At 38.7% G+C, this 72,089-nt stretch overlaps 1 protein-coding gene and 1 long non-coding RNA gene across 2 annotated transcripts; one reads left to right on the forward strand and one right to left on the reverse strand.

Annotated features, from left to right (window-relative positions):
- Positions 1 to 4,916: 4,916 nt before the first annotated feature.
- LOC148214990 (uncharacterized) lies at positions 4,917 to 16,658 on the reverse strand. Its single transcript, XR_015796927.1, has 3 exons — positions 16,559 to 16,658; positions 14,774 to 14,894; positions 4,917 to 5,003 (listed from the first exon to the last, which is right to left on the reverse strand). It is a non-coding gene; the product is annotated as an uncharacterized LOC148214990 (long non-coding RNA).
- A 7,191-nt stretch (positions 16,659 to 23,849) lies between these two features.
- On the forward strand, positions 23,850 to 44,232 carry IGF2 (insulin like growth factor 2). The gene is made up of 4 exons (XM_007424231.3): positions 23,850 to 24,140; positions 33,257 to 33,419; positions 38,307 to 38,470; positions 40,287 to 44,232. The coding sequence occupies exons 1-4, from the start codon at positions 24,051 to 24,053 to the stop codon at positions 40,524 to 40,526; spliced, it is 657 nt and encodes a 218-aa protein (XP_007424293.1). The 5' UTR covers positions 23,850 to 24,050; the 3' UTR covers positions 40,527 to 44,232.
- The last annotated feature ends 27,857 nt before the right edge of the window (positions 44,233 to 72,089 follow it).

The following is a 72,089-nucleotide window of genomic DNA, read 5'->3' on the forward strand; positions in this document are numbered from 1 at the left end:
TATTATTAAAACTGAGGGAATCTGAATACTCAGATATGGTTAAGTCACTGAAATAAGGCTGTTTCTTTGAAAGGTCACATATAGAGAATCCAACATCTGTGAAAGATATAGGAATAGTGGGAATTCTAAGGAGAAAATAACTTCCTTCCAGTTACCTTCACCAAAATCTAAACATCATATACTGTATAAAGGCCTGGAAAAAAGTGAGAGAATAGGTAACTTCCTATCAGTTTATTCACTGTGGAGTCCTTGGTGCTCTCTGAGCTGGGTTGTTTGCTTGCAGATGTTTCATTACCCGACTAGGTATCATCAGTGTTAGTGAGTGTGGGGTTTGCTTCCTGTTTATACACAGTAGCTTGCCCTGCCAGTGTTGGTGGGGGTGTGGTCTTCTCCTTGGTAGTTCTCCTTGGAACTACCAATTTCTCCTTGAAACTACCAAGGAGAAAACCACACCCCCACCAACAAAATACTGCTCAAAGCTATCCCTAGACAGGATTGTGCTCCAATTTGTGCATTCACAGTGACCTGCTAGGAAGAGAGGCTGTTCCATGAATTCACAGGGTGGTTACCAACTCTGCTGGACCCCAGTCAATGCCTTGCAACCTAAACATTTCATCGGTGGCAAGCATTTCTATTTTATAACTTTTTAAGGGCAATCCAAGAAGTAGTTCCTGGGTATGAAGAGAAGTCCTTCCAATACAAATGGATTTTTATCCTTAAACAAGTGGCACACACTGTTGTGACTTTTTATTATGCTAGAAGAGAAGCAAGAGAAGCAAATAAAAATAATAACTGATGTCAGAATGGGATTAAGGCCTGAGTTCCCAGGTCTATCCAGCGTAATCAAAAAGCAAGAAAACCAGATTCAGCTGTTGATGAAAAGGAATTAGCTGAGAAAGTGAACTAAGGGTGGTTTAGTTTAAGGAAGGACAGTAGAAGATCCAGTAAGGCATCAAGCACCAACCTTCTAAATTTTCATTGGTTTCAGCTAGCAGTTGCAACTTGGAGAACTAAGTAATATATGCTGAATTTGGAAGATGCATAGATCAACACAGATATTATAACCAGAACTTTGACATGGGATTTCTTTGGAATCCTTGGTATTTCTAGACGGGGCTAAAAAGAGATTGTCTGAAATCTATATCACTTCAACTAATCTGGTGCCTTTCAGAAACTGATGGAAATTATATTCCAACATGCCTGGATGACACCAATTACAGTCCCATACTGAAGCTGATGGGCTGGTCAGTTAATATTCTGCCCAGAGTCACTTGTTGAGATGGGTGGCCATAAAACTGAATCAATCAAATCAATCATCTGGGGTAAGGCAGCTTCCTAAGACACAACAGGACACAACTCTTCAACAAAGTCTGTGTGAGTGTGTGTGTGTATAATCCTAGTCTTTATTCTCCCCCACACTCCAAAATTAAAGATATTTGGTATAGGTTAATTTTCCAAATGAGAGGATGATCTCTGGTCAATAATTGACCACATGAATGAAGCTTCTGTTTGTGGAAAGTCTCTAAGCAGAACCAGGATTCTCTTTCTTTCTCTCTTTTTCTCTCTCAGCCATTCAATATATATTTACTTTTTCTGGCTACTAGGAGGATAGAATACAATTCAAAGGTTTCCAGGACCCCAATGGCAGCACTTCAAGGTCTTTCATTCATTTCTGGAAAAAGGAAGAGCTATAATGCCCATTCTAAGGGAAAAGACACATCTAAAGTAGGTGAAAAGACACAGTGGAAGTCCATGGAAGATAACAGAATCAGATACAATTCATTCTACGGCTGCGTCATCCTTTATGAGAAACAAAGTTTTTTTTATTATCAATGTATGTGTGTGTATATGAACTATTATACAGAAATACAGATAGAGATATAAAGTTCAGTTATGTATGATTTAGCTTGTCAAAGGGACAGCTGTAGGAACAGATGAGTTGGGTGCTTTTCCAAGGATACCAAGCTGAAAGAGAGAGCCAGTTTTGTGTAGTGGTCAAGGCACTAGGCTAGAAACTGGGAGACCATGAGTTCTAATCCCACCTTAGGCACGAAGCCAGCTGGGTGACCTTGGGCCAGCCACTCCCTCTCAGCCCTAGGAAGGAAGCAATGGCAAGCCACTTCTGAAACTTTGGCAAGAAAACTGCAGGGACTTGTCCAGGCAGTTACCAGGAGTCAACACTGACTCAAAGGCACACACACAAGCTGAAAGGTTCACAAAGCTGAGCTTTTGGGGCACTATCTGCAATGAGTTGGGGGTGGAAAGGGGGGGGGAAATTTTTCAGTGGGTCTTACTCACAGAACAGCATGCATAGGATGGCATATCCAACATGTCTTAACTTTTAATGTTTACTGAGCAGAGACTGACGAGAGTTCTGTCTTTAGACTTGAGCTAGAATGAAAACATTCCTCTGCGCCAGCAGGTCGAACAGCGGTTTTGGTATTAACTTCAAAGAAGCCCTTCTATTGTAAAAGAGCCTCATTAATACAAATCTCATATTAATACAAATCTTTCTAGATTGTGTGGGAGGGGTTGTAAAATAATATCATTTTGGCAGCAAAGCCTCATATGTTACTTATTCTGCTTCAAAGTTTTTGAGGAAGTTGGAAAAATTACATACTTAAATAGATTAATTAATTCAGTAGCTTTAGATTTGGGCTGCAAACAATTGGATGATCATCAGACAGCGTTATCTCTGTTCCTTTGAAGCTGCCGAGTGGATGTCCAGTTTTTTGCAGCCCAAATCTGGTAGCCCTATTTATTTATTATTTAAATAATGATTAGTATTATTATTAATAATTAATTCATTAGATTATTAATATTAATTAATACATTAATAATTAAATATTATTAATTATAATATTTATTCATTTTACCCAGGATATAGAAATGGTGCAACGTGACAAATTAACTCTTAAAAAAAAAAAAGGTGCCAGACTTGCAAAAGCAAACACTGGAAAGTATAGCTTTCTTTGGGTGAAAGAATTATAATTTCACCCAAAGAATTATATTCTTATAATTTCTTATAATTAGAATGATAAGAAACACTGTTATCTAAAAAAATCAACACAATAGCTAAGAATCTTGAAGAATCCCTTAGTTACAAACTGTTTACTTATATTTGGTTTCTGTTTTTCTAGGTACGGTAACAAAATAATCCCTAAAATGTTACCTCCAACAGTGCACATGTTTTCCTGAACAGAAATATTAAATACTAAAATCAAACAATGTATTATACAGTACAGTATACTCCCTAAATTATAAACATTGGTGAAGCATGACATTAAATTTCAAATTTCAAAGCAAAAATCTAATCTTTGAACATCCAAACAAACAGATCAGCTTATTTCCAGGAAACTCAGCAATAGAATACTTAAGGGACACTCTCTGTTACTGGCAAATTAAGTGATACTATGGATGTCGTGCCTGGAGGCTGCAGGAGTCTGGATGGGGAACAACAAGCTTCAGCTGAACCCTGGCACGACTGAGTGGCTTTGGATTTTAGGGCCTTCCAGATATAGGACTTTAAGATCTTTAATACTGGATGGGGTGGCATTTCCCCAGATAGGCCCGGTCCACGGTTCTGAACTCATAACTCCTGCTTCTTTGTGCAATTTCATGTTGTACAGCAATTGGCACCTGTTCCTGGATTGTGAGGCTCTGCTCACAGTTATTCATGCCCTGGTCACCTCCCAGATGGACTACTGAAACATGGGGCTGCCCTTGAAGAGTACCTGGAAGCTTCAGCTGGTGCAACAGGTAGTGGCACGGGCAATTATGTGTGCCCCTAGAAGGACATACATTCCACCTCTGCTCTGTGAGCTGCATTGGTTATCAGTTTGCTTGCAGTCCAATTCCAGGTGCTGATTTTGACCTTTAAAGCCCTACATAGCATGGGACCAGGTTATCTGAAAGACCACTTCTTCCCAGTTACATCTATCTGCCCCATCAGATCCAGCAGGAGAGGCATGCTGCGGATCCCATCTGTGAAAGAGTTCCATCTGATGGGACCTAGGAGGCGAGCCTTTTCTACCATGGCATCTGCCCTCTGGAACATCATCCCTCCTGAGGTGAGGTTAGCCCCAACCTGTGTGGCCTTCTGGAAAGCCCTCAAAATGTGTTTTTTCAGCAAGCCTGGGGAACCCCTGGTAATAGAGGGCCTGCATGTTGGCTGCATTGTATTCTTATCCCTGTTTCTCCTTTCTGATTGGTTTTAATTGGTTTTGTAGAACGTTTTAATTGTAGGTTTTATTGTATGCCACCCAGAGTCACTTCAAGTGAGATGGGTGGCCATATAAATTTGACAAATAAATAAATGAAAGGATAGGACGAGCTCTGAAGGCCAAAGATGAAGGGATTCTGGGAAAGAGAGGAAAAAGATAAAAAGAGCTTGAGTTTGAGAAAATCACTTCAATCCAACTCTGAAAGAGAGGGGAGGATCCCCAGGTCCAGGACTCAAATTATCTGCTGCCATTGGCCTACTGGGTCTGTCCTAGGCTTTTCATTTTCCAATAGCTGCTGTTTCCTTAGCAGTTCCTGTAAAGGGAAGCACATGTTCTTATGGGAGGAAAAGGGATTTTGAATTTGGAAAAAGGGATTGAGGGAAAGTCCTGGAAAAAAGAGAGAAATTAACTAAAGAAAGCTGAAGCACTATAGCATCATGGTTAAGATGTTGGATTGCGATCAAGGGATCAAGTTCCTATCTCCAAAGATCACAAAGCTCACCTTGGATCAGTTGTTCTTTCTCAGCCCAATGCAGAGTGGTGTTTTCTTGTGGGGATAAAATGGAAATAAAATGTCTTGAGCTTTCAGAAGAAAGGCAATATATAAAGGAAGAGGGAAAGAAGGAACAACAACAACGTATTTTAAAAAATCATTTGGAGTACCTCTGGGACTTCTTGGCATTGCTTACTTACCTTTATGATTAAATGAGGAAGAGTTTGGTTCCAACAGAAGGCAGCTGCAAGTTCCTCCAATCTGGACTCAGTGGGAAAAAAGTCATCCTTGAGGAAAAAGAAAGTCACCATTCTTGCAATTTCTTAAACTAAACCAGATTGAGCCGAGCAGTTATAGAGGTCATTTCTACCTGTCCTTCCTTACTCCTATCATCCCTAAAGAGTGGTGGCAGCAGGAAAGTTTGCCCCTAAAGAACATACAGCTTCAGACACAACATTTGAAATGTTTAAACATATGCTCATGCACATTTTTTCATAGGTATCTGTTTGAGTTATTGTAACCTTTATTCAAATGAAAGACCTGAGAAACTATGGGGACGTTTATTAGTTTCCTAGGACTTCAAGTAAGCATGTGCTGGCTGGAGGTGGGAGACTGGCTCAGTTAGTTACCCTGTAGGTATAAAGTATCAAGATTTCCTGGAGCTGAAGGCTTTCCAAATGACTTTTCTAACTTACAATACTGGATCAATTAAATTCATTTAATTCTAATATATGTTTGTGTATGTATATATTCCTATAAGACTTTGAATGTCAACATTCCCTGCACAGGTATTTTTCATTACTTGCACATTGTCTTGGTAGTCATTTCCAGCAGTACAGCATTAAATTGCTGCAGAAGACTGAAATCTTCATTCAAACCTGATTCTAATCATCAACTCCTCTTCTGGCAAAGCTACCTGATTCATTATCCAGGCTCCATGTGAATGGCTCAAAATTAAATGTTATCGGATATAAAAAACTAGCTTCAGCAAAAGAGTTCTTGCCCAACTTTTTGTTTGACATTCTTCCATGTGTAAGATTTCCCAGTGGGAAAGTACACAAGCTGAAATGGCATCTTTCAGGAAAAAAATTACCACATGATGGGCTATTTACTATCAGACATCCATGCTAACAGAGTACTGAACTGTGCCAACCATTTCTACCTTTTTTCCTGTGTAAACTTGAGCAGGACACACAATTCAGTTTGCCTCAGCTGTAGCAATAGCAGAACTTCCATTCCAGATAGTTGCACTCTTCACCTCACTTCTTGAGATGCTGTACCTCAGGGTTCCTCACCCGTGGCAACTTTAAGAGGGGTGGACTTCAACTTGCTGGCTGGGGAATTCTGGGAATTGAAGTCCACCCCTCTTAAAGTTGCCAAGGTTGAGGAACCCTGCCATACCTCATCCTGAACTTCTAATCTGCCTCATTATGTCTACTTCTCTTACCACTCATTTTCATATTCATGTTGATATGGCTATTCCTTGCATCAGATACAAGGAAACTATGGTCCTCCAGATAATGCTGAATTACAGCTTATAGCTCCAGCTATCAAGGCCAATGATTATGGATAATGGAAATTGTAGTCCAACAACTCTACCTCTTACATTTCATCATGATGCCAATATTAGGCTTTGTTCTCTAGATTCAGTTTTGCCATATCTTGCAATGACTGTTTTCCATTTCCTCTCAATGAATTGTTCTAAATCTCTTGGTCCTTCCTGAAATTGAAAGCATTTGGATACTTTGCTGTGGAAGGGCAAGAAAAAGGTGCCCTGAATCTGAGCTTGAACTTAACTGGAGAAAAAAAGGGTGGCTCCAAACATTTGCCCAACTAATAAAGGGTCTACTGATAGTCAGAGAGAGGTCTTGCAATTTTGGACCACTGCCAATAGCTCTCATGACTTCTGAAAGTTCACTGACATCACCATTGCTGTGTCTGCCAGTTGCCCATTCTTCTGTCCAAGCTGTGGGGTGGTTGCCTTTGTTATTCAGTAGCACTAGCAACCTTCATTCAGACATGGCCACCTTCTTTTGGGCAGATGGGTAAGCTAAACAGCAGTATAATAGGCTGACGAAAGGGAGATGAAAAGAATAGCTCCTATCTATGTTGGGCACCCATCACTGAGGAGCTGATTATACAGGGAGTTGATTATGGAAGATTACAGGTAGAAGAAGAGACTGGCTGTAGCTGCAAGAGTGCCAGTGGGTCTGTGGGGATATTGGGGGGGGGGGGGCGAGAGGCAAGGCAAGGTGACAAAATCTATCAATGCAGAGACCCAGATGGCCCTGGGAGGGGAAATCTGTAGCAGCGGGCAATGAAATGCAAAAGATGCTTTGTAACAGACTTCTGCAAAGCTTAAGATAAGGAAAATGGCCATTCACAACAGAAGTAACCTCCCATAATACAATCAGATGATAAGTTAACACAATCATCTCACTTTGAATGATTGAATTGCCACCAATTACTGCCAGGGTGAATGATCACTTTGCTTATCTTATGTTTTATACAGAACTGAGAACACTTTTACATTTCCTGGGTCTTTCCTTCCTTTCCTTGTGCAGACTTACTTGCCAACTGATATGCAAATGATAACCAGTCCATGAAGATTCATTTTAAATGTATAATGCAGTTTTATACACATCTACTCAGAAATAAATGTCACTGTGTTCTTACCTTTACGGTAGGTATTTGCTTATAAGGTTTTCAGGCTAATCTTAGTGAGATGCAACAAAATTCTTGGTTATTCATGGCTAAACTAAAATTCATACGTGAAATGGCAGGATTATCAAAGTTCCTTGTAAAAATGGCAGTTATATGCATTTGGAAATAATATTTATTCAGAAGTCAGCGGATTTATTTCTAAGTAAGTATGCATAGAATTTCAGCTTGAAAGTATCTAATTCTTGAAATCAATAAACAGTCTCTTTTTAATGTATCATCATCATCTTTTTCGTTATGGTCCAAGACCAGCACAATGTAAGTTAAAACAATTCAAATACAATCCAAAAACATAATAGCATTCTAACAGTTTAATACATATTGTACTTCTATTAACAAATCTGGAAAACTTCCTGTCTAGATCAGATTGGGGGTCACCTGCCAAGGGGGTGATCTTACCTGATTATTTCATTGAATGTTTTAATATCTCAATACACTGCATTATTTTATCTCATTTTATTTGATATGGTCATTAGACTAATCAATAAACAATAAACTAAACTATTAACAAATCTGGATATGATACACCCATATCATTAAGGCACAAAACTTAGGAATTAAAATGTGATTTCTGGGCACCTGACAGTTAAAAAAACTTCTAGGCGGCTAGACAGTCTTTCCATTAGAAGGTGAATTAATTGAGAACACAGTTTCACATAGCATTTTTACCTTAGAAAAATATGTTCTAGGGTTTTGAGTTCTCCAATGGCACTCCCTAAGTTCTACAGGAATTCCTTTAAATCTGCCATCCATAATTGTTGAAGGGAGGGGTGTAATGTAACCAATTTCACTGATAATTATTTCAAATAGTCGTTGATATATGCAACATTTTCATTCATATTTATTGGAAATCACAGGTTTTGGTGCATGTATTCCTAGGGGAGCTGAATCACGACTGTAACGGCATTTTACGTTCAGAGCCTAGGAAGCATTTAGAAGTAAACTGTAGCATGTCAGCACTGAAAATAAAGAGGAAGTGACAGATGGATCTATTAGAGAGTAGTTAATTCCTTTATCACTAGTAGATACACATCTTCAATGACTTATAGAACCCAATCCAAATTTTGCAATTGGCTAAAACTTTGTATAAAAATGTTCATTGTGTAAATTGCCAATTGGATCGAGACTATCTATATAATTTAAAAAATACATCCTGTATTGTACATATGTTCTGTCAAGCTGATAGTTTTCTAAATCAACTCTGGTTCATTATATGAAATGGGAACTTCTTCTTTATAGCATTTTCTATATCTTTACAAAACAAGACGGCCTGAAATTGAGGACTTTTAATCTAATTTAAAAGATAACATTTTTCAAGTTGAACTCAGCTCCTGATTTCATGTAATAGGTGAAAGAATTATATGATCTGAGCAGAAACCAAAGTGTTTTAACTTCCTAGTACCAGCTCTGATATTGCTGACAGTCTTTTTACTTGTATCACTACACCAGTATAAAACTGTCTTTTTTCTAAGCTGTTTTTTTCTCTGAAGAGGCTCAAACACATCTTGGATTTTCATTAAATGTTACTGCAGCTTTTATTGATTCTTTTGTTGCAACCAAAAGGTGATTCCAGCCAGCTGCATATTCCTCCTCCCAGCAGCATGATAAAGGGCAGCCCCATGTGTAGAGACTACAAAAGTGTGTTGATTGGGCTTTGATTCACTTCAGTGTTGTACTGTATTCCTATGACATCCCTAGTCCTGCTTGTGAACAAAGTAATGGCAAGAGACAAATAGAAGTCTCTTGCATTACTATAAATGGGATTGTAAAAGTCACATGCACCCCAAAAGGTATTTTTGTATCACTCCCATGTCATTATGTGGTGAAGTCCACCCATGTCTTTCTTTGAGTGGACACAATTTCTGCTCAGGGAATGGAAGAGAATTATTTTCCCCTCTTATGGCAGCGGGTGCTTTCAAAGTCTGAGAGTGATAATGTCTGTAGTCTGCATACCTTGTCACTATGTGGCTGGTATGGTAAGTAGTAACTTGTTTTCAATAGAAGAGAATATGTGTAGCTCAGGGTTCAACCGTGCAGTCCTTGGGGTTCTCTGAGCTTGGTTGTTTTCTTGCAAACATTTTGTTACCCTGCTAACGAAATGTTTACAAGAAAACAACCAAGCTCAGAGAACCCTAAGGACCCCATAACTCGTTTTCATTATCACAACAGAAAATGTAATAGACAGCCGTAATTGTTCATATCTGATAGACAGTGTACCTCCAAGCTTCTTTTTTGCATCCAAAGTTATTGAAAACATTTCTTTTAAGTGTTTTAGAAATGTTATTCATGCTTCTAATATTTTTCTTAGTATGGAGTTTGCTTCTCTTTTTATTGTTTTAAAGCACTAGGAATTACCTTAAATACAAGGGGGGGGGGAATGTTAAAGGATGGACTCAGAGGGTATCATTTGTACAGACAGATTTTTTTTTTTTGAAGAACAGCTTCAATCTTCTTTGTATGTAGATTTAGGGTTATCTTTTATTATGTCATAGTTTTCTTTTAAGCTGTTGGGATATTGGATTAGGTGAGGAATTTCACCATCCTTTGCTTTCAGATAGCATGGCTATGATATCACTCAGATTCTTTTCTATGCCCCGCACCCTGAATTCTCGCTCTTCAGTCCTCTACCCGGTTTCAAAATCCCATTTTCCATTTTACCCTTTCAGTCCCAAACTGAAGCAAAACAGTTGCTTTTACTCTTCCACACCAAAACTCACTAGATCAGTGTTTCTCAACCTTGACAACCTTAAGATGTGTGGGCTTCAACTCCCAGAATTCCCCAGCCAGCTGACTGGGAAATTCTGGGAATTGAAGCCCACACTTCTTAAAGTTGCCAAGGTTGAGAAACGCTGCATTAGATCATTATGCTATATCTGACACTATACTTTTATTTTATTTGGTTTAGATAGATGCTGAGAGGAAAAGGAGGCAGGGGAAACCAGGACTTTCTCAGTAAAGTTCTATATTTAAGATATTCAGTATCAGTTCATGAATGCAGACCACTTTCTCACATACACACTGGACAACTGGCATTAGTATGGCAGCTATCTTTAATTTTACTAGTCTGTGGAAACACATACATGCCAAGACGCCTCAAGTCTTCCTCTCTATGGCAATGGCTTAATTGACTGAATTCATACAAAGTTACTGGGTATATTGTGTCCCATTCACTTAGGGTGAAACTAAAATAAACTAGGGTCAATGAGGGATCCATGCAAGAAGAAATTCCCCTGTGTGTTAGAAGCCAAAGAATTATATTCATCTTTTAAAGTCAGCATTTATACAATTGTTTCTCCAGAACACATTTTCACTGGGAATTGAATCACTGAACAACTTTTCCAAAGAAATTGTGACATCTGATAACAATATTGCATTGTTGCTTAGTTATGAAGCAGAGATAAATCCAACACTTGTCATTTCACTATCACCAACTCTTTTTAAATAAATATGGTCTTCAGTTTTGTAATTCTTTACATGTGGGAGGAGCTCTCTCAAAACATCTGGAAAAACTATCTTACTCTTCTTCTTTTAAAAGCACTCTTGCCTAACATTATGTTAATTGAAAACCACCTGGAGAGAAGCTAGTCTGCAAAATCTGCTCACTGTTAATAGAGGTCCACCTATGGCCACACTGTTTGCTGAAAATCTAGATTGGGGTCCGCATCAAGCATCTTGGCCCCAACATGGAAGTGATGACCTAATCACTGGATTCCATGCTATAGAACCGTGTTTTTCAAACTTGGCAACTGTAAGATGTATGGACTTCAACTCTCAAAATTCCCCAGCCAGAATTCTGGGAGTTGAAGTCCACACATCTTAAAGTTGCCAAGTTTGAAAAACACTGCTATATAGGTAGGACACTTGTATGCATCTTTTACATCAAGAACAGGATGCTGTTTCCTATAATTTCCCTACCTATATTAAGGCAGAGGAAATCTGCCAGAGAGCCATTTGTGGTGAATAGGCATTTTGATCCTAAATCTCATTGCCTAATCCTGAAGATACAGCCTCTAATGCAGTGTTTCTCAACCTTAGTATCTTTAAGCATGGCTGGCTGGGGAATTCTGGGAGTTGAAGTCCACACACCTTAAAGTTGCTAATACTGAGAAACACTGCTCTAATGATTCACTCACATCCAATTCAGACTAGCCAAAACAGAAAAAGCTAGATGGAGACCTTTAAAACCCAATTAAAAATCCCAGGTTATTGGTTATGATATCAATGAAGAACCCCAAGTGATATAAAAATACCTAATTGTCAAACAGAGTATACATATAAGTACCTAAGATTGAAAATAGCCATAGGTTGGTCTCTAAAGACGATGGAATAGAAAGGAAAGAGGCAGAAAATGCAAGTCAGTCAGGCAGGATGATACTTGCATGGATCTTCTTGAACACATTGAAATACATTCTCCTAACTCACAAGGTTCTTGAAAAAGTAAAATATTTTATAGGCAGAAAGTTGAATAAAATAAGAAAATAAAGCCACAGCCCAGTGCATTGAGCTCTTTACTCAAACACATGTGAGAAATTTAAATTTAATTAAGAATATAATGTTTCACCAATAAAGGTATTAGAATAGTTGGTGGTTCTCCATTTAGAAGCACCACAAAGGAAGCAATTACAACTTTAAGAGACAAAACTTACATAACGAGAGTTACTGTTACCTTTCAAGCAATTAACATTTTGCTAAGCACATAAACAGAATTTAAAAAATGATACGAGAAAAATGTACAAATTAATAAGGAAAGTGGTAGAAAGAAGACAGTCAAATGCAGGCACTTGCAAGTTATATAATGCTCAGGGAACTGCTACAAAGATCTATTCTTGGAGAAGCACCAAATGGCAGATGATCCTATTGGGCCAAAGACCAGCCTTCTCAGATGAATTTGCCTTTTGATTTTGTGACTGTTTACAGCCACCATTCACTTCATTGTCACAAGCTTCCCCCATTCGGCTCCATCCCACAACACCTTGCCAATCAAGGACATATAAAAGATGTGATGGCATCAGGCAGATAATCCAAGTTAGCTACAAAGTAGCAACATTGCTGAGATGGAAGGCATTCTGGTTTCCATGCAATTGGGCCAATGCTCTATTTTGCCATGTGGTGCTGTGGCAGTCTCTTCTTGAGGCCCAACGTGGAAAAAAGCATCTGTTTCACTATCTCAGCAACCAGTACATTTTCTTTCTGCAACACCTGTGTCCTGTGAACAGCTTCTTCTTTTGCAAGAGGCCATGAGAAATTATCCACAAGGGTAATTTCCATAGCTTTCAAAAATCTCAGCACAGGTCTCCTTTCCTTCCCCTCCCGCCTCCTCCCATAGCTCTGCTCTGCTTGCTCAATCCAGCAGAGTGAATTAATAGTTTTCTCTAAATGAAGGCCAGGGATGTTAGGGCCACCACATATGGGTTGCTTAAGTTGCTTCACATGGTGGCTGTCTCTATGTGGTGAGCCATTCATGTGGATCTTGTCACTACAAATGGCTCAAGAAGAGAGAGAAAGAAACCTGCAAGGATAGAAATAATTCAATCTGCATGGTGAGCCACTATGCGTGATCTGTCAGAACATGTTGGTGACAGACTGAGTTATTTAAAAAAAAAAATCTCTCTCACTCACCAAGATGTGGCAGTCATGACTCTGCCCAGTCTTATCCAAGTTGGTTCCCTACTACAAGTCCTAGAATTCCCAGTCATCATCTGGTGGGTGCCAGGATGGAGAAGGTTCTACTAATTTTTGGATGACAAGATTTCCCCATAGCATAATCCTGTATCTTACTGTGAAGCAATGAAGCTTGATATTAATTACATCCAGTTACTAATATCATGTATTGTAGTTAAAATGAAAGTCTCCTAAAGGTAATGAGGTGAACAATTCTTGGAGCTATCTCACAGGCAGGGTCTTTTGCTTTGAAATACAGTCTCCCTTCTTCATTTTCTTCAGCAGACCACTACTGAATACAAGATAGGTAAACAGGTATGCCTATAAATGACACAGATATTAAATAGTAGTTGTCAAGTAAGTTGTCCCCAGCTTTACTTCAAGAATTTTTTTCTTCCTCCTCTTGATCATAAGAGAACCTTAACAACTCATATATCCAACAAAATTATCTTAGCATAATTGAAGTTCCCTGAAAGTTAATTGGACATGTAAACATTCTTAATTACACTTTCTTTGTTTCGACTGGTCCAGATCTGGTGCCAGCAATGTAAGATCCCCATAAAAAATAGTGGAATTGCCTTTTGCTATAGTGTAAATAAACTAGATGCATGATTCAGCTCAGCCAAAGACTATAAAAACATTTTTAAAAGGAGAGAAGAAAACACCTTTAAAGTTGCACAAACAGGGCAACCTATTCTTATTCCCTTTTTAATAATTTGAAGAGGAAAAGCATTTGTGCAATAACAGAGAAGGGTTTAATTATCAATAAGAACATTTAAAAAATTAATTCACAATAAAATGGGGGCATGAACCCACACAATTAATGCTGTCAACGGCAATATCCAAAGTAGCACTTTGACACGCGCACAACCATAGTCCACTTAACTCCTTGAGTATCCTTAGAACATTGACATATGGGATGGTCCTGGTTGTAGTTATGCTTCTACTCTGTATTTCAGGTTTCATGAATATAATAAGTTTAAGAACTGGGTCCTTTTAAGAAAGAAGGTAGACACTTGCACTACACTACAGTGAATGTTGCAGGGAAAACAACAACAACAACAACAACAACAACAAATTTGACACAGTTGAGTATATCCTACCTTCCACATCCCTGCAGAGCACCCTCACAACCCTGAGATCCCTGATCTGATCCTTTTCATCCAGTGCTGCAAATACTTGTTCATCTGCCCTGGGTATAAAGCCCAAGGAGGTAGGGCAGTAATCTTCGCTTGTCAAATGAAGATAGCTTTGATTAAGGACCAAATAGAACCAACAGAGTAAACCAATGGGCTTCTGATGAGAGGACCCTGCTCAAGGGCTCACCAAATCTTGGGGCCATCATTAAACAAAACGCACACATAATGCTAAACCACAATATGTTTGACTTTGGCTCTGTGCAATGTGTGGAACCATCTATCTTTTCTTCCTGACACATTCCATGAAGTCACTAGGGAAATTCATTATGAGTTAGCCAAGTTATGCGTATAGCAGAAATTAAGCCTATGCACACTTCAAGGATGATTGAAAGAAGCATTTTAGACGTTGTGTGGTATGAACACAGCCTGTCTTTGCTCTTCATTAAAATCAGGTTGCTTTAATGAAGAGAGGGGTTGTTCTCACACTTATGCAACACTTGAAGCAATTCTTCAAATCATTTTCAAAGCATACTCACCTCTTCTGGAAATGTATTTTCTTATAGGGATAAGTGTGTATTCTCCTCTTTGGTATGATGTGCTTCCTGGTGCTGTTCTTTCTTTTCTTTTCTTTTTTCATGTACAAGATGACTGAAATAGCTATAAACAAATCACATATTTCTAATGACACCAATGTCATTTTGCTAGTGCAATTCAATCTGTATTATCTGTGCATGTGCTTCTTTTCCAAGAAAGCAGGTAGATCATAGATGAGCTGTTGATAACATAGATAAGTTGTTACCTGTTTCCATCTCCATTGTTAATTTCTCTTATGGTATAACCTACTAAGTATTTCCCTTTCATCTCTCTCCACCTCAGCTGAGAAGGAAACAGTGAAGGGTAGAGGAAAACTAACAACCAGTCATTTCTACGTAGCTGATAGGAAAACTACCCCTAGTGCACCATCATTTGTTGCTCAGGGTAGGAAAATCATGAACGGGGGGAGCAGAGTGTATTGGAAATGGCAATAGTTCTCTAGATCAGATTTATCCATCTTGGTGCTGTCCAGAATGGATGGCACTGCTACTCGGAGATGATGTGATTTCTGCTATTAAGCCAACCATAATGTTTCTCCCAGATTTAGTTCTTGAAAGTATTCTTTACTGATAGTTCTGCCATTATTTTTGCTGGATTCCTTCTAAGCTGCAAGGCAGGTATTAAATCATTGAGTCAGGTTGCTAAGGCAGAGATGACACTTACAATCCTTAATGTGCTAAGCATCAAGCTGGGATGGCTTCTTTTGCCCATTTTGCCATAAATCCCTTCTCCTATCTAAATGAAAGAGACCTTAACATTTGTCAAAGAGCAGGCTGGACAGAAAGAAAAAGTGGGTAGGAAGTGCAGAAGGTACATCACCCGTCCATGTTCAGAGAGCAGTAAACACCTTCTCGAGGTGAGGATCCAACTTCCTGCTGCAAAAGTGGCAGTTAATTGTTCAAAAGACTATCCTTTCAGATATTTTGTCTGGTATATGGCTGAGAGCGATAGAATTCCTCTTTCCAGACGTGTTTGTAAACGCTCATTTTATGACTGAGAAATACAGTGTATAAAACTAGTGTCTGGTATGTCTTCCATACTATCTTCAAAAAGTGGGAACGTTCCATAGTGTCACTGCACTCATTTAACCTCTTAAAATATTACACCTGTTGGATGCAATGCTATCTAAGTCACGTTTCCGACCTACTCTTTTCCTTGTTGCCTTATCATACTTTTTCCAGCAGCAGAATATAAACATTTACAATAAAATATACATAAGCTTTTGTAGTTGTTGGCCAAGAGCTGTGGGCTTTCCAGCTTGGCTATGACTATGGGCAAACAGTGTTTTATTGTTAAAAAATGGTAAAACATATCACTCCCATTCTTCTTCTGTTACTCTTCTATTCTCTGAACACATCCCTTTTCAAACTATGGAGAACAGTTTGTCCAGCAGCATTATAAGACTATACTGGCAGAGGGTCATCAGGCAGAAGTTGCAGATATAATGCTCTTTGCCTCCTGCCCCTTAGACCCCTTGATTGAACAGAGACCAATTTTCCAATCTAAAATCGTATGTTCCACAAGAATCCAACAACCACACTGCTGGGTTGCAAACCTTCTATTCCTAGTAGAACACATTCATTCTAGATGTTGCAATATTCTGGAGGTGCATTTTAGGGTGCAATTTTAGGAAAAGTGGCTGATGCCTTGGGCTGTTACACTTCATTATTACTCCACACATAACAGTAACACATAACATTGGAAGAAAATATCTTACAGATGCATACCTGGAATTCCAGAGCTCTTCAGAGGTATTTCATCTTAGCCAACATGTTCTGCTTTTAAAAAGCCATTAATTTCACAATCCAGATGTATCTTTAGTTACTCCACCCAGCTTTTATTGCAAAAAGCAGAAAAGAATAAATGTATTTTGTATATCTTCCATAAAACGCATCACAGCCTAACAAACACAACCTCTCATGGATTTGTGAAACATTAATCACATTTTTCCTTGAACGTCTTTGTGGATAAACAGATTGCAGTGAATAAATGCCACACTCTAGTAGAGCTATACTGTACACACAAAATGTGCGACTAGTTCTCTCGAGGGACAGCTCCATTTTTCTTCCCCTGTTGAAAAGTGTGTTGCACACAAAATTAAATTTCTTGTTTTTAATTTTTTCACGGCTAAGACTGGGTTGTATGATACTGTATGCCCATTTATGTCTAGTTTTTCAACTACACTTGAAATCTCAACATGTGCTAGTTCCTCAAATTCAAATCCTGACCTTCTTCTAAAGGGCACCACATAGCATCTCATTTTATTCTGCCCTCAATAGGTTGAGAGGCCACTACCTCCCTGTGATCATCTTGCAAACCAGGGATACCCTAAAGCTTTGGGGATGGCCCCTGAGCTGCATCCAAAGTTGCCATTTTAAAATCTGACAGAAGGGGAGCAACCATATGAATTGTAATCAACTCATTTAAGTTAAATTTGAATCCAAGCCAAGCTGGGCTCAGCTACTTTCTGGATGCGGATGCCAGCATGCCTGTCAAAGACCAAGTGTTGTCCACAACAATAACCACACCAACAACCACAACTGTTATTATATAGGGTTTTTTTTTTCAAAGCCAAACTGTGCAGTTGAGACACAGCAAGCATTGGCCCACATTATCAGATTTAAGGTGGTTTAGTGAAAACAGAAAGACCCAAATTGAGTTGATGTACCTCTTAGTTCATCTTCATCTACTCTGGCTTCTAACCACTCTTTGGACTTTGAGGCAAGGGACATTTCCAGCTGTGTTACCAGCCCTTTCTAGCCAAGATGCCAGGGACTGAACTTGTAACCTTTTGCATGAAAAACATACTTTACCTTTATGTTAAGGCGTTTACTTTAATATGCCCAGTGGTTTGCCTGAAAAGTGTCTTTTTATTGCTTGAGACATACCTGAAAGGTATCTTTCAGAGAACAATTTATCTGAGAAATATCCTTTTTTATTCTTTCTAACCTTGTGGTATGTTGGAAAGAAATGACACAAGAGGTACTCACACTCATAAGCAGCAAGGAGAGGCACTAGGCAGGGAGGGTCTCAGAATGTTGGTGACTGCACCATTCTAAGCATCATTCCTTATTGGCCCAGTGACCAGAGCTAAGCACACACAGCCCGCCTATGCTTCACCATGCATACGTGTGCACCAATGTACGCCAGTTCAACATGTGGGGAGAGCAGAACCCCACCCCCCATGCACACAGAGAAGCAACATATATGCATCCTCCTATGAGATACACATATCTATCTACAGATAACACGTATGCACGAGGCCTGATTAATCCCTGAGGAGAAAGTGCACGCGCATGCACACACTCACCAGAGAGAGAGAGAGAGAGAGAGAAAGCAAGCAAGCAAGCACATTACTTCATTACCCAGTATGGAAACCCAGACACCTCCCACAGCCATTACTGATAGGGACTTCCAGAACCTCATGATCTGCATGCTTTTCCTACCCTGTTTAAACAAGGACTCTATTTCATCCCCCTTCCTTTCCTGGTTCCTTATGTTACATTCTTATAGCTTTGTTTTCTGCTTTTAATGTTTGGGGTAGATCAGGGTAAGTAAGTTAATGTCCTTTAGAACTGAGATCTTCTACTAAGTCCAGTGAGGATGACCAATGACAATGGGAGTTTATAGTCCAAAATATCCAGAAGGCACTATCTTGCCTACTCCTAGACTAGACAGTACTTGGAATGGAATATAACTAATATGTTGCAATAATTTAAAGGAATGGACATTGACTTATGGTCCTCCAGATGCTGCTGAACTATAATTTCCCAGCCAGCACAACCAGTGGTGTGAAAATTGTGAGCTCTAGTTCAGTAAAATCTGGAAAGCAAAGGGTTTGCCACCTCTGTTTAAACAATATTAGACAATTGGAGCTGGACATACATTTAAGGGAAAAACCTGATATTTAAGAATTTATTTATTTATCAATATAAATAAAAATATATTTTGTTAAGCTTGAACCATTATGTTACATTTATAACCAAAATGGTAGAAGAATCAGATTGCTTTCCCCTTAAGCCCAGATTCTTTCTTATGGATGAGGAAGGCTAAAGAATTCTGCAATCACAGCTTGTGTGAGGGAAGGGAGACTCTAATTTTTCTGAGCTTGTGCAATTGCATAACCTTGTAGATGTGGTTTCCAAACTTCCTTGATTTTTTTTTAAATAAACCAAACTTCCTTATTTTTTCAATTTTTTTTTTTAAAAAATTGAACCATTTTGATCAGATGGTTAAATGTAAAAGCAATCTTACCCTGATTTTCAGTTTTTGTTTTTAAGTTTTCAATTGATTCCTGCCCAGGGTAATCTATCTTTTTAAGTAAAGGAACAAGAGCTTATCCCTTTTGATCAACCCCTTTTTTCCCTCTTCTTTTGTGCCATTTCTCTTTTTCTTCACATAATGCTCTATTTACTTGCATTCTAGGAAAACTAAGCTGCAATTAAGATCAAAGCAACATACACAAGTAGACTCAATAACAACTTGTGAGGCTGGATAGATGTTAGTAGCTGATTCTAGAGACCTGTCAATGCCGTCTGCTTTCACGTGTCTTGAAAATTGATGTTTATTGCTTAACCAATGAAGTAATACAGCTCAGCCATACTCTTTCATATCACTTGTTTAGTTGCCTGGTGATGTGCAAACACTTTATTTTGTTTTTCTTTGGACAGAACCAATCCTCTACTGCATACCCATCTTTTGTAGGAAATTGCTTATAATGTAGGGGTAGACAAATGTTATGGGATGTTGGGCACATCTGGAATGTTGATGTCATGGCAGTTATGAGTATGGCTGGTCATAAAGCATTCATTTAGCCCTCCTAGCCCCCAATGCTCTCTGCTACTTTACTTTACCTATGGCAGTTACACTTCCAAACAAAGCACTCAGCTGCTGCCAGTTATTATTTTTTATTCTAGCCAACCCAATGGAAAGTTGGGAGAAAAATTACATAAAGAGGCCTAGGGCTCTGTCTTTCTGCCCATTTGTCTCTCCATCAGCAAAATAACTCTCTGAAAAGTGAACAGAACCAAACCTTTTGGGGGGGAGGAGGGGGGAAGACAAGAGAAACCAGCAAAAGAACAATTGAAAATGGGTTAGATCTGGGGGAGGCTATAGAGGAAAATAAATCCAGAAAATGTATTTATTCTATGGAAGAGCAGGGCAGCAATGTGGAATTCTGTCGACTGCTCTGTTCTTAAGTCCCTTCCCTCCTGGTCACATAACCAGATTGGAGCAAATGCAGCACCTCCTGAGCTTTTCAATGAACACACACACACACACAATACACAGATGCAGAGGGGAAATTACAAATACACACATACAGATGCAATGCATATACACCCTCCCCAGTAAGACCCTCATCCCCACACTCAAACAGGCAACACATATTCACCCCTATGATTAGAACCCCACCCCTCTCTTGCACACAGGTAACATGTAATACCCTGATTAGTCCCTGGGGAGAATGGGCCAACAGATGTAACACTTTATTACAAAGAATGAACTACAGGTCCCTCTGCCTGTTTTCCCTATCTTGTTATTCTTTCCAATGCAAAAGAATGTTGGAAAGAAATTATGTAAACAGGATTTGGATACTGTCTGTTTCTGCGACTGCCCTTCCATCAGCAGAAAATGGGACCAAACCTGGTGTGGTATGAGAAGCCATCAAGAGAAAGATCAAGCCTGAAAACAGGCCAGATTGAGCTGGGTGCTGGAGCGAGTGTATTTCACTGAAGGAAGAAACCAACATGAAACAAATTTTCCAATGCCTTTTTGGGAGAATTGGGTAGGGAATTGAAATGTTGCCAGTTCCTTCATTCTAAGCCCCTCATTTTTCCTGGTTGCACGACCCAGAGTGGAACTATTTTAAGGGGTTGGAGAGACTTCCAGAAGTTGTGCTCTGCATTCCCTAACTTGTTAGATTCTAAAGATATGAGCAGCTAGTGGTTTGCGCAGCAGCTTTTCCACTTAATTTTGGTTAATTAAAAGAATCTTTAAAAAAAAAAGCTAGTATCAAGGGAAATGACTATGTGGCTGTTGGCATTTATCAACATCTCACTGACTATCACTGGCATAATGTGTAGAGAGGTAGGAAATCAATCAATCAACATACTGTCTAAATCGACCTTCTCCAAGCTAACAGATGTTGTTCCTTCCAGCATAGGTACTCAGTGCTGGCATACTAACACTACCTGGGGATGATGAAAGCAGTAGTCCAACAAACTTGGGAGACCCCAAGTAGCAGAAGGTTGCTCTAAACTAAGCCATTTACAACAGCTTAAAATAAACCAAGAGGCCCTTTCTTGATGTAGTGTTTGGCATCTCTACCTACTTATATACACGCATGTATGTATTATATTTTTTTGTTCTGTCCCAGAAGATAAATGGTTAAGAGGTTCAGCCTCCCTTTCCCACAAATGCATTTCACTGAAGGAAGAAAGAATTTGGCTTTAGCTTAGCTAATGTTCTTTTTTAAAACAGATTTTATAGGCAAATATCAGTAAAACAATAAAAGTGTAGGATGGGACTTCAGAAAGAACAGAATGAAGGTTAACGCTGGCCTTCCTTCCCTACCCCAAGTATTAGGTTTTATTCCTGATTATATTTACATCTTTTCAATTTTGCAAACATTTCATCATGGAGGAGTAAGCAAGAAGAAAACAAAAGTTTTGATGCAGATATTGGAGATGCTATGTCAGCTGCGTTCCCTCTCACCTACTTCTTTTTGATTATCTGGTCCCTTAGATACAGATTTCAAAGACAATGAAAATAGCTAACAGGTAAGTGTTTACACCACAAAACAGAAGTGTTTTTGATACTCCTCTGATTTTTGCATCACTGTGCATGCATTTGTGCGACACTGTCCATCTGATCTGCAGCAACAACCTTATGATGGACAACTATTACCACGAATCTAGATTCCCATTAAGGCGGAAAAATAACTTTAAATAGGTCAAAGAGCACCACTGACTGATAAAAATGTTTTATCAGTCCCAGATCAGAATCAACAGCTTCATAAGGAAAAGCTTGTTTACATGTGAATGCAACTTGTAATGGATCCTTGGGAAGCAAGCAAACCTCCCAAGGTAAATAAAGCTGCAACATCATTTTTCTCACTCACTCTCTCTACACTGGAAAACCATGTTTCAGGGTGATAATGTTAATGGAGTTACAATGATGAATAAGGATAGCTAGTCACAGGAGTTAATTTACATCAGACTTCCCTCCCAAAACTGGAGCTGCATCAGTATGTAGGCTATACATTAATGCTGAGTTATTCAGCGTAGCTAACTGAGTGATTAAAGTTTTGTAGGCACTAAAGATTTAACCTTATAATAAATGTAGTTAATAATTCAAGTTTTGCTACTCCCAAATAGCTCCAAAGCTGAGAAGCTGCTGCTATATTTGTAACAGGAGGGGTAAAGAATACTGGGCTCCCAAAATAGGTACATCAGTTCTTGTTTATTTCCCTTAAACCTTGAAATCTTGCTTCAAACAGAGAGAGGGAGACAGAGAGACGGCCAGATAGGTAGACAGGCAACCCTTAGCCTATTTTGAGAAAGCAAAAGATACTCCTACAATCCTGAGGATGAAAGTTTATCCCTTTAATATTATCATTGTTCAGACTGGTATGGAAAAACAGGACAGCTGATAAACCAACTTTTGCTAAGATGGGGCCCTCCCGATGCATTGAACTACAACCTCCATCTTGGCCAACATGTTTTTGGGAATTGTAGTTGAAAACCTCTACATAGCACCAATTTGGAAACAATTGTTTTCAAGGAGAAAATCCACTTAATGGGGCACCATGATAGATGGCATTGCATTACTTATCCCTGACTTAGGGTCTCCCCTACTGAGAGCCAGGATATTATTTTGACTGTTGACAAGAAGTTTACCTTCGGTCCTCTTGATAATTTTGCTTTAAATAAGTATCTATTCTGGTCACTCCTTTTAATCCGGGGATGGAGAATTTGTGACCTTTCCACATACAACTCCCCACATCACTCACCATTGACCATATAGGCTGAGCAACTGGGAGTTGTAGTTCAGCAGCATCTGGAGGTTCATAGGTTCTCCATGCCTAGATGATGCCTTCTTAAGACTGTCACAGATAGGGTGGAGTTTGGTGAACAGTAGACACCCTGTAACTTTTTCTTAACTGTGTACTTTGAGTAGTTTTAGAAAGCAGGGATTTGTCCCAGATCAGCCTGTTGTCTATTAACAATTCAGGGGTGCTTTATAAAAATAGCTCCCCTCAGCTCTGTCTTTGATCTCACATCTGTAGAAGGGTGGGATTTTCAGAGGTCTTTGGACCCACCCGCCTGTCCCAGAGCAGAATGATGGTATGGCTTTCATTTAGTGGCATTTACATATCTAGTTTAATGTTAACCCAATTTGCAGATACTCAGTGAAACTGTGGCCTAGTTAAACTCCCTTTCTATCTACCTTCTGTCTTCAGTGATAGGGAAGCTGGAGAAACTAAGACACCTCTCCCTGTCTCCTTGACCTGAGCTTTGATGACATTAAACCAGGATTAATTCAATCAATGAGATCAAAGGCAAATACTTGCTAAACATTTGGTTGTCTGAAGGTTCTGGCATTTTCTAATCCCAATAAATAAAGTGGTGGGATTTATTTTAATGAAAAATGTATATAAATGTATACTCTTTTGCTTATACTTGAAAAGCAATATTAACTGGGGGGGGGGATCCTCCTTCCTCATTTTCCCCTCCTTTCTCTGTGCATATGTGGGGAAGGCAATTTTGAGATGAAGCAATAGTCCAAAAGCATGCTATTGATTTTTTTTTTTTTTTTTTGCTCCAAATGGGAAATCTCAGGAGAGGGTAAAAAGGGAGGAGGTGGGGGGGGGGGGAGAGAGAGACAGAGAGAGTTAGATAACCTCTGCAATTTTATTGGCTGACTTACCTTGAAGGCTGTAAGTTTGAGCATGCCCATTGGACGGGCGTATAAAAGAAGGGGCAGTGAACGCATCGGTCTGTCTTCTCAGTGGAGCAGTTCATTGAAAGTATAGCTGCTACTAGGAGAGCTGAGCCCCACCAGCCCTGCCTCTGGAAACGAAATCCAAGCAAGAGACAGCAAAGCAAACTATCTCTCTGTCTATCTACGCACGCACACACAGACGCGGCACACACAGACAAAGATAAAAGGGACTCGCTACCCCAAACAGAACCAGAAAATCAGCCAAGCAGAGTCACCATGTCAAGAGCAGAGGATGAATGCTGCAGCAACCCAGCCTTGCTCCAAATCTCTACGCAAGAAGTTGAAAACAGCCTTGGCAGTTCAAAGGTAAGGGAGAAAAACAAACCCGCTTGGATTTCCCTCTCCCGGTCTCAAGCTTTCGGAGAGGAGGCGAAGTGAGGGAGCTGGGTGGTACGTTCGAGCGGCGGCGGCGGCAGCATCAGAACGCTTCTCCCCAGAGCGAGGGGTCCGGGCGCTTCGGTCGCGCTGCGGGACTTGCTCTCTTTTCGCTTTGCGTGCTTGAGTTCACGGAAGGACGCCGATTGTAAAACGCAACAAAGCTTTTAACTCCGTTTGGGGCGGAGAGAGAAAAAGTCTGTCTCTTCTTTCGGGAATTTGGGCTTTGCTTAGAATCAGCGATTTTTAACAAAAGTTCCTCCGCTTGTCTCCTAAGACAAGGAGACTTTCTTTTCTTCTCCTTTCTTCACGACCCCCTTTTTTTGAAAGGGGAGCCCTAGTTTCAGCACTCTGCCTCCGAAAAAAAAGAAAACGGGCTTGTTTTTCTGCACACCTTTTGTGAGTCCGTCCTCTCCCCCCCCCCCCCGCCCCCCGTAAGGTCTGTGCGAATGACTGCGAAATCATTTGCTGAAAAGGATCGCTGCAGAAGCGATCGGCGAATGGAGCGCCGGCTTCTCCGACCCGCTCCTCGCGTTTATGTTTAATTTTTACGGTGGTTATTTTCTTTCTCCTTTGCGGAGCAGAGAGGGCGAGGGAAAAAAACTTTTTTTGAGTTCCTCGTTCTGCAACGCAGACAAGCTGACGCTAGAGGGACCCCGAGGGTTTGCTCAGAATACCCTGTTTTTGACTTTTGCGAGGATTGTTCCACTTTCCTGCTTTGTACAGTACAGGTTAGGAGAGCAGGCGGGGAGATGGGCCGGCTCCCGGCTTGTTTATCATGCCTCCGTTACAGCACTAGAGGTTGCATGGTGGTTCCTACCCAGAACGAGGAAATGGGGGTGATTGCAGGGGAGAACGATCGGTATACCATCCTTAAAAGCCCCGATGCGTGAGAGGCATTGTAGACGGCTTGATCCGTAAGGGGATGTTGGAGACGTGTTTCAGCTCAACCGTCCGTGAACTCTGGAAGAGGAAGCGGTGGGCAGAAGTTGTAGGGGACTTCTTCTCCGTGTGCCTTTTTCTGTCTTAATGCCTTTAAAGCAAAGCTAATAAAGTGAAATTCTAGGGAGCCCCGGGATGCTCTTGACTGCCAAAAGTATACCCTGAATACCCGGTAGCCCTCGTGGCATGTGCCGCGGTGTGAAGTGTGGAGCAGGAAAGCCAAGGTGTGCTCTGTTCTTGCCGCTAGGGGTTGGACTGCCAAAGATCTGTAGGTGAGGTCGGTAAATGTCCCGTGCAGGACTTGGCTACTTCTTGGTTGACATGCCCGTTTAAGGACAGGCAAGGTCATGTACTCTTGGCCTGAATGTTATGTTATGATATTCTGCATTACTTTTCTCTGCTTCCCTTAAGCTGCTTAGAGGGGAAAGCTTCTGAAGATTTCTTCACTATTGTAAAGAACTCATAGTTCTTAAGCTCTGGTTGCTATTAAACTCACTTCCTAAGAAAGAACGAACACTTATCCCATGTTAGATCAGTGAGGAGTGAAAACAGGGATAAAAACAGAAAAATAAGCCAAGGACTGAGTGAGAAGTAAGGGCTGGTAGAGGGTCTTCTACTTTGCATGGCCTTATTATGATTGCTGTTATTACTGTTAGCATTCTCCTGTTTTCTCTTCCAGTTGCTTTTCTCTAGAGGAATTGTTTTGAGAAACCTAGAAAAGTTTTAGCACTCTGCAGAGCCACAGGGATATGGGACACAGGAGGAAGCTGTAGTTTTAGCATAACTGTAACCAGCAGATGTGTCTGAACCAGCCAGTCATACATTAACCGGGGTGGGTGGGGGGTCTAAGGCTCAAAATGTTCCGTGTTAAAAAAAGAAAAGGCTGTTTGGGGGCAAGAGGTTTACACGGGTAGCTTGAAAAGATACTTGGGACAGGGGAATGATGCTTCAAGCCTCGTAGCTGACACTTCGGCACCGTAGCACATTACTGTTTATAACACGTACTGTGCTTTGCAAGCTGCTAGCTTCTATGGAGAACAGGGAAAGTTGCTTATTTGTGGGTGTTTTTTTTCCCCCAACTCTGGCACAAAAAGTTGTAGCGAAGAAACAGCCAAGAGGGTTGCCATGCAAAGGGGAAGCAGTGAAAAGGGACTCCCCTTCCCGTTATTGGAGCCTTTATGGAAAACTATGCAGCTGAAGCCTTACTTCTGGCAACCGGGTGGTGCTTTCCCGCGAATTTGCTTTTCAAGTGGAAAACTGTTTACCTGTGCAGTCTGTAGACAAGGTCATTCAGTATCAGAGCTGTCTTTTGCTCCTGGAGTGATCTGCAACAACCCAGGGAAATTAGTGAAACCTTTGGTACTGTTATATTATGCAGCTAAATGCACATGGGTCCTGGGTGGTTTAAAGGAATTTTTTTTTTTTTGGAGCCCATTTGGGAGGGGGGACGCTGCAGCAAGGGCATGGTCTGCTGCATGCTACTGTCCTGTTAAAATTCATAATGGCAGCTTAGACTAGCTAGTTCATCCTGGCAAGGTCATTTCAAAGCAAGTGCCTACTTCTCTGGCTGTATATAGGGAGGTCCTGAAATAAGATGCTTTCAGGCAGAGATAGCCAAGGGACTGTTTTGATAAAAGGAGCTGGACGAAAAAGCTCCATATTAGCAGGAAATGCAACAAACACAAATGTGGTTTTAGATGAAGCCTGTGTCTATACACTTCAGTCACCTTAGTTTTCCTTGTAACTGAGTAATGTAATATTGCTGTCCATAGCTTTGATTTACTTCAGGGTTTGGACACAAATGCAGAAGGGCAGTACGGAACAAGCTGTGAACTTGGGAGATTAAAACTGATCAGTCAGCTGGCTGAAGACATTTACATTTCCTTTTCTTGTCTTCTGCCAGATGCTTTTCAGAAGTGAAGCGAGTTTGTTTTATTTTTTTTAAACACTGAATATAGTCTTCTTTTAAAAAAAGAAACTCATGGAGTGGATCACCAAAGTTCAAACAGTTCCTTATACTCTGATGGATGAGTAAACAGGACTAACTCTCCCTTCTGTCCTTCCTTCTGTCCTTTCTCTTCCCCACTAAAGGCTTGACTGATACCAATGTCCGTTTGAGTGGTTAAGGGAATTGGGTGAATGTAGACTGTATTTGTTACATGCACAAAGGGCAAGAGGAAAAACTTCTTCTCACTGAAGTTTCTTGGCTGTCTGGAGAGCTTAGAAAATAAATGTGAAAGCAAAGCAGTGGCATTAAGGAGCAAAGATGGCTATTTTTGCACTCTTTCTACATGGTGGGCTGGCTGGCTTCTGTGTGTGCAAGGTAAGAGCTAGGCAAGGAAGTAAATGCTTTCACTTGTGCCACTTCAATTATGCACTCCAATGATGAGCACATTTATTGGAAGAAAGCTTTACAGTTGGGATTGAGGAAGCCCACCTAAATTCATGGCTGCAGTACCACACCTGAGAGAGAACCCAAGTAGATCAGTTCCTGCCTCAGTCAGTCTTCCTCAACCTAGAGCTCCTGATGTGTTGGGCCACACATACCAGAACTCATTGCTAGTATGGCATCTGCTAGGTGAACATTATCCTACAATTTTGGGGCAGGACCTGCTTTCATCTCTTTGTTGTAGGCTTATAGAGCACTTACAGAGGTCAGCCAAAAGCATTCTTGCAAATCACTGAACTTTTAGTTTATTCACTTGTTCCTTAATTGAAGAAATGTGAGCTCATTAGCATATGGATTAGAAATTGCTAGGTTTGATTGGTTTACAGCTACATATATTTGCATGAGAAAAAAACAGGTTTTCCCTTTTTTTAGATGATTCAGGCATGTTTCACAATAGAAGCTACAGCAGCAATCATAAATCAGCTTCTCCTGATTGGTCTTCTGCTTTTTGAGAGCATGCTTATACCGCGAATTTTAATCACATGAAGTTTCAACATGCTGGAATCTCTGAATATGTTGTCTTATATTTTTTGCCAAGTCCCTTCAGTGGTTTACCATTGCCTCCTTCCTAGGGCTGAGAGAGTAACTGGCCCAAAGTCACCCAGTTGGCTTTGTGCCTAGGGTGGGACTAGAATGCACAGTCTTCTTGTTTTTAGCCTGGTGCTTTAACCACTTCACAAAACTGGCTCTCAGAACATAGTTAATGGACAAAAAATGCTGGCTGATGGTTGAATTTCTGGGGTTGTGAGAAGGTAAGACTGTGGGGGAGGGGAATGAAATAATATAGCTGAAAAGTTGGAATAGGAACACACCACACTAAAACATGTTGCTGCCTGTTCCATGTGCATATGTCTGTGTGAGATGGCAGAAGATAATGTGTTGTGAATTCTTAGCCAATAGTTCTATAAAAAGCTGAGTGGAGGGACAGCATAAAGTTCAGGGTAGAAGACGGTAGGACAGCGATACAGAATATTTCATGAATTCCATGTCACATAAAACTCATTCTTCCCTGCCATTTCTCTCCCAGTAGGGTTTGGAAACGCTTCAGGAGATTCCTTTCAGAAATTAGCTGGATAAACATATATGGAGAAAGCATCTTCCCACTTATTCATCCTCTGATTTTAACTTTTCTGTTTATGGGAATTGTCCCAATTTTGCACACTTTTATGAGTCATGGCCTAGAACAACTTGTGTATGCTTGCTTTTCAAATGTGCAAGAATTGAATATTATTGGAATTGCCAATTAGGTTTCTCCGGAGGGGTGACTGAAGATGTGCATGTCTATGTACAGTATATCAACTTTTGGTTGTGTTAAAATGTAATTGCCTAAACCCCAACAATTTAAAATGTATGTTACTTATCTATATTCTCATGGGGCAAATAGTCCCTCACCCATGCTGCTTTCTATTAATAAAATGGCTTAAATGCATGTATATTTAATATGAAGGCATAATGTGTAGACCATTAATTGATATTCCAAACCATTGACTTGCCTAGAGAGACATATTCCCCAAACGTATACATTTGTTTTCTCAAGCACTGGGGTTAGGCAATCTGTTCTTCCATTTCCTAAAAAGCAGCCCTATCAGTGATGCTGATCTTGGATGAACATGGAATAAAATGTCTGGGTTTAATTCTACCTTGCAGTAATTCTTTAGTTCCTCCAGAGTGCCAGCAGAGCATAGGCTGGAAGTAAAATATGGACTTGAATTTATGAAAATATGAACTTCCTCAATCAGTATCCTGATGGGACCATGTAACAGCTTCTCCAGAAAAATATTTGAAGGCCACCACATTAAGAAAAACTGCATTTTGCTCCTATGGTATACTATGAGCTGACTACAAGTAGGCCACACAGCAGCACTGACTGCTAAACCTCCTACTAAGCCTCTGTTATCTCTACTGCTCCATTGTCTTAACTTCAGTGGAATAAAGATGCCAGATTGGTTGGTTGTTTGCAGAAGATTCATCCGGGGGAGGAAAATAGCAAGAATTCAGCACTAGGCAATTAAAAAGCTCTCCTTTTTTGGCCTTGTTTCCTATTACATTGACCTCTGATGGTAATTGGGAGGGGGCAGACCCAAGGTGAACATCACCAAAGAGTAGCATTTTTAAGTGGGAGGAAAGCTCATGGAATAAAAAAGTGTGCATTGGGTCACAGAGGCATCCACTGGATGTTGGATGTCCAGTATGCTTCAGAACTGTTATTTCTATAAGTTTTACCTTATTCTTTTATTTAACGGGAGGCAGCTTTGTATTAAACAATATTTGTAAGGAACAGCTATATATCAAGACTTCCATAAATTAAGTTCATTTGTAATAAATATTTTATTGTACCAAGTAACAGAAAAAATTATACATGTTAACTATGGGTCAACATTTTTTAAAAATAAAAAGATAGGGGTGAGTGGGAAAGCAAATAGATGGTTTTCCTAGCATAGAATTGGAAAAATATCTTATCCCCATTGCTGACAAATAGTGCCCACTTCTAAAACTGTCTAACTCCTGATCCAAAGTTTGGGTAGGAAATTACAGCTTAACAGTGGGTTGAAATTAGCTGTGGCTATACTGTCTGGCTGCCTTTGTAAAAATACCATAGGTTTCATCTTCAAAGAGAAGAAGGAGTTCAAGAAAATTAGAAGAATTGGTTGTGAGTACTGTGGTGGTGGTAGTGAAGAGCTTTAATTTGGAGCCACCTCTTTCTTTGTTGATCATTTCACAACACAGGAAAAGGTCTGTGCGATTTCCTTTCAGGAGCAATGCCAACATTCTGCTGTAATGAGGCACTCTACCTGTACATTATTGGCAGAAGAAAAGTTTCATGTGCCATATCACCACCTGTTTGAATGACCCTATAGGTTGGTGAGAAAAATGCTTCTGGAGAGATGGAGAAATAGGTCTCGAGGGGGAGGTGGCCAGTAACTATCAACCTTGGACACAGATAGGTTTCCCAGATTTGAGTCCTCCTGGAAAAAACAAGTGTGAGTGTACACATACACATACACACTTAGATTTTGTCAAACATAAAAATTAAGCAATCTTTTATGAGAAATCGACAGTGGCAAGGTCGATGACAAAGTGGTCAAACTAACTTTCTGACGCTTGCCCAGGAGGCAAAAGTTAATAGGGGCTGGGCTTCCAGATTGACCATAAATCTCACCAGCACATGTTGCATGTTTAGCAGTCTAAATATTCATACTTCCTATGTGATCAAAGGCAAAGGCAGCTCAGCAGTCATTTTTGTGACATTTTCACAACATTTGATGTTGCTAAGGAGCATTACTGACTACTACTAACTTAGTGGAACCTTTGGACATATCTAGTAGAGTTGGAGCCTGTTTGCTGAATAAATCAGAAACCACAAGGCAGTACTTGGAAATTGTGTATCTATTAGCATTTCACCTGAGTGAGCCTTTACCTGCACGTATAGGGTTGGGCTGCTGACATGCCACCATCAGCCTTTGAAAAAGCAGGTGGTGCTCCAAAAACTGAGACCTATTCATGGAAATAGATGCATTTATGGTACCATTTGATTTTGCTCTGTGGGGCAAATTTGGAAGAGGTGGCTTAATCAGAGAAATGTTGCAAAGGTAGAAAAAGAAGCTTGCTTTTCTTTCTCCTTTTCTTTCTCTTTCTCTTTCTCTTTCTCTTTCTCTTTTTCTTCCTTTTTTTCACCATGGTTATAGCCTAAACCATCCTCCATGATAGCAGTTGCAATAAGCATCTTAGAAAAACAACACAGGTAGATTGTGACTTTCCTGCAGTATATCTGACTGTAAGCCAATGGACAATTTAAAATACCAATGCGGTAAATTCAATCTATGCTAATGAATATTAGCTCTATTATTTTTTAGGAGTTTCTCCTACAAGGGGAAAATTAGTAGTTCAGCTGTATTGTAATATGGGAAAGCATCACCAAATACTGAACTTATCTATATCATCGCTCTCTGGCTTGCTGCCCTCTTAAACCTGGGAATTCTGCAAAATACACACTTTCCAGAATTATACAAATTATAATTTAGATTGCTTTACAGCTGAATCTACTAGTTTAGATTTAATCAGCTTTAAACAGTTTTTTCTGTGTTTTTCTTATAACAGTGTATGGACTGGTTTCCTATTCAATTGTTCACATGGCCAAAGCTCTCTCATAATGCAAAGAGTTGAAATTATTTTTAATAGTGAACTAATCTGATTGAACTGTTAATTGCTAAAACAAGCAGGAAGCTTGTCACTTCAGTTGATGAGTAAATAGGATTGGCTCTACCCCCCTCACTCTTTTGTTTCATTTCAGAATATAAGGCTGGATATCCAGGAAAAACAATTTAAGTTGAATATTCTGAAACAGTGCTTGGTTCCAATCCAAATTGGATGATTTGTTTTAAGTAAGAAACCAAAGTATATTTGGAGCATTGCTATACTTTCTCTGCCTAGTATAGCAAGCACTTTTCCTGTCCTCCCACTTCTGAATATTGTGGGACTCTTAACTGCTTTAGAAAGTCAGGTTGCTTCTCCCACTAGAGACTGAACATACTATAAGTTACTGGAAAGCTAGTAATCCAGGATAGGTAGAATGGATTAATGGATAGAAAGCTGGCCTTAAACTCTGCCTAGGGTCACATTAGAAAGCTTGGGACTAAGCCAGGAATAGATTGAACTAGATCACTGGTGGGCTTTTTTCCAACTCAACAAAAGGTCATCCCATCTGCTTTATGCTGTTCTGATGACCGTGTAGTAGTTAGCCCTTCCAGAGAGCTGGTATGTTTTCTTTTATAACAGTAACGCTAAGTCCAATTTAAAGCTGTCCAGAACAACTGTCTACATACAGGGCCACAACATCTCACCAATTAATAGACTCACCAATTCTCATTTTGCATAGTGATGCAAAATTCTTATAAAGTGCAGAGGATGTTTCCCTTCTTCTTTCACATGTGGAAGGCCTTTTCTAAAATTATATTTGCCGGTTTAATTTATATGTTGTGACAGAATACAGTGCTTTGAATGATTGTAATTGGGTTTTGAAACCAAACTACAAATTCATCACAACAGAATTGCTGACAATATTTTTCACCAGGGGCAGGGAAACCTCTTGACAGACAGACAGACAGACACACACACACACACACACACACACACACACAGACACTTCTCTTGATGTTTGGGCTCAGGGAGGAACCAGAGGTTTATAATTTTGCTTTCTTCATCATATAATCTTCCATGGAAATACAGGCAGCTGTTTCCATCTTTGCTGACCTACATCTGGATTTGGACTTCTAAGACAGAAAAATAATGAAACTGATTATCTTAGTATCTTATTAGCTTAGTATCTTGATTTTTATTAATTGAAGAAGCTGCAGTGAGAAGCTGTATTTTTTCTGCTTCTTTAGTGTGTGTTATGGTATCCAGAACATACATTGGAGAAGTATTTCTTTATGCTTATTGATTTGTATGAAGATTCATTTTTAACCCTATTGTCCTATGCACTGTGTCCTCTATACTTGATCCATGTCTGGCTTGCTGAGGCTAGTGTGCCCTTTCTTGTCTCATTTCTCATTAGGATAGTAGACAGTGGCTGTGGAGGTCCTGCTTCATTATCACCTGCTCATTTAGAAGTCACTTGTAGGAATAGTTTTTAACATGATGGATTTTTCTCTTTCAGGTGCAGAAGATGTGCACCTCCCGGCGGATATTGCTGCTTATACTCACCTTCCTGGCATATACGATTGATTCTGTCTCTGCATACAGTCCTGCTGAAACCCTTTGTGGTGGAGAGCTGGTGGACACACTGCAGTTTGTCTGTGGGGACAGAGGCTTTTATTTCAGTAAGTACAAAAAGAAAAGTAAACTGCACTCACCTTGGAAAAGTGCCAATATATCCATCTATACATGGTGTTTTGGAAAGTTATATATGAAACATCTTAGGAGGCCTCACCTTAGTTATATACGCTATGCTAGCTTTTTTGTATTGCTGGTGGGTGGCTGAGGCTGAACTAAAAATAACATGTAGTCTGCCAGATGTGATTAAACTCCAGTTCCTATTAATCTCAGCCAGAATGGCCAGTGATAAGAAATTATATAAGTTAAAAGTTCCATAACATGAGTGATGTTGTACAACTGTAGTCTAAGGCTTCTTCTGTATTTGAATAATATGAGATTGCTTGGTTCAAAATCTTCCATTCTACATCTGCATGATCATACAATCACAAGACACAAGTAGTCCTATATTCCTCTTACAGAATTTGAATTTCTTACATTCAAAATTAAGTAGACACACTTTAGGGCTGTAATCCTTTATCCACTCACTGGGCAACCAACACCATTAACTTCATTCAGATATGGTCTAAGGTAGACATGAATAAGACGGCATTGAAAGTCCTTCCTTGACCCTGCCAATAACACTGTTGACAACAACTTAATTAAATAATACCCATTAATAAGTAAGAAATCATCCACAGTATTATCAGGAGAAATAATGCTATGGAACATAAAATATTCCTTAATTATTAGGCCTAATTTCACTTCATTTGTATTTAGATTAGTGCTTTGGGGAGTGGGGACTACCTAGGCTTAGGAACTTTTGCCTTTCAGAAGATTTACATTTTCACAAAAATAAAGTTCTAGTCACTGAGCTCCAAATACTTCAGTGTAGAGGAAAAAGATATGACAGCATTAGTTTTCCTTGTTCAGAAAGGAAGAATCCATTACTTGGGTTGTGTAAATACCTAAAAATCCTTTCAATTTTATTCTCCATATTACTAATGCAATGTTCTGGAGGATTTTTGTATGGATTAAATTTTTTTAAACATTCATAGACAATTTCATACATGGTTGCAGTATATGGCAACATTGTATCTTAATTGCTAGCATAAATTGCTGAAATACTTTTTTAAAATGCCAGTCGCCTTGCTATTTGTTCTTTTATTCATTCATTCTATTTATATGGCCACCCATTTCACAAAACATGACTCTAGTACTTTGGCATGTACATATTCCTGATGTAGGCTTTTAATTACAAATTGCCCAGATATATGATGTTCTGAAAATGTAGTAACATCTAGCACAGCAGCACAGCAAAATAATAAACATAATGTAGCTTTAGATACTATACTTCTTTTTAGATGCCTGTTTGTTCTTGATTTTTCATCAAGAAATACATGCTTATTTGATAGGGGTAGCAAAATTCTAAACTTTTGCCCAATGGAATTTATGATAGAGTCATTTTACATCTCTCTCTCTACTATTGTCACTCTTCTTCAACCAGGTATTCCTTCCTTGCATGTTGGGATTACATCTCCCAGAATTCTCAGCCAACATGGCCCACATTGGCTGGGAGTCCTGGGAAATGTAATCCCAAAACATCTGGACAGGATCAAACTGGGGAAGATTGTTCTGCAACTGTCCAATTCGTTGTCCTGTCATGTTGTGTCTGGCAACCAGAGATGTCCTGCTCCTGCTTCCCAGGTTGTAGGTGGTCTGAATCCTCTTCTGAAAACACTTTTAAAGGGAAGTTGCTTCTTAGTCTCTTTAATCTACAGCTCTGTCCAAAACCACCAAAGGTCAGGACCCCAGCTGGGGCAATTCATCATCACCCTATTGAAGTCAGGCTGTAAGCCTTCAAGAGCTTAGCTCTCAGCCGCTTTATTTTCTTCCTTAGTGGGGGTGGGGAAGCCTGGCAGCAGTTCTGAAGAAGGGATGTTGAGCTAAAAATACTCCTGCTTAGGAAGTAGTTAATCAGCAGCATGCCCAATAAATGTGTGTTCTAAGCATTCCTGGTGAAGAGGAAGAGGAGGAAGAAAATAGAAGATAGAAGAAGAGAAGAATTAGTTCAGGGAGATCTAATGAAAATGATTGGTGTTCTTATGCCAGTATCAGTGAAGGACACAAGATGGGATATTAAAGATAGGCAGGTGACATCGTGGCCAACATTTGGAAGATCTTATTCCAGCTCTTGGGGGATTTTGAATCACAGCAAGAAGCCAGTCTGACATAGGTAAATGAAGCTTGAATCTCTGTGTGAACCAGGAAGAGATGAGGGTGGGGGAGAGCTAAGCGAGAATCCAGGCATCTGACTTCTGTAAACAAGGGCTCCTGTTTCTTCCTTTCTAACAGCTGATAAGAACTTAGCTCTTTCCAGCCACTTACGCTGACAAAGCACATTCTCTCCTTTCTCTCTCTCTTCTCTGCATCCCTCAGAATAATACTAGGAAAAATAAGGGGGTGGGGGGGTGGAAGAGAAGCTATTTGAGGGGAGGGGTTTGGAACAATGGATGCTGCTGCCCAGCCATTTGACAAAGGCCCTCTTGTTGGTGCCCACATTCCTTTGTCAGGAGAAGAGAGGATTGTTTACACCCAAAGTGTTCTTACGCTTGATTTGGTGCTTGATTGATCCGATGGAAGTGGTACTCAGGAGAGTGTGTATGAAGGAGGCACAAGCTGTGGAATATTTTTGTGTTCAGAAGTATGGCATACAAAGCCCTGTACCCAGCACATAAATACTCTCTTATCTCTCATACATACCACTTTCTCTTCAGGATGCTCAAATGCATCTGCACTTTGACCCCAGACTTAGCCACCAATATTTAGCTTCCTTGCAATTTCTGTTTAGGAAAATAGCCAAAAAGAAAAAGAAAGAAAGAAAAAAAGAGCTAAATTGGGAAGAGGAACTCTTGTCAGTGTCAAGTCACAGCAGCCACATGTCTTGCCTTTTGCTGTGGGTGTCAGATGCAAAGGCTGTCTGTTGATGAACATGATCCTTGGCCCTTAATCTGAGATGATGCTCAAGGGATGGCATGACGGCACCAGGGCACTGTGTCTTGATATATAAACATGAGACTTATCGAATCTGACTCTCAAGCGATACCTAGTTAGGGGGCTACTTGTGAGGAGACCCATGACATCTCTTCAGAAGGAAAAGAGTCATGAAACAGGAACTAACAAAAAGTAATGCTTGTGCAAATCCCAAAGGCAGCAATGCATTTTATCAGAAGTATAATGCATATAAGGAGTGAACCAGAAGACCCTGGTTAAGATGTTATCATAGTCACTCTCTTTGTCTCAGTTACTATCTCCAGTATGGGGATGATTACAGTGGTTCATCTTAATGGACTGCTAACTAGTGCTTTACACTTTACAAGTGCTATCTATTATACCAGTACTAATAATATTAAATAATGGTGGTCTATCATGGAATTTTCTTGCAATTTATCTCTGGTTAGCAACAGAACCTTAGTTTGCCTGCCAGGGCATCTATCAGCATTCTGGAACAAACACAGCTCTCAGTTTAGCATTTGTTCCTGTTTTTAAATAGAATTGCATTTTCTTTCAAGGAGTAGCATATAATTTAGAACATCCTTTTTATTTTCTTTTAGAAAAAGATCACACATCAAATTGCCAGCTGCACTGAAGTGGACAGTGAAAGCTGTCCAGTTGCTAGCAAAACAGTGTGTCGTATACTTGGGGAATAACTTGGCAAGAGAAATTCACAAACGAGTAAAGGAGAATAGGGGTTTATTTTCATGGTAAAAAGGTGGAGCTCTCATTAACAGGAAGCAGATTGGCATTTCATATATTTTTCCCTTGGATTATGTATCCCAAGCCTTGTATTGTTTGTTTTGTTTAACTCACTTTTAAATAAACTTGCTTTTAACCTACAGTGAAGCTTAAAACTTCTTAAAACCCCACCCTCAGACTACAGTTCTGAGTTAAGATCTTTCTGGACTGACATATTTGAAGGAACTTTCATGGGATTTTTTGTTCTGTCTGCGCAACCCACAGTTGCCTGAAGATTGACCAGACCAAGACAATGGGGTCAGAGAAAAAAAAACAACCCCTAATAAAGTACAGTTCTTTGGTTCTTCATAGTTGGAGGGACTGTGTTGTAGGTTGTTTGAAGGAACAGCCTAGAACACATCTCCTCCAGCAGCAACCCCCAGATAAATAGGAAGTGGTACCAGATAAAAAATCAGGGAAGAAACAGTACCCTAACCAAGAACCATCAAGGAGGGAGTCACTATATATAAACAGCTAGCAGCTCCCACTCTGTCTTGCACTGATGATCTTACCTAGCACGGTAATGAAATGTCTGCAGGAAAACCACCAGGTTCAACCCTGAGCTACGTATACTATCATCTACTGTATAAGTAAAGTATTTAAGGTAGAGCTAAATGTCTCTTTTCAAATAATTTGATGGGAAGTACATTAGCATGAAACAGTTGTAGTTGTCATTAACATGGAATTATTTGGGTTTTTATCTAAAATGGGCTTGTATTACGTCAAATAGAATTTATTCTATGCCACCTCCAATTGAGTTCTATCCCAGCCTGGCATCTTTTCTGTGAGTTGGAAATAACTTACATCATTAGGTGACCGGGATAGATGAAAATAATAGTGCAATGCACCTGAGAGTGGCAGGTTGAGGAATGCAGTCGCAGTCATTGGCAAGGTAATTTAAGGACATTTGGACCATTTGGTTTGGTGAGTTGCAAATTGTATAGGCGTTTTCTAAACAAACTGTAGCTTGATTCATTTTTGCACTCTTGCTACTTTACCATCAAATGTGGAATTTGCAAAGCCCTAAATGAACTATGTGGGTGCTGCCGATTAAAAAGGAAAGCGACAAAAGATATTGATCTATTTCTTCTATCTTAAATGCTTCAAAAAATGTGGCATCATTTGTTTTTAACTTTCAATTGACTCTTTTGTGACAACAGGTAGGCCTGTGGGTAGAAACAGAGGAAGACTCAATCGTGGCATCGTGGAGGAGTGCTGCTTCCGGAGTTGTGACCTGAATCTCTTGGAAACTTATTGCGCAAAATCTGCCAAATCGGAACGGGACCTGTCTTCATCTCTTGTGGTCTTACCAGCACTAAACAAGGTAGGTGAAGATCCTATCTGAGTAATCAGATACATTTTTGAAAGGAAAAAAAAAATCCTATGGGACACAGAACCCTTATCTTCAGCATTTTGCTGCTTTTGCAGGTACAGCAAAATAATGTTATCCGTAGTTCATATACAGATAACATCTTCTACCTAAGCAGCAGTTTCTTGAAGAGAGTCTAGAGATGGGGGTGGCTGGGGAGGAATGACAATGAGAGTTCTAAAGTACAATGTGTCCACTCCTTGTCAAAAAATAGAAATTGTTGTGAAGCCCATTCGTATATCTATTTGCTTGGCAGAACATCGCAGGATATTGAGTATCATTCTCGAAGTTAATCATGCGTGTTGTTAATAGCTATCCTATGCATACTTATTTAAAAGGGAGCATCACAGTGTGAATAAGTTGCAAATGAACACACCAGCTGAATTGCGTTGCTAGGATAACATCAGGCAGGTACTAGAGAAATTATTGAACAACCTTGTAAATGTGATCTACAACAAAATGTCTTACTATTGTGTGTTCCAGTTTAAAGTGCCAGCTAATCAGCCATGCTGTCTTCCAGGATGCCTGCTTCCATCTCTCTTCTCCACAACTTGACCTCTTCTGTTCCTCTCACAATAGCTTTCCATGAGTACTGAGCATGCTCAGTTCTCAGTAGGCTGTTTTGGTGAAGCTCTTACCTTTCAGGGGTGTCCAGAGGGGAATCGGAAAAGTCAAGTTGGTGGTCATAACCAAAACCTTGTCACCTTTTGTTGACATGCATTGCAGATGTGGTGAATATACACAGGCTTCAGTTACACAGTCACAGCTGCCACCTTGACTTTTTGACTGCCTCCTGCAGATGTCCCTGCTACCTTTCAGCCTTTTCCCTCCTAATTCTGTTTTTATGACAAAATATAAGGTTCCCCCAGTTCTGCTAAGACTGCTCATTTGTAACCTCCATTCTGCTTTTGTTGCACAGAAACTCTATGTGGCAAATAAGGACACTATTAGTATATACCAGCCTGCCTCAAGCTGGTGCACTTCAGATAGTCTGATTGCATAAGGAGACCTGAAATCCAACATACCTGAAAGGCACCAGACTGAGGAAAGCTGATGAATAAGATTTTAAATGCAGGTAGTCCTTGCTTACCTACTGCCTTGCTTAGCGATGGTGGTAAAAAAAAAAAAAAAAAAGTTTTGCAACCAATCCTCACATTTATGACCATTGCAGCATCCTGTGGTCACATGATCACCATTTGTGTGCTTTGCAGCTGCCTTGCAACAAGCAGAGTTAATAGGGAAAGCAGAAGTAAAATCGTAAGCCATGGTCATGTGATGTTTCGCTTAACAACCAAAGGGGAAGTGAGGTTGTAAGGCTGTCACTGTCATGTGATTTTCCATTTAGCAACTGTGACACTTAATGACAGAGTTGCCAGCCCCAATTGTGGTCGCTAAGCGAGGACTACTACTACTAAATTAAACTTGTATGTTGACCGATTCTCAACAACTGTAATTTATGTAATTTAGTTTGGCTCAAAAATGGGTATACAATGAATGTGGATAAACTATTCAATTTTATTTAAGGCTCTTGGGTATGTGTGGCATAAAACTTTCCCAGTGTTTCCAGGAGAAAATGGCATAAAGAAAGGGAGATACGAGGAAAAGCCATGGCAAGTGTTAAGTTGCCCCAAATGAATGCAGCTTCTGCTGTTTCAGTTCTTTCTGTCTAACCATGTGACATCATAGCCCAGTGACAGTCAGTACCCTTTAAGTTCATCACTGCAATCAGCGAATTGATCCTCCTTTGCCCTTTCTCCCCCCTTTCCCTCAGGATATCTTTCAAAAGCCCTCCCATGTCAAGTACTCAAAATACGACATTTGGCAGAAGAAGAGCCCGCAGCGCCTTCAGCGGGGAGTTCCCAACGTCCTCCGTGCCCGCAGGTATCGATGGCAAACTGAAGGACTGCAGGAGTCTGAGGAGTCCAAGAACCATCGCCCGCTGGTTGTCCTGCCGACGCAGACACCTCTGGCTGTGCACACCACCTCAGAAACGTCAGGCAGCCAGAAGTGAACTGTGATGAACAATTTGCAAAAGTGACTCTTTATTATTATTATTATTTTTTCCCAGTCTCGTGGGAGGTGTTTTCCAGGTCCGGCCCCAGCCTTTTCTCTCTTCCAGACCAAGGCAGAGGGGAGAGAGCAAATGTCCTTTCACACCAAGGAACAACAGGAAAAGGGGCACGGGAACACCAAAAGAGTGGGATTATAACATCGGCGGTGGCAGCAGCATTTTTGTGGCATTGTCTTTAATTTTTTTTTTTTTAATCTATTGGTTGGCTTTGTACTTTCCTACCCAGTATTTTCAGCTTGAATTTAACAGGGACAGCTAAGGCACTTGAACTATGTAATAACAGACCTGCCTTTCAGTCCATATACTAACCAATGAAGACAGAGCAAGAGAAGATCATGGCATGAAAAGAAGGCCAAATTCTATGTCTCAACTGACAGTAAAAAGAAAAGGAAGGGAAACAAAATCTGAGGTTTTAAAGGTTGGCCTAACCTTTACCCCATTTTATTGTTTTATAAGTCACAATTGATATAGTTGAGGGGTGTTTTTTTTTTTTTTTTTTTTTGCACATTTTAAAAGCTAGCGATGAAATGATGAGGCCCACTACCTTTTTTAATTACACAGTTCAAAATGTACTTGCACCTTTAAAAATCACAGATGAAGTGAAAGAGTTTGGGTGAACGTAAGTTCACTTTAATGGCGGAGGCGTCTGCATTGCACATTTGCCACAGATTTAGTTGAATTATATGAAATATATATTATATATAACTTTTTTTTTTTTTTTGGCAGAAAAGCACTATTTTTAATGGGACCATTTTGTGTGTGTCTAGTAACTGAAGAGGGATTGTAATGTTTAAATGTTGTTAATGGTGCTAATGTAAGTTGGAAGGGGAAAAACAAACCCAGAAGTTACAAGAGGGCAGGGTGGGAAGGACAAGATCTCGAAATATACTGAACTTGAAATTTTTTAGCTTTTCGTTTTAGGAAAGTGTGATAAGTGTATTCTTTTTTTTTTTTTTTTTCTCTTCTGAAATATAGCTTGGTCATGACCATAAGAGCTAATTGCCACTCACATGTGTACATAAAATAGCACACACAGGCAGAATCACAACTACATCTATATTCATTTTTAGGTGAAAAAATATATTTTTAAAGATACTTTATTCAGTCTCTGATATCCAGATCCTCCTATAGCATGCCTTCTGCAAAGGCATTTGTATGTGTTGGGTAAGTTATTCATCATGGACCTACTCATTGTATGAAGTGCTCTCCTTAACTTTTGCAGAACAAGAGCCACCCTCCTCTTGGGCAGTTCGGCCATTTTCTGTTCTGTCTCCCTCAGCCACCATCTGGACAGCCACTATCTATTCACACCTTTCAGGGTTTCCAAGAAGATAAAATCATTGCCCAGATTTGCCTCCTTAGAATGGGTCCTTTTCCAAACAGTAAGTTCTTGGGGAGATCTCTTGTGCATCCCTCTTGTATTAAAGAGAACCACTTAGAACCACACTATGTTCTTCCAATCATAGGGAGGGAAAGGGGGAACACAAAAGGTTCTGCAAGAAAGGAGAACAAGGAGGTAATTGCATTTGTAGAAGCAGTTGGTGACCTTTATGGCTCTAAGATTCTTGAGGTGCAAAGGAGGCATAACAATTCTGTGTCCTCATTCTTGAGGTGCAAAAGGAGAACCTCAAGCTTAATGCACCAGAGATGAGAAGATTAAGAATTCAGTTGTTTGAAGCTCATTCTTTGAGTTGAGTGATGTGCAACAGGTGGCTTTATAAAAGTATCGGAACTTTTAAAATCTTAGATTCATGAACGGGAGAACCCAGTAATCCTATTGTGTACACACAGTCGCTTAAAGAACCTAAAGATTATACTTGAATTGTATTCTTTTCTTTTTTTAAATGTAGGGTTTGGGGTTTTTTACGTGTGTTATCAGTTTTGAAATTTTTTATCTTGCAATCTTGAGCCATAAGGCCTTTGGGATATTAGTTTGCCATGGCCCTGGAAAAAACATTAGTTCCCTTAATCAGGTATGAAGCAGAAAATAATTAATTAAAAAGTAAGGGTGGGGGGGGGAGCAAAAAACTAAATTCTTAAAAAAGTTTTGTTTGCAAATAATGAAGATTTTTACCAAAAGAAGCCCACTTTTATGCATAAATTGTTCACATAGGTGAATCAAATCTTCATTGTTTTTCCCCACCCACACCTTTATATTTAGTATATCAGAAGAATGGAACAGGGAGAATTGCTTTCTTTTCAAGGGGTAAAAGTGATGAAAGAGAAAAGGGAATTTCTGTATAATCTGGGCTCTGTTTTTTGATAATTCTTAAGAGAGGTATCCTTGACATTGCAAAGCAGTGGTGTGCTGGCTTGGAGTTTATAATATATTAGTGAACAGAATGCTCCTAAAACAAAATGTACCACTAAGAGCTTATCAGTTGAGGAAAATCTCCAAGTCAGCAAAAAGACTGTATGCATACAGCTTTGGCACTTCCACATCTTGGAAGCTAGTTCAGTGCCCCTCTAGCTGCTCTAGAAGACTGCAGTTTAAGATAGTTTAATTTTTTTCTCACTTTGTGTACTTATGTACCTTAGTGTCAGATGCTGAGCTTTTAATGATGCTTTGCCAATTCTACCCCCCTCCCCCAAAAGGCATATCAGATTTATTTGTAGTGACTAAATCTGGGCAAGGAGACTTGAACAGAAGAAAAAGCTGAATGTTGGATAGCATCTTGTCTGCTTGCTGAAATTCCAGGTGTACAGGCACTTTTTAAGGCTTCAGTCCTATGCATTTGCATTGGAACAAGCCCCATTAAGCGGACTAACTGTACAGACAAGTTGGACTGCCTGTTTTATGCAAAAGTATTGCTATCAGAGAATGATGTGTTCTCACAACAAGATATGCAACTACACCAAAGGGAACATTCAAATCACCTATGTGCCTTGGAAATACTGAGTTGAAAGTAGTTCAAGCTGGCCGAAGAGATTGCAAAATCTGTACTAAGGCATGCAATGTTTGAGTAGTAGAAAGGTGAGGCTGTCTTCTAGCTTTCTCTCATAGGGATCAAAATTTGATGAGGTTGGAGTTGCAATTGGCATACTACATGAAATTCTAGGGGGAAGGAACACAGCTCAGTCTGCTAGGAGTTACCTGTAAAACACCTGTATTGTTACAACATAACTGATTTTAGGGCCAATTATAGTTTACAAAAAAAAAAAAATGTTGGTTGGTTTTTTTTTTTTTTAATTTTTTTGCATGATGGGGGAAATCCACTTAAAAAATAAACACAAACATTACTGGAACACATACCAGGTCTGTTTTCTTTAACCCACTGGTGCAAAGCCATAGCACCTGAGGGAAAGAGCACGGTTCCCCAAACTGGTCCCACTGTTTTACTTCATCCATTTCATTTGCAAAGGCTCAGTCTTTTGGTGATGGACCTTGCTGCCTCTGCACTAAATGAAGGGAAGAATTATACTTGTTTTGTTTTTTTTAGGGATATTTTTGTCTAATTGTATGTATTATTGTCTGCTTAAGTTTTTTATTGTGGGGAGGGTGTGGGGAAGGGGGGAGATGGGAGTTGATGTATCTTGAAATACTTCACTTGTGTGCACTCAACATGCAAGAGTCAAATTGCCCGGATTCTGCACCTATTGTACTTTTCATTCATACAGTATCAATAAAGCAATCAGTTATAATGTCTTTATGGATGGTTTTCTCTAAATATTGAACTATGTTTAATCCACAGTTAATCAGTATTATCTTAGGTATCTTTGAAGGAATTTTCTGATTGGTTTAACTCTCCTCTCCTTTGACTTTTCAAAAGATTTTGGTCTGCATTTATCAGCAGATTAAACTTTCTCTTTGATAAAGTGACTGGGACCCTGTTACTCTGCTAAGCATAATTCAGTTTGTTTCCCTTTGACCTTTTGTGTGGTGTGATTCCAAATGTTCTCATTGGAAATCATGTTAAGTGCTTTAGAACAATGTGTGAACCCATCTACTTTGGGTTTGTATAGTAAACCATAGTTAGGCAAACTGGTTTATTCATGGTTTTAATTTGTTCCACAAACCATGGTTAGACAAATCATTAGCATAATGTGAGCAAATTTAAAAGTGGGCAGCCATAGGCAGTATCATGAAAAGATTTGATTGCTACCCATAGTATGACAGGCAGAGACACCCTATGACCATGTGCAGTGAAACTGCATGAAAATCTTGCAGAGCCTAAATCTTCCTAATAATTCTCTGGGGCAGGTCTTTTAAGGCTCCAGTCCTGAACAAATTTATTACAAAGTCCAGGTGGAAGTCCCAACTAGTCTGGATAAACTATATTTACATTGCATTCTAAGTGATGCTTTGAGGAAAAGTTTCATACTTTTCATGGCATCAACCATTGTTGTTACCGTCAATTCTCAGTAATAAACTTTGATAAAAGAACCCTTCAATGCATGAGGGTCCAGATTAATTGTCTCCATTGATCTAGACCCTCACTCCCCTGATCACTGCCTGGACAACAATTGTGAGAGTTCATGTAATGGATGACAAGTGGGCCTGAATAAAATCTATTCCCACATGAAGAGAATTAAGTTCTGGATAGGCAGCAAAATAGCATGATTGGTGTTGCCAAAGAGGCAGAAGCACAAACATGAATACAGTAACAAGGCAAACCTGAACAAGCTTGAAGCACTTATCTTGATTCACAACATATTCTAGGGCTAATTCCTGGCACAAATTAAGCTCTGATCATACTTATGTATTAGTGTTACATGACTTAAAACCCAAATATATTTTTAAAGTCCACTGATTCTTCTAAAGTCCTCTGAGACTGAGCACAGGAAGTTCAGTTTGGTTTGGCTGATCCCACAAAAACTAAGCAAGATTGGACCTGGTTAGTGCTTGGATTGGACCTCACTGAAATCCCAGATGTAGGCTAGGCTGGGAAGTGGAAGAAACCACCCTGAAAGGGAAATAGCAAACCACTTCCCTATTGTGGCCAAGAAAATTCCATGGATGTCCACATAATCACCAGGAATACAGAGCTACTCAACAGAATTTGTGCTGTTCTTTATTTAAATCCCCCTGAACTGAATGCATAGAGCACAAGAATCCTTGTAGTCTTCTTTTAGAATTACCTTCAGAAGATACATCTGTGTTGAAAGTGTGGTATATTTGAAGAAGTGCTTTAAGTCTAAACCAGGTTTAAAATGAAAACATTCATGATATGGAAGACAGTATCCTGACAGCAGCACCAGCTTGGCTGCAGACTCCTGCAGGAGTGAACAACTATGGCCAAAGGTTATATGCAGTCCTCAGTACCCCATCAATGATCCTGCTCAGCCCTCTAAGATCATTAGCAAACTCTGCATCACCAGATGGCCTCTTGCAGCTTTTAAGAAGGTCAGAAGGCTGAGTTGCAGCCAAGATTATAGTTAAATGCAATATATTTTATCTGAAATAGAATATTTCCAACGTTCCTTCATCTACCTTCCTTTGCATATGCACACGTAATGGAAAGGGGATACTCTTTTGCCTTCTTTTTTAGTGGTGCATTTCTTCTTCAGACCATTTCATTCAGGAGGATTTACTTTTGAGTAAAACACATTGTGCTGATTGGAATATAAATCTGTCCCAGAATAATATAACCAGCTGAAAAGTCATTTTCAGAATGGTCAGAATAGTTGTATCAAGTGTTTTATTTTTCTGGGCCTCTCTTGATATTTATTTATTTACTTGTTTAGTCATGACATTTATACATCACTTCATTATATACATCACTCGACCTAACTGGACTCTTGGTGGATTATAATATACTGATCTTTCAGTTTCTCCTCTAAGGGAGAACTGGAAATCATAGCTGCTTTGTTTCTAGCGTAGCACCTTAACTATTATAGCAAAGGGCCTTCAAAGTAAAAGGCTCTTATATCTGATGCCTGCATTGCTTTGAACCCATTCAAAAAGGTTTCCTTCCCTTCCAATAGAATGTTAGAAATTTTTGAAGTTCTCCCTTTCTCCCTATTAGATGATAAATGTTGCCTAATTTCAAATTTAATCATGGCTTTAGTTGCTAGTATTTTAACAGCTGGAGATGCAGTGAAATACAGCATTTGAAATATTTGAAACCATGAATGAGCCAGATTTCCTAACATTATTTGTAACTGTGTCCTCTTTTTAGGAATGTCCCTAAATCTTTAAATCTTTAAAATTATATAGGTAGTCCTTGACTTACAACCACAATTGGGACTGGAACTTCTGTCGCTAAGTGATGTGGTTGTTAAGTGAGTCATGCCTGATTTTACGACTTTTTTTGCTGTGATTGTTAAGCAAATCACTGCAGTCATTAACCTAATCACACAGTCGTTAAGTGAGCCCAGCTTCCCCCATTGACTTTGCTTCTCAGAAGTCAACTGGGAAGGTCGCAAATGGCAATCACATGACCCTGGGATGCTGCAACCTTCATAAATACATGCTGGTTGCCAATTCCTCGAGTTTAATTACAGGGACACTGTGATGATCATAAGTGTGAGGATTGGTCATAAGTCCCTTTTTTCAGCACCATCTTAACTTCAAATGGCCATTAAATGAATGGTCATAAGCGAGGACTACCTGTAAAGTCCTTTTATTCCAAACCCTGATACTGTTTAATTTTATCTTCATTATGAAAAGCATGATAATATATAAAAGATTAAAGGGGGGATGGGTTAAAGAGTTAAATTTTTTTTAGATTTTTTATCCCGCCTTTCTTATTTTTATAAATAACTCAAGGCAGTGAACATACCTAATGCTTGTCGAAGGCTTTCATGGCCGGCATACGATGGCTGGTGTGGGTCTTCCGGGCTGTGTGGCCGTGTTCTTGAAGTTCTGTTTCCTAACGTTTCGCCAGCACCTGTGACCGGCATCTTCAGAGTGCAGGAGCACAGACGGCACAGAGAGAACTGCTCCTGTCTGTGCTCCTGCACTCTGAAGATGCCAGTCACAGGTGCTGGCGAAACGTTAGGAAACAGAACTTCAAGAACACGGCCACACAGCCCGGAAGACCCACACCATACCTAATGCTCTTTCTTCCTCCTATTCTTCCCACAACAACCCTGTGAGGTGAATTGGGCTGAGAGAGAGTGACTGGCCCAAAGTCACCCAGCCAGCTTTCATGCCTAAGGCAGGACTAGAACTCTCAGTCTCCTGCTTTCTAGCCTGATGCCTTAACCACTAGACCAAACTGGACCCTTTTAGGAACATCTTTTCTAAATGTTGAACATATTCAGAAGACATGGATTATGAATATGTTTCAGTTCTTTATGAATACTTTTGGCAAAGTTTAAGTGCCCTAATTTTTTCTAGTGGCATATTTATACATATTATATAGTCTTCAATCTTCTGGCTAAAAATGTTATTAAATAGCATCATAATAAGATTTAATATCTGGAATTCCAAGGCCTCCTTCACTGGTGTTTTTATAGAAAATTTTTGAATTTATTCTTGCTTTTTTGCCACTATGTATATTTTTTCTGCCATTTGTTGGAGTTTTTTCAGGTATACACATACATATAAGAATTGTTTAGTAGTATATAAGGTGAAGAAGTAGAGACCTTTATGTTGTTGCTTTTTAACCAAACCAAGATAATTTTAATTCTGATCACTGTTTCATTTTTTTAACTGAGTGATTAATTAATGGTTTGAAGCTCAACTGAAATAATTTGTCCAATTTTTTAGGAATATAAGCCTCTATATATTTGAAGGAGTGTTTATAGATTTTAATTCCTGATAATTCACAATATATTTTGTATTGTTATAGGGGTATTTATGAATAGAAATTCTGACTTAGAAAACTTAAAACTGCTAATTTGTCAAATTAGTCATAATTCTAGAAAAGGGGTTTCTTAACCCTTTAAGGTGTTTCAATGCAAACAGTGTAATATCATCAGCAAAAAGATTTATTTTATAATATGTACCACTAATTTCTAAATCCTGTACATCCAACCATTCTCTTATTTCTTTTAGTAAAGGTTCTAATGAAATAATAATGGGGAGAGTAAACATCCTTATTTAGTACCTATTTTTATAACAAATTTTGGGGAATCTGTACCAATAACTAGAAAATTGATCTTCAGAATTTATGTACTCTAAGGTGGAAGATAGAAATGGCCAATATAAGTTGTCAAATGCCTTCATTGCATCTAATGCAAATATTGATAATTTCTTTTCTTGGTTATTAGCCAAATAGATTGCATTAATAATTTCCCATATTCAATCTGCATAGTCTTCATGAACATACTTGGGGAGGAAATTAGCTATACTGTTTGGTAATGCTAATAAAAACTGTTATGTCTTGGCTAATCAATGTTGTTGTACTATGTGAGTCCATAAGATCTATATTTTTAGTAGGTTTAGACTGAACAATCAATTGGAACTCTTTCCATGAATCTGGGATTTGTTTGCTAATAAAGAAAAACAAGAGCCAGTTTGGTGTAGTGATTAAGGCACCAGGCTAGGAACTGGGAGACTGTGAGTTCTAGTACCACCTTAGGCACAAAGCCAGCTGGGTGACCTTGGGCCAGTACTCCCTCTCAGCCCTAGGAAGCAAGAAAGGGCAAACCACTTCCAAAAAACCTTGCCAAGAAAACTGCAAGACTTGTCCAGGCAGTCGCCAGGAGTCAAAAACTGACTCAAAGACAAGGAGAAGGAGAAGGAGAGGAAGAGGAAGAGGAAGAGGAAGATCTCTGGAAGGCAAGTGGCAACAGCTTAAAATAAAAGGCAGTAAAACACCAGCACCATCATCAAAGTCAGTGACTATTATCTAGAAGTGAGTGCATCATGTACACATTTCAAGGAGGAATGGGGAGAAAAAGCAGACACCTGAGGAATGAAGAAGCTGGCTGAAGAAATAAACAGATGAGCAGCAATTAATTAGTGTTGTGCCCAGTGAGATTTTGCTCAGCAGCACAAACTATAAATGCTCTGAAAACAAGTGCAGACTGAATGCTTCTTCTCTGGATAAGAGCTTCCTATTTTCTCATAGTGAGAGAGATGAGTATGAATGATGGCATATGCTAGCGTGTAGATGCCTATCTTGTTAAACCAATAAAGCTTTACTGCTGTTAGAACTCAATGCTCTCATTATCATTGCAAGACCCTTGCTGCCTTTTAACTGGAATACTAGGTGAAAGGCAGGGATAGCTATCTCACTAAGTAGTGACGTGTGTTTTCCTTGAGTAAATTCCCTCACCTGATGAAGGCTGTGTGCCTAGCAATGTCAGCTGCTTGTGAGCTACAGATCAAAGTAAGTGGGAAGCACATACCTCAACAGGAAGTGCAACGAAGAATGATTGTCTAAGTGAGATAGATAAAAATGCCAGGGACAACTGATTGTTGAACACTTTGTAACAGTTTACAATTTACAATAGTATTAAAAAAGACAGTTAAGTGAGTCATTATGACATCTAATTTCTTGTCAAATAAATTCATCTATTCCAGGTATTTCCCTGGTTTCATTTTCTCAATAACCATTTTAACTTCATCTCTGTTACTGATTTATTAAGAGATTTTTATGTACTAACGGGAGCTTTGTTGTATTATTTTATTTAAGCAGTTATTAATTTCTAAAGGACCACATCCTTTTGCTTATAAAGGTATTCATAATATCCTTTAAAATTTCCCAATATTCTTTTGCAATCTGTGGTATAAAACTTACCCAGTATAGGCCAACAACTGGAGAGGATCCATGCAATCATTTCATTTCCAAAGCTAGCAGGTTATAGAGAGTCAGAGGTCTCTTGCATCCAATGTAACCAAGAGCAAGAGTTACAAGGCTACCTAGATCATATACAGAATGTTTGATCAAAGTCAGTTTGAGCATGCATATACATTAATAGGGAAGTCCAATAGAGAAAGGGTAGTTTTACAGCTTCATAATGGTTAAGGAAACAAGGTAACCACAAAAGAGACTCATGGTCATCCTTCATAGAGTGAAAACATTAGATGCACGTTCTTTGGAGTTCAACCTACAGCTCTGATATTTGAGAGGTGTCAAGACTCTAACTGTTATTCTAACAAGCAGACCCTGCACCTCACCATAGAAGGGAGAAAGAGAGCAGTGCACATCCTTGAATCTACTGTCTTCTCCCAAGGCAGAAATTCTATACTCAGTTCGTCACTAACAGGCACATACTGACACTACAATAAGCGTTCCATTCTTAAAGGTGACATCTGAGGAATACAATTGAAAAGCAAATATACAAGAAAATATTTGTATAAGCAAGCACATGATTACATAATTGATTCAATCTGAATTCTTGTTCCAATTCCCCACAGAATTGTAGATGAGTTTCCCATTTGGAGCTTTAATTTAAAATACATGGTTCCTAGGAAGCCTTTAAAAAAAAGTCTTCACAAGAAATTTAGAATTTTTGACACTAAATTCATAAAAGTTTGATTAAGATATTGTGGATTAGAGATATTGTTTTGACAATATCTAAGCTGTGGAGTTCCGTTCTTTTACAGTTCTATTCATCAGATTTTAATGTTCCCATTTTTAATGTGTTTTGTTCTAAATAGGTTATGTCTTCTGTTAGCTTTGTCATTCTTATATTTTTAATTTTCTTTTGTAGCTACCTTCACTAATCATTATTCATCTAATGTATGGCTTCATAGTATCCCACAACAGTGCCTCTTGTATACAATCTCTTACATTTAAGTTTAAAAGCTTGTAGGAATTTTGGTTTCAATTTTTCTACTGAAAAAAGTAGAAAGTTTTTCAGACTTTCAGCAAAAAGAAGTTTTCAACTTTCTTCTAAGTAGAAGAAATGGATTTACTTGTCAGGACACTGATCTTCTAGGAGATCTGTCTCTTTTTAAATAACCCCAAACAGGTGCATGGTCCAAAATTAAAATGGGTCCAATTTCAGCTGACAAAATGTTATTAGACCATGTTTTAGAGCCCAAAAGTATGCTTGAATAGTAATGAATAGCATTTTTGTTTGAATAAAATATGTGATCCCTCTCATTTGGATATTTTAAATCACCAAAAATTTTTTGTATCACCAAAATGATCAAGTTAGCACAGTCCAGGATTTTAAAAAATTATCATCACATTTTCTCCGTTCCCCTTCAGAAGATTGGTCTAATATAATGACATTTCCAGTTCCTAATAAGTTTAAGTTTTGCAATATTAATTGCATATATTCTAACTGATTGTGGTTAGGACAATATCATGATCCTATAATTAGATCCTCATCTTGTATTTCCCCTTTTATAATTTCCCCTAATTGAATGAGTAGCCCTAATACCCTGGGAATGTGCAATTCTATCTGTATTTTTTTGGTCTTAGGGTTGCCACTGAATAAAAACCATTCTCCTGGATAAAGTATATTGGATTTTTAACACTGTTTCCATGAGGCAATATTCCAGTTAACCATATTTCAGACGTATTTGGATATGCTTGAGAGAATATAGTAATTTGTATAATATAAATCTTAGTCTTCACTGTTTTTTCTCCATTTCAGCTGAGCCCTTCCCTCCTTCCTCTCCCTCCTCTTCCCACTAGTGCATCTCCACCATCTTCAGAAATGCCAATACAGTTGTCACCCAGGTAAACCTGTTCTGCAGTTTGATGGAGGTGAATATAGACTTCTGCTGCTCCCCTCTAATATCCAATCTTATATCCAAGATATAAATATTTATATTACAACAGTGATGAAGTATTACAAAATAAAAAGGAGAGGAAAAAAGTCTTCCTTTTTCTATTTTTAAAGAAGTCCTGTAGTTATTAAACATTATTATGTTGTATACAAACCAATATATATATACTATCCCTCCTCAAATTCTTGTCTCCTATGTTCTTATACCTCTTATTTGGATTTATTTTCTACTACTTCTGAGTAAGAAGTAGATCTTCTTCCTCTTCCTCTTTGCTCTCCTTCTCACCCCCTCCCCTCCCCTCCCCACCCCAGCCCTGCTCTTCCTCTCTAGTAGGCCTCTGTATGGGACTTGCATATTCATCTTGATTCATCAGCTCAAGGTATATTTGCTGTATCTCTTTCAGTGTAGATAAATACTTTTTCTTCCCATATAAATTGAACACTAATCTGAAGGGGAATGTCCAGCGATAACGTTTCCCAGAAATACAAACATACAGATAATATTCAGCCAAAGTTTTAAACTGATTCCTTTTCTGAAGAGTTTCAGCTGATCTAACCTGAATATTTCCACAATGTCTTCAATACAAGGTATGTTTATGTGTTCTAGCCTTTTGCATGATAGCTTTTTTAACACAATAGTGTGGAAACATAATAATGATTATAGCTTTCTGTTCAGTGCACGCTTTCTATGTCCTGAAAACTCATGTTAATCTCTGCGGATAAATCATTTAGCCATTTTAATGCAAATGATAAAATATCCTGCCCATCATATAATTGTGTAATGTTTTGGATCATAATGTTGTAATGACAATTGGCATTCTCCAGATATAATGATCTTTCATGCAAGTCTTGAGATTCTCTTTTCACTAGCTTAGTTGTGGCTGAACTCCTTTCAGCACCTTCACATGCTTTATTTGCAGTATCAGCAACGTTTATTGCAGCAGATGACAACTTGGAAATTTCTTCTTGTAATGGTTTAATTACTTTTGAGCAATCATTAGCTAAGTCTTTTTCAACTCAGCAAACTCTCTTTGATGGTGAGAAAGAGGCAAAGCCATTACCTTTGTGCCACAAAACTTTCATCATCACCATGATTGATTGCTCCTCCTCCATCCTAAAGGAGGATATTTACTCCCTGTTTCTTCTTAGAAAAGTAGGATTGTATAGTCTTTTCTTTACTTCAGCTTTTCTCCTGTGGAACATCCCCCAACAAAGAACTTCGTCATGAGAAGGAGATAGACAGACAGGCAGACAGACAGATTGCTGAATAGTTCAAATTAAAAAGAGGATAGCTGGAGCAGCAGAGCTAAGACACCATCTCTATGGGTGACATAACTAAATATTGCATTAAATATTTCACTCTTTGTGGGACAGAAGAGCATAGACAAGGACTTCCAGTTCAAATCTTGTTGGAAAGGCTAGCAGAAAATAATGGTAATTTCTGAACAACTGAATGAAAAGTTGCAGTGAACCTCAAGTGTGTCATCCAGTGCTTTAATGCAGAACTGTGCTTGGTTAGCAGACAGCCCACTAAGGCGAACACAAATATTGCACGATCTGTTCATGTGCTTCATTCATGAGCTGTTGAAGCACTGTCACAGTTCCATAATGCACTCCTTCTGCCCAGTGATTTACATTACATCCAGATAAACATCTGTAAGTCACTTTTTGGCCCCTTTCATCCACTGACAAAAAGTTCAAAGGAAAGATACTCATTACAGCATTAGAAAATGAGGTACTGTAATGTTCTCCTTACAAGCAAAAAGTCTTCCATTCTTTTACTTTTGCTTGATGGAATTAGAATGCCTTGGAATCAGAATCTCTTCTGCGTGTGCAATATCAAAGATGAGCCTCCAGAAAGAAAGGCAGAAGTCATTTTTTTATTTTTGTAAGCTCAGTGGGATTTCTTGGGTTACAGGTCCATAAAAGCCATTCCCAGTATTGAAATCTATTACTTTTAGCATGAATATGCAGGAACTATACTATTGGGTTGTCACATTCTCTCTCCTGATGTTGAATACTTAGGTAAGATCAGCTTGTGATTTCCAGAAATCTTAGCTTAACTCAAGCAAATATATGAAGAAGAGACAGTGTGGTACAGTGGTTAAGATGTTGCACAGAGACCCAGGACCTAGGATCAAGCTTCAGTCATGGAATCTCGCTGGAGGTGTAGTATGTGGTTGGAATGGGTTGTTGTCACAGGATGCTGTCACCAAAAATCCTTTGCATAACTTTGTGACACAAACATTTTCTTTTCACACTGAAAGTTTTGCAAGATAAGATATCCAAAATTCATGTATATGAAATTGACAGGCCAAATATATGAAATATATATTTGCAATTTCCTTTTTTCCCATCAGTTTTCCATACTGAAAGGCTCAAGAAGAGTGGCAAAGGATTGTCTCGCTTTCCTTCCAGTTGGGTTTCAATGTTGATTTGGGGGGAAAAAAAATGAAAAAGGTATGGAATTGTTGGAGCACATGAAATGTTAAGGTTTTTGATGCATGGTCTACAACAAACAGTGCCCTGGGGACAGATTTCATTTGACAACTGTTCTTATACTGCCAATTAAAAGAACGATTGCACTCAACCATTTCTAGAATAATCTTTCTTGGGATACTTCCAAACTTGGGCGTTTTAGCATATCCCAATGATTGCATTTCTCCCACAAGCAGTAAATATTTTGCTTAAATGTTTTTAAAAACCTTACTTAGTGTCCAAAACTGTATCCCTTGATCTCAAGAAGCATATACGACACCATATACATTCTCAGATGTGATATGGAAAAGTTTAATATGACAAGCCAACAACAAGAACAACACTATTTATATAAGACCATTTTGTTGGAATCCATCAATTTGCAAAAATATTCTAAAAAATGAAGTCAATTGTAATATGTAATCTGGATGTACTATGTATTTTATATATATTTATAGCTTTAATGTTTTTTGTAAGTTGCCCAGAGTCCCCTATTGTGGAGAAATCCAACAAACAAACAAACAAACAAATAAATAATTGAAAGTTATAATGGATGTGACCATCCAATCTTGACAAAGGCCATCTTCTTGTTACAACTTCCCTTTTAAAAAGTCATCTAGTGCTCTACTTAAAAAAATAATAATGCTATTTTACTTCTGTGCTTAGTTTTAGAGCATCCAAAAACACTTTCTATATGCTGTAAGGAAGGTCAGTATTATCATCAGCCCCACTGTGGCTCATGAAGAAGATAAGCTTGTCTGATGGTATCTGATAAGTTCAAATAACTTTTTGGCTTGTCTAAATTCGATGACCAAGATATATTTCATACAGCTGCTGTATGCCTTGTCTTCTCTTGCAATGTGGTGGTAAAAGAAATTTTACTGAGACTGTGATGGTGGACAGATGATCAGTACTTTCCCTTCCATGCCATGGAAAGTGGTGCAATATTTTCTCTGCCGTGGAAGAAACTGCAGTGCTATCACTGTTAAAGCTCTGAAAGGCCTCAGTGCAAATGCTAACAAATGCCAATTGAGCTCTCAATAGATGGGTATAATTCATGGATTAATGTGTTTTCTTAGCTTCATCCTGATGTAGGAATAATATTAGCCCATCCTATTAAAACATAGCAAGAATTATTACTCATAGCTTGTAGAAAGCAGAAAAGTCTGTGTTTGTTTGCAGTACATCTGGAGCTTAATGTAACAGCGCTATCCATTTTTAATTTAATTTAATTTTAACTCTTGTATTTATTGCTTTATTTAATTTTAGTTTACATTTTTAATGTTGTGTTTGCTGTTTTAAATTTATGTAAACTACCCAAAATCTATTGAATGGGTTGGGCTTAGGGCTACAGGCCTTTTAATAAATAAACTACTGAGATGATTAAGTCATATAAAGTCCTCTAGATTTTTTTTAATGGAGCCCATCCAAAAAGATGGGAATTGAAGGGGATGGGTGAACATCCTATGATCTTCATATGTGGTAGGAAGAGAGGATGCGTAAGAGATTATCCTGTGGTGAAATTGGCTTATCAGGCTCACATCCCCATAGTATGAGAACCACATTTTCAACATGTCCTCCAGAGTACTTTCCAATGTCCCATTCAGAGAAAATTCTGGTAGCTGCTGGCAGCAAGAAAAATGCAGGGCAAAGAGAAGCCAACAAGAAGGTTTCTAAGATGTTTTTCTGTAGGGAGCTATTACACATACAATTTCATTACCCTACTCCATTCCCATTCTCAGTTGCGCATCTTCAATGTATGGATGCCAACGTCTCACCTCTTTGCATTTCAGTATTTTGGAACTACTCTCTCAGTTTATATTTCTTTTTCCCGCAATAGCTCATACGCTGCTATATTCCACATATCTTGCTTGTCCATTCAACCAGGCTTCATATTTCATATTACCTTGAACAGATACTGCTCATTTAGTAGATTTATTCATGATAAATCCAATAAGAGAGTTATTCTATCTCTGCCAAGATAGCTGACAGAGGGAACCTAGTCTTCCTTTGTGAAGGAGATCGCTGCATATAGTTGTAGTTGATAGGTTTCGTTGATAGGCTTCGTGGCATGGAGCCAGGCTATCTGAGGGACTGCTTCTCCCCGATTTCATCTGCCCACCCTACGAGATTCAGCAGAGAGGGCATGTTATGGGTTCTGTCACCTAGGGAGCTACATTTGGCAAGCTGTAGGTAGTGGGCCTTTTCTGCTGGGGCACCTGTGCTGTGGAATCTTCTCCCCACTGAGGTGAGGTTGGCCTTGTTATTGTTGGGCTTCCCTTAAGACTTGGTTATGCCTGCAGGCCTGGGGACCCCAGGGGACAGGGGAATTAGTGAGGCGGCTCCCTTATTTTTAACATCCTTTTATTCTTTATTCTATTTTGATTTTTATATTTTTAATGTATTTATTGACTGTTTTTAGTGTTTTTGTATGATGCCCAGAGTCCCCTGTGGTGAGATGGGCAGCTATATAAATTGGTTTAATAAATAAATAAATAATATTACAGTAATTGTTATCCTTCCCCTGCATATTCTGACTGTGTCACAGCAGAAATACCATCGGGGTGGCTATGGATTGATAGACAGCTGAGGCTGGCTAGTTGTTTGTTTGGAGATGTTTATGTAAGATGGATCCTGGGACTTGGGGGAGAGGTGGTATTGGGACTGATGGAGAAGATCAGGCAGGTAATAACATCTCAACGGTGATGGACAGAGGGTTATATGGTGGGAACTTGGGAGCAGGCTGCATACAGGGAAAGCTAAATCAATATTTGATACAAGTTCTGCCTTCCAACTCCTAGTGTTCAACCATATTGTCAAGATATCAGAGCTACTGAAGATCTTCAGTAGCTCTGATCTCTGGCTGCTGCTGTTAAATTCCAGGTTGGTGGGTAATAAAGTTCCCCTCATCCATGACCTCATTGTGACTTGGCATGTAAAACTGAAATTTAGGTGGGCTCAGAGGAGGGTGGTGCATTATGGAATATGTTGCCATTTGTAGTAGAGGTATATTTTGTATGCATACCTACAATATGCAGGACTACTAAGGATCATATAAGTCTTATCAGCATTAAAATAGCATTACAAATCAAGTTTACCATAAGATATCTTATATTCCCATGTCAACTAAATGACCAGTATCTGTTCAAGCAGTACCAGTAAGATTCAGAAAAAGCAGGTGGAGTTCATGAGACCATGCAGTAGATAAAGAGAAAGATGGATCAAGGTATAGCACACTTAGCTCAATTCTACATTTCTGTGTAGTATCTCACGCTTGGTTTGAGATATCCTGGTCATTTCATTCATGGAGATGGTAAAGATTTCCAGTAGTCTCCATTGTGCCACATTAGGGGGAAGGCATAGTGTTAAAAATGCCTTGCACATTAAATTCCTGAATATGTTCCTTCTTTGTATAAGTAACCAGCAATATTCCAAATAGAAATTCAAGGACTGAAGAATTAGGGTACAACAGAGAATGGGCTGTTTGGTTCTTGTCCCCAAGTCTCGCACTGAACACTAGGAATTCACACTGAGATAATCTAAGAACAGATCCACTGGGGCCTACCTGTAGTCCTAATATATCCAAATAGGTGGAAAGGCTACCAAGTCCAGAAGATAACTGGCTGTATCCACAAGGGAGATCTGAAAAAAATGTGGCCAGAGGCAATTGGGGCCCTAGCATGAGGAAGAAAAGGACCAGATAGTCACAAAAGATATGGACTGCTGTGCCAAAGATGATGGGGGCAGGAGATGGCATTTCTTAACCTTAAATGGGATTTTCCCAGATGATGGGATGGGAATGGAATGATCATTCTTTTGTTTGATCTACTTATAACCAAATGTAAAATTAAGAGTTTAATGGCTTACCTAGAGAGATGAAAACAAAGGAAGCTTGAGGAAAATCCCTGTTTCTATCTATTGAATGGCACCAATGGGCAAGATGGATTTGATATCCCTCTCACGTGACTCCATGATGGTTCCATTCTTCCTCTGGGATTGGATCCATACATCATATGCATCTGAATAATAGTATATGAGTGAATATAACAAGCTTTACATATTAGATAATCTTCAGAAACAGGCCCTAAAAATAAATATTTTGCAATATGAAGGAAGCTCAAAACTTTTATCTCATGAATCAGCAGTTGACTGAACAGATAGGAAGCAAAGGGTAGGGATGAATGGTCAGTTTTCACAATAGACAGAGGTAAACAGCAGGATGCACCAACCTTCTGTGTTAGGACCTGTGCTGCTTAACACATACTAATGGTTGACCTGGGAAGGACGTGAAAAGTAGAGTCACCAAATATGCAGGTGACTTAGTGCCAAAGCAGACTGAAATATTTGAGAGAGTGAATTAAATGTTAAGGTCAATTAAGCATATGTGACATTTCAAAACCACCATTACAGGAACTAACAGATAGACCAGATTTTTGGTGTAGAGACCATTCACTTCAGAATCATGTCATGGTATTCCAGTTCACTCTATTCTCTCATAACGTAAAATCTCTGATTATTAAGACATATTAGGTAGAGATCTTTTCCTTGAGTAACTAAGAAAGAAGTTCCATAGCTGACCACCACAAATTATTTTTTTGTTCTGTATTTTTAAAACCAAGCTGATGAAAGAGATTCAAATTAAGATTACTGTACAACTGTGACAATCTGGCAGTCAATTTAAGAACTTGTGGGAAATTCTATCATTTAAAGGGTCACTCTGGGGAATTGTACTGGATTTATATAAACCAGAATCTCAAATTGAATAGATTCAAGGATCAGTCCAGGGTTCTCTGAGTCAAAATCTGAACCCTTCCTAAACTATGTTAGTGGTAGAGAATTGGGAAAAATTCAGACACGCAACATTTCTGCAAAAAATGATACATATCTCCCCAAGCATGCTACATAATTCAAATTTAGGTAGAGCAAGAGGGAGGGGAAGAACTGTAGTTTGTGATTGCCAGGTCTAGCTTCACAGGTTTAGTAGGTCTCCCAAAGACAGTGATTTGAAAGAGAGATTTTCAAATAATAGAACATGTGGCTATTCAATATTCAGTGCTATCTGATAAGTCATTCTCCTAGAAGCAGTACAGTAATGTTAAAAAAAGTTAGGAACAATCAGTGAGAGGACGTAGCTTTGGATGTTTACTTGGAAAAGGCTGACTGTTAAAGCAGTCTGGTCTCTGCCAATACATCTACCTTCAAGATCTCTGCAGGGAGGGGTCAAGAGAATCAAGATGGTAGCTAGACCTGTGCAATCAAAGCCTCACCCCATTTTAATATGTGGGGCTTTAATCATGCAGGGATAGAGGCCATCTTGATTTTCTTGGCCTCTTCTGAGGACACCCCTGTCTAACTTATCTAGAACCTACTGCTATCACATGGAATTTTCCGTAACTTCAGTGCAAGTTAGGGAGAAAAACAAAGACACCTTAAAATGTTTTTCATTATAACTTCCCAGCTCTGCACCACCTTTCCAAAATTTTGAAGTTTTCTTCCTTAGGGGTATTTCTATAATATATTGTAATATAGTGTGAGTCGACCAGAGTTGCGCTTTAGGATGGGTGGCCATACAAATCTTATAAATAAATAAATAAATAAATATTTTATTTTTATATAATTTCCATTTCCAAAGGAGGTGAGAGAAGGAGTACCAATCTCACACATACAATATAGAAAAACTCTTTCCTTAAAAAGGATTGCAATTATCTTTCTGAAATCAGCCTAGTATCTTAGGGACACCTCTATTGGATATAAGTTCCATAATAATTGTGAATAAACTGGAATAGGCAATGTGTCTATCTTTTGGGGGGTGTTTCTGGAAACCTCCAACCTGGAAAGGATGCCCTTTTCAGCACCTTTATTGAACTTGAGTTCAAGCCCAACCCCAGCCACAGAGCAGGATTTCCAAAACTGTGGTGTGTACCTCCCTCGTGGAGCTGCAGACAGAGTCCAGGGGAGATGTGAAGAATCTTTTAGTTGTCCACTGTTACAATAAATCCACCTTTCCCAAAGTTTTGTCGTATTGTTTTCATTGTTCATTTGTGTTCTCATTGGTATCTGGATTTTTAGGGGAGATGTGTACATTAAGATTACACTAAAGGGAGGCGTGATGGCAAAACGTTTAGGAACACCTGACATAGAGGCTTATTGAGTGACTTGGAGCCAGTACCTTTCTCTCAGCCCAAGCTATCCACAGGGCTATTGTTGGACAGAGTGAGTACTAGCTAAATTGATGGAGCTTCTGGAGGAAAAGGAAGATATAAATCTAACCCACAAACATTTGTAGTCATATCATCCTTTTAGAAAATTAAATGAAACTCCAGTCAATGAAGCTTTGGCAATTTCTTTTTTCTTTCTGATTAAAATATAAAGTGTCCAGTACAAAATGCCTTGAAGTTATTTTTTTTCTAAAGTGTTCCACACCTTATTGTTTGAATTTTGTTAATAATAATAATAATAATAATAATAATAATAATAATAGTTAAAGCAGTTTGCTGATTTTGAATGATACTCAATGGGTAATATGGAGAGCTAGTTTTCCCAATAATTATCTGGATTTGGATTTACATTTGCATGTAAATTAGTCTGAAATAAATCAGGCTATTTTTCAAACTTCCCAACTGGGTTTGAACTAAATGTTGTGGTCATTGTATTTGCATACCTTGTAAATTTCTAAATATGGGAACCTTAATAAAACCCTCATTGTAAGTTAATATTTCAGAAGTAACCAGTATTACTACCTACATAAACTGCTAAATGTAAAGGAATTTCTTTTAGGTTTGCAAGATAAAAGATGAGTTTCTGGGCTCTACTGTATAAAATGAAATAGATATTTACTGTATAAATCTGATCAGTGACGTCAAGCTTGATTTGACGAATCAATTTCTTTCACATAAATTGTTTTTTATATATAACTTTATTAAATTTTTTATAAATAAAGATAAAAACTAACAGAAACTAATATATAGAAGAAGAAGAAGAAGAAGAAGAAGAAGAAGAAGAAGAAGAAGAAGAAGAAGAAGAAGAAGAAGAAGAAGAAGAGAAATAGAACGAAGCCAAAAGTGCAGAAAAGAAAAAAGAAGGAAAATATAAATAAGTAGCTTCCAATTTTCTTTACAGCAATTATAAGTATAAATGTAAATTTACCTCTTACTGTATGGTTATATCATGATTTTCATTTTTTTCTATAATTTATTTTTTTAATCATCAAAACCACAAGTCATAAGTTCATCTTTTTCTGTTTCATGCAAAAAGTCTATAAGGTGTTCCCAGTCAACCATAAACTTAGATAATGTCCTTTCTGTGATCAATGATGTCAATTTGGCTATCTCTGCAAGTTCCCTCATCTTTTCCAATCATCGGTTGTGGGTAATATTGAATCTTTCCACCTTTCTGCATATGATAGTCTTGCTGCAGTTATCATATATAAAAATAAAGTTCAATGACTTTTTTCCCAACTGCTTATCAATCAGTCCAAAAAAAACCCCTCTGGTTTCAATTGTATATTAATCTTTAAAATCTTCTGAATTAGTGTATGTATTTGAATCCAAAACTTTCTAGCTTTTTTACACATCAACCAAGCATGGTAAAAAGTCCCTTCTTGTTGTTCACATTTCCAACATAAATTCTTTTTACATTCTAGACAGTTTCTCCGGTGACATATACCAACGATACATCATTTTATAAAAATTCTCTTTCTTTGTAATGTGGTGTAAATTTCAGTCCTTTCAACCACTTATTCTCCCACTGTCCCATCCAAATATTATAACCAAAGATTTTATCCCACTTTCTCATACATTCTTTCACTTGTTCTTCTGTTTCAAATTTCAATTGCAGTTTATTTTAGCAATAACATGTTCATCATTTGTACACAATTCTATTTCAAACTCAGTCTTACAGTGCTCAAAACCAAAAAATCTTTTATCTACCTTAAATATTTCTGATAATTGTACATAAGTAAACCATTGACAAATGTATCCTTATGCCACCATATCTTCTCTTGCTTTATTTTACATTCCCCTTGACAGAATTCTAATATGTCACCATAAGTTAGCCATTTGTGTTTACTTGTCATTTCTCTTCTGTAATATGCTGAGAGCCATAAAAGTATTTTCAGGCACAACCTGGGTTTGTATCTATTCCATATTCCTAATATGGCAATTTCTTTCACATAACTTGAATACTTTTGACACTAAAGAAAAAAGAAAAAAGGACAAAATCTGCAGGACAAATTAGGAAACCATTTTGGATTGTATTTCTACAGGGAAGGGTAGAATTAAACTGCTCTATTTGACTCTTGGGCTTTATAATTTTTTTTTAAATTATGGCGCATATGTAACTGTAGATCCTATTCTTAGAATCAGGAATCTAATCTTTAAATACATCTAAGAAATTGACCTCAACAATAACTTGTGCCAGTCAGGGAGTATTTTGGCCAAGTAGCCTTGTTAACTGTAAAACAGAGACCCATATAAAAGCAGCTTTAACACTTATACAAAAATAAAAGGAATGTTTTTGGGTGGAGATAGTGATTCAGCACTCAGATGTCCCACCCTCATGAATAATGCCCTTTCATTTTCCTTGAATTGTACATTGTGATAAGACCAGCTTGCTGGGTTGGTCTTTCAGTGCCATGAAAAGGCTAAGATGTGAAGTTTGACTTCCTGCCTTTTACTATATTTAATTAATGCAAGCCTGCATTGGCCCAGGGCAATCAGTCTGCACCAAAATGTTTATTAAATTATTAGAAAGACTATTGTTAACAAGATTAATCTTGTGCATTACTCATGGTTCCTATCCAACTCAATTAAGGGGATATGTGCAGGCAGGCAGGACCAGATTAAAATGAGCAGAGGTCAAATGCCAAGCCACAGCCTGAGCTCTCCAAGTTAGTACTGCTGTGGCTTACCCAAGGCTGTTTACTCTATAGCAACTAAGAAAAGGCTTCTTTAAGCTAAGCTTAACTCCTGCTGATATGTCCATGGAGTTTTCTTGGTGACAGAAATGGTTTGCCATTGCCTTCTTCTGACTTTTCAAGCCTGCTGAGTTTCTAAGCCTGCATAAAGTCAACTAAGTGCTGCCATCATCTGAGCTACAGCACCTCCTAACACCAGCACAATTCTCTAAGGCTATCAGACCCTCTAGGTTGGTTGTTGAGAATCATTAGACTAAAGCTTGTATGCTGTGCCAGACTGAAAGTAAAGGACCAATATGTTTTGTATGCACAATCCATGCTTCCCAAACATCTAAATTCTACTATGGTATCAAGAACACAGCCAACTTTTTCTTCATGTTTTGCTGCTTCACCTAATTTGATGTTGAAGAAGATTTGATTCGTGTAACAGATAGTGAGATGAATTTGGCCAATTCTGTTTCCCATTCAGCAGTCCCCAAATTTGGTCCAGAGGGTTGGCTGATCAACCATAGGAGAGTTGGAAGGAGAGAAGGGAAGGGAAGGGAAGGGAAGGGAAGGGAAGGGAAGGGAAGGGAAGGGAAGGGAAGGGAAGGGAAGGGAAGGAAAGGAAAGGAAAGGAAAGGAAAGGAAAGGAAAGGAAAGGAAAGGAAAGGAAAGGAAAGGAAAGGAAAGGAAAGGAAAGGAAAGGAAAGGAAAGGAAAGGAAAGGAAAAAATCACTGAAAATTGTCTTTCTTCCTCTGTGTGTGATAGAAGCTTCCACTGGATCCATGAAGCTTCTGTCAGGGGAAATGTGCCAGTTGACTTTTAGGGAAGTAGAAGAAATCTGTAATGGTCTCAAATGAAATGAGTGACTCATTCTGCTGCCTACAGATTCCTCCTCCATATAGATGGCATTGGCTCCTAAAGGATCTGCTACCTGATTGATGAGACAAGAGACCAGTATACTGGCTTCATTGATTGCATAATGCCAGGTCTCTTTGCTAGCATGGAATAGCTGTGTGTCATAATGTATAAAAAAAGAAAAAAAAATAGAAAACCCCACAATCATTATCTCCCACCATTCCTGATCTGCAGAAAGGGAAGGTTATTCTTCCATGCATGAAAAAGAAACAAAACAGGTTCATGCAACTGATGATGCCAAGCTGTCTCGTGTTTTAGACTTATAAATTGGAGGAGGTGAAGATGGAATAGACAAAAGGCTATATTGGCTAAGTTTTCCTGGAGAAGAAGGCACCACATCATAAACCTATTTTTAACACATAAGGACACTAATGACTTTGTACATAAGGTATTTTCTAAAAGCCTGACAATATTTTTCCTCAACGATAAGGATGCCACAGTATATTCCACAGTATCTACAATTTGTGAGCATGGATTTCTATATATATCAACATCCCTTTTTGATACAATCCAGTATGTTCTGATGCCTGGAGCATTAGGAGAAGGATTCAGGGGCTGTGAAGCAGAAGCTTTCTCTGGAGGACTCTCTATCATTTGGCATCCTATATTCGTGATGATCACCTTCCAGATTCTTTTGTTTGCCTATTTTTAGTGAGCAAGGATGGCATTTGGGGCTTTACTGAACAAGGATGCTTTAATGCTACTGACTCCTTCTCCTTCTCCATCTATTTTAATGTGTTGTTTCTATATTTATTATAGTCAGTTTTCATTATAGCTACTGGGAGGAGGGGTCTGTTTCGGTGAAAAAGAATGAATTATTTATCTTGGAATATTGTCAGATAATTTTGCATAAGAGGTCCATTAATTTCTTTCATCAGAATAAATAGGATTAGTCGTTTCATGGAAATTTTGATGAGTGGCAAGTTCCTATGGGAAAAGGTAGTTTTTTTTTCTATAATCTCTAAAGGTTTGATTCATTAAGTTGGTCAGTAGGGACCAAGTTCTTTTCGCTTCAATTCTTGTCATGCCAGATAAATTACCTTGTTAATCTTTGTGAGATTGTATATTAAGAAATGGGCTTGGAACAATAGAGGAACACTCGCATTTAAAATATACTGTACCTCTATCTTCTTTAGGGAAATTAAAGAAGAAATAGAATGGAATGTAATAGGAAATGTCAGATTGGCTTTGGAATAATAGGAACTAGTGATACATTTGATGCAATTGTTTCGAAGGGTTAATTGCTTGAAGGCAATTGGCAGCTATATGAATGGATTCATTAAGTGCTGTACCAATGGCTAAACAAGTCTAAGGTTCCTTTTCTTTCCTACCTTTTCACAAGGAAAAGCTATAGATGTGTGGTAGAAGAGGTGTTTACTAACAAAAATATCCCATCCCACGGGTAATCCCCTGGAATCTCCAGGTAGGTTTAGGAAAGATACCTATCTAAAACCTCAAAGAGTAATTCTCATTATTCTAGACAATACTGGAATGGGCCACTGGTCTGATTTTATAAATGATGCACCAATCTTAGATCCACTGTAAACTCATCCCATGGAACTCTGCAGTGTTTAATTAGGTTCATAAAGCGGTTTGCATTTCAGGTTGGTAAAAGGTAAATCAGTCTGAAATCATTCCAATGTCTGCCCAATGCTGCATAATCCACACTCACAAAAAGCAACTGGGAATGTGTCAACTGGTTCTCCTAGAATAATATGCCACTCTCCTTTAAAAAAAAATAATCTCGATTTCGTTTTGAAAAAAAGAAAAAGGAAAATGTCTCTTGCATTAATGATCAAGCCAAAGTAATTGAAAGGTAGAGCATTTTTCAGGTCTTTATTTTTTCCTTCCTATGTGCGGTAAGGAGACCTTTTTATTATCATATAGGAGAAGGCAGATGCTTCCTGTTTGTATCATTAAATTATGCTATTTCCTGAAAGGAAGCTTTGATGAAAAAAAGCTGCGGATAGCTGAAATATCTAACACCACCCTTGTTTTGCACTGGTTGACATGAAATATTTTCATTGATTTTAACCCTACATATGTTTTGCTAGAACTACTACTGTGCTCAGTACCTAGACACTTGTTCTTGTAGGAACTAGACTAAAGGAATACTTAGAAAAAAATCTTATATCTGCTGACATATCTACCATTTCACATAGGTTCATGTGTGTGTAACTAATGGATTTTTGTGTGTTTTATTATGCAGGTATCATCTTAATGTTTTAAACACCTGGTGGTTGTTCCCTGTCCCTTATTACTACTGGCAAAACTGAAATTTTGTTCATTTGAAATAGATGCAGAGGATTTTGCCATTATGTTTTGGATTCATTCCCCATTTATTGTGTCAAATATTCTAAGATGTCTGCATGGAAAATATTTTCAGAGAGGAAGCTCCATGCAATTTGTATGTAGATTATAAGAATGAACTTCAGGCACCATGGATCCACTTTTATTGGTATTTAAGAACATTTCAATTTTTAATTTACTGTATGTACTTATTCTTCAGTCCATCCCCAACTTAACAAAACCACAATTAAAAAAACAACTTAGAAAACATATGTAATAAAACAAACAGCATCCATTCAGCAAACCAGCTACTTTTTGTTACTAGGCAGTATATAATACATGATAATGCTTGGGGAAAAAAAGTGTTTGCATGCTAGCAGAAATATATACAAAGAGATGGCTACTCTGCCTCTCTTGGCAGGGAGTCCCAAAATCTAGGAGTCTGTTTCACATCATCAGTGCCTCAGGTAGCTGGAATAAGATCATGGTCTCACTAAAGATCCTATAAATCAGGCAGCTTCATAATGGAGAATAAACTCTTTCAAACAGTTTCTGCTTGGAGTCAGTTACGATTGAAGTAGTTTACAAGCCTATGGATTAAATAAACAGATAAATAATTTTCAAAAGATATTTGTAATATTTGGGGGTGTAAGATATTAATATTTGGAATGACACTGTGCCTCCACACTGGGGCTGAACACATCTCTAGATTACATTTACTGTGAAATGTAAATACTACTCTAGAAATTTTAATGCATCCTGCCTGCCAAAAATGCCCCAACAGCATTAGCATGTATAGATCTTTAATATAGCAAGATGCTTGTAACATTTGTGTAGCAGTAAAGAACACCATGCATTTGGGGCTTTAGTTTCTGTACATGCAGGTTGCACCAGCCAGTATGGGGTAGTGGTTAAGGCACCAGGCTAGAAACCAGGAGTCTGTGAATTCTAGTCCTACCTTAGGCATGAAGCCAGCTGGGTGATCTTGGGAAGGAGGCAAGGGCAAACCACTTCTGAAATCTTGCCAAGAAAACTGCAGGGACTTGTCCAGGCAGTCGCCAGGAGTCAACACTGACTCAAAGGCAGGTGCACACACACACTCACACACACACACGTTGACATAGAGATTTCCTAGTCTACACCTTTCTCCATCAATCTTGGTGCATCTGCTTCTCTCCTTATGTCATATCAGTCCAGCATTGCAAATCGAAACATTCACGGAGGGAATTCAGTGGCAACTGGGAGAGGAAGAGGAGTACATGCAGCAGCCCAAAGCAGCCAATAGAAACAGAGCATATCCCCCCCCCCCTGTGTTATCAGCACAGTCACCACCAAAGTGACACAAATCATACATATAGCAAGGCTAGCATTGGGAATACTATTTCACATATTTTGCATCAGGAATAACGCTCAGTTTTCTGTTTTTGATTGCTGATGAGAGAAGATTGCTGAATATATGGCTGTGTCCTTAAAGAATAGTTGGCAAAGCATTTTCAAGCCTACATTAGGAAGAAATGTGGATGTCTTCTTAGTGTTTCCTGAGATGGGTTATACTCAGCTGATGTGCTCCCTTTCCATTTACCAGGAAAGCCTAACAGTATGGGACTGGGACCCTTTTTGGTCCCATTGCAGACCGGGATAAAATAAGAGTCACTCCTGTAATTCTGCCTGCATTTGGACTCTCAGCACAATCACTACTGAATGCAGATCTCAAGAAAATGTAACTGGGCTTGCTTGCTTTTTCTTGGATCAGGTTTTGTGATCTATGAAATTGGCCTAAACTTTTCTATTTAAACATTCCTGCTTTTCATAATCAAATATGAGGCATTAAATTGTATCCAGATATTTAATCATATCATCATCATCATCATCATCATCATCATCATCATCATCATCATCATCATCATCCCTACCGTTTTCAAATTGATATAAAATCTGAATTAATTTGATAACTCACTCACTTCCCCATTTATTGTGGCCTCTTCATAAAGTCTTTACAGCACAGATGGGCAACCAGAGATGAATGCCCCCTTTTTTTGCAACACCTGGAACCCCATTTAAAAATAATAGTTAGAGATTCATGGCATGAGTTTCCTATCATTCTCAGCTAGGAAATGCACAAAAACTATAACATAAATAGATTTAATATAATTTCAAAAACAAAAAAGGGAAAAACTCCAAATTCCCTCCCCTGATCCAACTCCTGAAAACCGTGGCTCTGCCTGAAGACATGACAGAACCCACCCCTCCCCTCCACTTAGCAATATTGTTCCCCCAACGGTGACCTTCAGTCCCAAAATGTTACATTCTGCTCCTCAGCTCCCCAAGTTACCTACCTGAACTTTATGCTGCTGACCCAGGGCTTCCATCAATCCTATATTTTATCCTCACTATAGTTTTATCCTTGAATGTACATGGGGAATATTGCATGTTGTATACATTGAAAATGTAAATGCCTTGGTTTGTTATAGGGCAATGTTTATTTTTATTTAAGCAATTTATATGTCCCCCAATCTCATCATGTTGACTCTGGGTAGCTAACAGCAGTTAAAAATAAAATATCTTCATCAAGTACTATTAGCAATACTTCCATGGTATAATAGCAGAAAATGGAAAGTTACACTTTATCTACTTTTCTGTACTGAAATTATTAGAATGCCATTTGCAGAGAATTGTTAAGATTATTCTCTTACATAGTATCTATATGTCTATTATTTTACAGAAAGTTTTAAGATGGTAGGAGAAATTAATGTGGAGTAGGAAAATAACCTGGTATTTATTGCTACTGAAGTTAAACAGGAATGCAGAATTCATGGTGAAATTTATAATAATGAATGTAATATTCTAATACATCTATGTTTTAAAATCAATACATTAATGCAATTCCTATAAGGTGACTCATACTGAAGCAAAACATTTCCTAACTCATGCACGTGGACAGATGAACACACACTATGTCTTTAAAGAAGGCCACACTGTTTCCCTTTCTGCATAATACACCAGGATAGTGGTAGAATGGGAAAAATAAAGAGGCATGGGTAAAAGGACTGAGAAGTCTACCTTCTAACTGCAGAAAAAAGTTCATCCTATCAGAACCCCCCCGGAAATGCCAGAGAGCAAAAATAGTACAAGTAGTCCTCATTTAGGGACTGCCTCTTTTAGTGACAGTTTGCAGTTATGATGGTGATGAAAAAGTAACTTTACAACTAATCCTCGCATTTACAACCTTTGCAGGTCTGTAAGCAAAGGAAAGCTGAAGTAGGATTGCAAGCACAGTCACAGTTTCATGTAGCAATCACTTCATTTAACAACTGAGTTTCCAGTCACAATTGGGTCACTAAATGAGGTTTACCTGTAATACCCTTTAAGGCAAACCACCACCAACATAATGGTCTACTGCATACTGCACTTCTTAAACTCACCCTCACTTCCAATCTTCACAGGCAGGACAGGGCTGAGCAAATCTTTTCCCTCCTGTTTTTAAGGATGTATATACAATATTAGAAAGTTGTTAGATGTTCCCAATGAAGAACAACAATGCCTGCAAATTTCATCTAATTCTAGTAACAAATAGCAAAGTTACTGGCACTTATCTAAAAAGAGGCCCAAATTTAAAAGACTTGAATTCCAAAACCTCCGCACCCATTTTAATTAAAATTGGACACATTTCTTCCCAAGAACTTCTGCTGTTTTATCAACATTGTTGAAAAAAAAAATAAAGGGAATTAAGAGACTGTCTTCCTAAATCTCTGAAGTTTTTCGTTGTACACAGCCCTGCCTACTTACTTCTTGGAAACTGGATGTCTTTATCCTCTCATCATTTTTCAGTAGTCTATACATTTTATGCTATTCTACTGAAAAAACAAAAAAGGTGAATTTTTGTTTTGTTTCTCCTGTCCTAATCCAAGAGAGGGGCAAACTTTGCCTCAGATCAGGCTCCAAGTCAAAGTAGACAGTCTCAAATTATTGTATTTTACTGAATAGTTTGGATGAAACAGTGGATATTGCTGAGAAACAAGAGAATGTTAGAATTAGAAGACCAGAATCTGAGGCCTGGGTGGCATGGCTTTTATGGTATGATAAAGTTAATATAGATTTTAAAAATCATTATGTGAGAAATGCCATATTAAGAACATGGAATAAATACAAGCCCAGGGTGTGCCTGAAAATACCTTTATTGGTCTTAGCACAAGAAACATTTTATAGAAAAGAAACAGTGAACAAAAAGAAATGGTTAACATATCAAGATTTGTTAGCACAGGAACATGGAGAGCTTAAGATGAAGTTAAGAGAACAATTGACTGCAGAGGGATTTAGTTTTCAATGGTTTTCATAGGTACAGCTAAGAGAAAGATTTAGAGATAGATAAAAAGGTAACTGGATTTGAACAACATAAGATGGAATTTGAAACTGAGCTGTGTACAAATGATGAATATGTGCTGGCATAATGTATAAACTTTTGTTGAGATTTGAAATGGAGGAAGAATAAGTTAAAGATTGCATGGTAAAATGGGCTAAGAATTTTGGTTATAACATACAGATGGACCAATGGGGGAGAATGTGAGTAAAAGGATTGAAATTCACATTGTGTTATAATTTAAGAGAGAATTTTTATAAAATGATGTAGCGTTGGTATATGACACCAGATAAATTATCTAAGATAATTTAATTGACTAAGATAGTCAATGTTGGAAATGTGAAGAACATGAAGGGACATTTTATCATCATGGCAGACTTGTGAAAATTGCTGACAAAGATCCGCATAGTCAAAGCTATGGTTTTTCCAGTAGTAATGTATGGCTGTGAGAGCTGGACCATAAAGAAGGCTGAGCGCCGAAGAATTGATGCCTTTGAACTGTGGTGCTGGAGAAGACTCTTAAGAGTCCCCTGGACTGCTAGGAGGTCAAACCAGTCAATCTTAAAGGAAATCAACCCTGATTGCTCATTGGAAGGATCGATAATGAAGCTCAAGCTCAGATACTTTGGTCACCTAATGCGAAGAGAGGACTCTTTGGAAAAGACCCTGATGCTGGGAAAGATTGAAGGCAAAAGGAGAAGAGGACGGCAGAGGATGAGATAGTTAGATAGCATCACTGAAGCAATGAGCATGAAACTGAGCAAACTCAGGGAGGCACTGAAGGACAGGAAGGCCTGGTGCAATATGGTTCATGGGGTCACGAAGAGTCGGACACGACTTAACGACTGAACAACAACAACAGACTTGTGAAAAAGTAAAAATAAAAATTGGATACAAATACATATGTTGATATAAAGAATTTTAAAGGTAAATATTGTGATGAAACCAGAACCTTTCTTATTGGGACTTATGGATAATCATTTAGAA

This window comes from Python bivittatus, unplaced genomic scaffold (assembly GCF_059951505.1).
Source record: "Python bivittatus isolate LINGU-HERP-01145 unplaced genomic scaffold, Pbiv_v1 ctg000480_np1212, whole genome shotgun sequence".
In the NCBI taxonomy this organism is placed as follows: Eukaryota; Metazoa; Chordata; class Lepidosauria; order Squamata; family Pythonidae; genus Python; species Python bivittatus.

Excerpts from the sequence above, each read along its gene's own strand:
- IGF2 (XM_007424231.3), top strand. The coding sequence starts at position 24,051 with ATGTCAAGAGCAGAGGATGAATGCTGCAGCAACCCAGCCTTGCTCCAA. Across the intron at positions 24,141-33,256 it reads ACAGCCTTGGCAGTTCAAAG|GTGCAGAAGATGTGCACCTC; the intron begins GTAAGGGAGAAA and ends TTTCTCTTTCAG. Across the intron at positions 38,471-40,286 it reads TCTTACCAGCACTAAACAAG|GATATCTTTCAAAAGCCCTC; the intron begins GTAGGTGAAGAT and ends CCTTTCCCTCAG.